This window comes from Hippocampus guttulatus, chromosome 2 (genome assembly GCF_054856545.1).
Source record: "Hippocampus guttulatus isolate MCC_2025c chromosome 2, RoL_Hgut_1.0, whole genome shotgun sequence".
NCBI classification, from domain to species: Eukaryota; Metazoa; Chordata; class Actinopteri; order Syngnathiformes; family Syngnathidae; genus Hippocampus; species Hippocampus guttulatus.
In genome coordinates this window covers 6,006,646-6,076,448 of record NC_141262.1, presented here as the reverse complement: position 1 = coordinate 6,076,448, position 69,803 = coordinate 6,006,646, and the positions used below count along the sequence as shown (strand labels likewise).

The 69,803-nt window shown below is 42.7% G+C and overlaps 4 protein-coding genes across 6 annotated transcripts in view; all 4 read right to left on the bottom strand.

Moving 5' to 3' along the window:
• Positions 1-11,259: 11,259 nt before the first annotated feature.
• Positions 11,260-25,251, bottom strand: smyd5 (SMYD family member 5). The gene is made up of 13 exons (XM_086133010.1): positions 25,129-25,251; positions 24,098-24,206; positions 23,886-24,025; positions 22,989-23,110; positions 22,842-22,911; positions 19,282-19,386; positions 19,124-19,186; positions 18,397-18,467; positions 17,051-17,157; positions 16,734-16,790; positions 16,546-16,640; positions 13,646-13,716; positions 11,260-11,779 (listed from the first exon to the last, which is right to left on the bottom strand). Exons 1-13 carry the CDS (start codon positions 25,219-25,221, stop codon positions 11,623-11,625), a joined length of 1,260 nt encoding a protein of 419 aa, XP_085989136.1. The 5' UTR covers positions 25,222-25,251; the 3' UTR covers positions 11,260-11,622.
• Positions 25,252-26,629: 1,378 nt separating this feature from the next.
• Positions 26,630-39,669, bottom strand: sfxn5b (sideroflexin 5b). Of its 2 annotated transcripts, XM_086132987.1 has the most exons (14): positions 39,513-39,669; positions 37,308-37,376; positions 33,176-33,253; positions 33,031-33,057; positions 32,891-32,945; positions 32,764-32,789; positions 32,563-32,616; positions 32,113-32,169; positions 31,943-32,008; positions 30,867-30,957; positions 30,636-30,751; positions 30,406-30,491; positions 28,015-28,132; positions 26,630-27,848 (listed from the first exon to the last, which is right to left on the bottom strand). In XM_086132987.1, the coding sequence occupies exons 1-14, from the start codon at positions 39,567-39,569 to the stop codon at positions 27,771-27,773; spliced, it is 978 nt and encodes a 325-aa protein (XP_085989113.1). In that variant the 5' UTR covers positions 39,570-39,669; the 3' UTR covers positions 26,630-27,770. The 2 variants fall into 2 exon arrangements, with proteins under 2 accessions (XP_085989113.1, XP_085989123.1); XM_086132997.1 differs by lacking the exon at positions 37,308-37,376 and having other exon boundaries at positions 39,513-39,637.
• A 6,354-nt stretch (positions 39,670-46,023) lies between these two features.
• On the bottom strand, positions 46,024-61,641 carry rab11fip5b (RAB11 family interacting protein 5b (class I)). Its single transcript, XM_086132975.1, has 6 exons — positions 61,085-61,641; positions 56,408-56,937; positions 54,851-55,433; positions 52,252-54,420; positions 48,653-48,782; positions 46,024-48,003 (listed from the first exon to the last, which is right to left on the bottom strand). Exons 1-6 carry the CDS (start codon positions 61,477-61,479, stop codon positions 47,743-47,745), a joined length of 4,068 nt encoding a protein of 1,355 aa, XP_085989101.1. The 5' UTR covers positions 61,480-61,641; the 3' UTR covers positions 46,024-47,742.
• Positions 61,642-62,110: 469 nt separating this feature from the next.
• Positions 62,111-69,803, bottom strand: part of bend4 (BEN domain containing 4) — a 13,679-nt gene continuing 5,986 nt past the window's right edge. Inside the window, exons 3-6 of one of the 2 annotated variants that reach the window (XM_086132937.1) lie at positions 67,998-68,089; positions 67,876-67,902; positions 65,797-66,037; positions 62,111-65,558 (exon numbers count right to left, since the gene is read on the bottom strand). In XM_086132937.1, the coding sequence (XP_085989063.1) occupies positions 65,359-65,558; positions 65,797-66,037; positions 67,876-67,902; positions 67,998-68,089 (560 nt within the window). In that variant the 3' untranslated portion in view covers positions 62,111-65,358. Of the gene's footprint in view, positions 65,592-65,796; positions 66,038-67,875; positions 67,903-67,997; positions 68,090-69,803 lie in introns of both variants that reach the window. The other variant, XM_086132927.1, reaches the window with a different exon arrangement.

Genomic DNA, 69,803 nt, shown 5'->3' with positions numbered 1-69,803 from the left:
ATACTCCAACAGCCATTCCAACTTAAAAGAACTGCAGTTCATTCTTATTTTGGTTTGGGGAGTCAACGTATCACGCTCACTGCCCGGTCGTTTCGCCATGATAAAGGATTAGCATTAGCGTCACTTATCGCCGCCGCATTGTTGTTGTTCTGGAGCAGAGAACATGCGCAAGTGCTGTCAATGCAGTGATATGCTGCATAGCGTCATTGCATCGTATCGTGTGATTGGCTGGACACCTGTAACTCACTGAATTCCACAGCAAATTGGTACAGGAAAAAAAGTTATATATCTAATTAGAGGGAACATTGGTGCCGTTGCATCTCCAGTAATCTAAATGAAAGATACCTTTCATTGTATTGCCTCGCATCGGAAACTTCGCTTGTCTCGAAGGCAATTTCATAGCTGCTGCTGCTCCCTACCGGTATGGGAGAGTACTACATGATTACTCTTCTTGGCGATTGACCGCACAGGCATACATTTTGTATAATTTCCCACGGCACACCTGACAATATCTCGCGGCACGCACAGGGTTTGAAAAACGCTGCCCTAGACTATAAAATGATGTAATTTTGGACATTGCTGAACTTCTATCTCTACTTGTGAAAGCGTTAAGGGAGTTCAAAGGTGACTTAAAACCTTCCTAGTGACAGTTCATCTTTGAACGGCGCAGGCGCGGTGAAATGCAGCCTGGGTTGTTGGTGAGAACAAATTAGGTTCCACTGTATTTAATGAGACTTGTCTTCTGTTGACCTTCACCTAGGAGGTCTTTCAAAGGTGGGTATGCTGATGAAGTGGATGTGCAATCAAAGATGATTTATGTTAATTATATTACATTATGTAATAGCCATTATCTTGAGTGATAATTGGCCTCATTAAGCTGTTGAGAATTCAAACAAGGCTGACGAATGTAGCAGGTCAACTGTCAGGGGGAAACAGCCTCAGAGGAAACTGCGTTTCATCAAACCGACTGATTTTAAATGACAATTGTTACCCTTTTGTCCTCGTCCTTCAACAAACAACATTTACACTTACAGTCACAGCTCGGGACAATGTAGAGTGTTCCGTTAACCTGCCTTGCATGTTATTGGAATGTGGGAGGAAAACGGCGTATCCAAAGAAAACCCGCCACTTACTGGGTCATTTAGTTGTGAAACTCTTTTTGCATCATGTATGGGTTGTATTTACCGCGGGGCGATTTTTTAGCGTGTGCAGAGGTGCAGGGTTCCATTCCAGCTCCGGCCTTCCTGTGGGGGGTTTTCATGTTCTCCCCGTGCCTACGTGGCTTTTCTACGGGTACTCCGGTTCCCTCCCACATTCCAAAAATATGAATGGCAGGTTAATTTAACAGTCAAAATTGTCCAAATAGGTGTGATTGTGAGTGCAAATGAGTGTCCGTCTGTGTGTGCCCTGCGATTGGCTCGCAACCAGTTCAGAGTGTACCCTGCCTACTGTCCGAAGATGGCTGGGATGGTCTCCAGCACCCCCCGTGAGGATTAGGTGGTTTCAGATACTGGTTGGATGGATGGATGAAAAAATAAATAATGGTTGCTGAGAATTGCGAAATAAATTAAAATATACTTCAATTTTCAAATGACCGACGTTCCTTCTTCATGATGGATGTACTGTATAGTCAGACCAAAATGAATACGTTGAAAATAAACAAGGTCATGCATGTTATTAACTGAAAAAAATGATAACCAAGGGCATTTTTGCTTTAATTACACTTACCTTTAGTTAGCTTTATCATTGTAGAATGTAGTTTCTGTGAGTTATGGGTTTGTTTGTTTGTTTTTTTAAGCACTCTTGTTTTTATTTTACTTTGTTGGCAAAGTGTTTTGCAATTTTCTTTCTAATCATTGTGTTCGTTTATTCTAACATTAATAACTTTGGTCCACTGTAGAAGCCGGCAAATTTCTGAATTTTTCCCTCGAGTTGTTCTGTATAAAAGGCACCGATACGGAATGGGGCACTAATTAGACTTAAGCCAACTTGGTGATTTTCTATATTGTTAAGATCTATTTTCTTCGCAGCTTGCAATCAACTGGATGATTTGATGCATCAAATTTAAACATAGAAACTTGATTGATTTCCCAGAACACTTCCCTGTTTGGCAAAATTCTGCGGGAGTTGCTCATCTCCAATAGGCTAAGTTGTCACAGAATAACGGCCGAGGGGAAATCAACACCTGCAACTAATTTCTTTTTTTTCTTTCTTTTTTTTCCCCCTCCCCTCCACTCGAGATGTAAACTCTGTGCATGCTAGGTAAAGAAATGCATCCATTCTGTTGTGATGATCCTGCCAGGTCATGTGAGCTTTAAGCTACATGAAGCGTGTGCCTGCCCAGCCATGCATTCTGCACATTGTGAGGTCGCTCAGGTCGGTGGTAAAAATGTGGCCCACGTGTCCTCAGGGGAGTCAACGCGAAAGATTCAAGAATGGCCTGGAATGCAAGAGGATTATATCGCTCCCGGACTTGGGAGACGGGGGGGCAGATGCTGCAGTCATCCTGCTGATAAACAAGTGGCCCTGCAAACTGCGGATAAATCCTCCAAATGGAAATACCAGAACACCTTAAGATCACTAAAATAAAAACTAATACAGGCTGGCAATAATTGACATAATTCCCCTGGTGTAATATGATCAGTGCGAGTATGATATAATGAGACACAGATGTGCAGTGTGTGTGTGTCTGTTTGCTGCAATGGGATGAACAATATTGAGTTTCCATTGACACTGTAAGAGAGATATTCATTGAACAATGTTTCCCATCATCAATATAGCGCAGTATACCTACAGCCGATTCTGGGCTTAAAAAGTGATTAGCAAAGGGAAACGTTGCAAATAATATGATCATGTATAATTCTCCAATTATACCCAAAATGAATATGGAAAATATATTTCCATATTATTTCAGTAATTATAATAATCATCATAAATAAAACACATTCATTTGAATATGATCACTTTTATTTGAAGGCACAGCACTAGCATGTATTTTCTCAAATAAAGGCCATTCCTCGAATGGACACCACAACCCAGACAACTGTATTCGGTATGTGGTTCCTCAGTTAGCATCAACTAGCATGCTAGTCGAAACACGCTAGCACAAACTATGGTGACATCACGTCTGGGCAAACAAATATGCACGCTGGCACTTTATACAAGCGCTATTAAATAATTAAACTCACCATGTGACATTAACACACATGAATACATGTTGGTAGGCCACGAAATAAATTACATGGGCAATTAGGAGCTGCTTCGGGGGAGAAGCAAACATTTGTTCACTTTCACTTTAGATGGACCACAAACAAGATGGATGAAAAACATCAGCACTATTTTCAGCAAATTACGGAGCATAAATTGATTTCAAAAAATAAACAAAAAATGGCCTTAAGCGAATGTCATACTGCTAATATGTAGGGTTTCACCGTCTCTGACAAGTTGGGGTCTGATAGGAGACCGAATGGAGTGCGGATCCCACAAATGCAGAGTCAGATAAGTGGCGATGACAAAAATGTTTATTAAGGAAAAGCGAGGAACCGACAAAGTATTCAACAAAAGGTGCTGGCAAAACAGGGAGCCAGAGAAATTGAACGAGAACACAAAGCGCTTGCCAATTACAAGGAGAGAATGATTTGAGAACATAAAACAAATAGAGGTTTGTACAATAAATGAAACCAAGTGAGATACCAAGACTAAACAAATACTCACAAACCCGAGCGACTATGACGAGGAGGGCGACTAGAAGCATGAACGAGACCTAACAATAGTGATGGGTCCAGCGACACCGATGCGTCGACGCATGCGTCGAGCTCACAGAGCAATCCACGTGTCGGTGCGTGTGCTGCTTCATGAGATAACATGATCAACACGTGAACTGCGTCGGTGCAGCCTGGACTGCGTCGACACAGTCCAGGCGGCGTCGACTCAGTCCAGGGGCCGTCGACTCAGTCCAGGGGGCGTCGACGCAGCCAAAGCCCGCCTCACAGTGTTTAGAAGGAAGTGCGTCTGGCGACAGATGCTGCCTGCCGAAACAAGCCAGACCTCACCCTCGCTCGAATAAAAATATACATTTGGGCAAAAAGGAAAACACACAGATTATCAGAAAAACGTGTCCGTCTGACTTTGAGCGTCGTCTCGGCTGCCATATAATAGGGTATTATTATATGAGAAGTGCTTTATGAAAGTTTGTACTGTACGTCATACTCCAGTTGAGAGGTCCCGCCTATAAGGGGGAGTTCCAGGAAGTGACTGCGAGTTAGCACACCGCATGTTTGACGACTCTGCCACGTTGTTATTAAAAGTCACATAAAACGTAAACCTTTTCTGCTGACCATCATTACATCGGCTAGGCTAGCTTAGCTGTTGTCGTAGTTCAAAGCTTCATTAATATGTGGCGTGGGTTCCGTCAGCGCCGTGAGTACGTGTTCGCGCTCACGCGCACACAGCAGAGAACAGCGGACTATCGAGTGCTGAGTCACTCGAGTGACGTTGCTACAGTACGTGCATATTATGGAGCAGCTTCCGGACAAACGCAAATGCACTGTGTACAGCTATTTTGATCTCCTTGTATTCAAATCTTGTCTCACCAAGTGCCTCTCGGATTTTTGACATGTCTTATTCCATTGTGTGTGTGTTCTCCACAGCAGGGGAAATAGCATGCAAGAAACGCAACAGACTGAAATTTAAAACACTGGAGCATCTTATTTTTCTAAATATAAATTTGTGAAGACAAAGCCCACATGCATCCTCATTCACATGATTTTCACATTATTGAAACACAATTGAATGATACAATATGAATGCATGCATGTGAATGATATTGTATACACTTAATCATCAAATCAGTCAGTTCAGTCTGTCAAGTGGGTTGGCTGCAGGGTTTTTGAAGGTCCAGCAGGTGGCAGTGGTAAGCGACACAGTATCACCACAGTATCAACACAGTGTGTCAGTGTGTCGACACACCTCATGAGGCCTCATGGACCCATCACTACCTAACAAAGCACATGGGCAAAGCGGTGAACAAGAGCAGTCGTCCGACGAAGGAAACATGTGGTCGGTGTCTTAAGTAGGCAGCACAGATTGCCTTGATCCAGCACAGGTGCACCGCTGGAAGGTGACGCCCCTCACTCCAGCTGGTGCTGAAACACTCAAGGAACAAAACAAAGTCAAAGCATACCACTTTTGCAACGCCATTTGCCTTCCCACCCCCCACTGATCATTGGTTCTTCCGCCATGAAAAGGACAGAGAAGGTGGAGCACACTTCACTTTCGGTAATGAGGCCTCTCCAGTGAGCTCATCTGATTGCCTCCGCTAATTGATTTTGTGCAGACGTGTTTATTATAATAGGACTTTCTTTTTCAATACTGCAACTTATTTTTCAGGAAAATAATACACATTTATTCTTGTAATACTATGGCATTTTCCTCACAATGTTTTGACCTTTTCTTCTCTTATCATCATGTTCCTTATATTATTTTCTAGAAAAAAATACACCACATCTTTTAGTGTGATAAGATTTTGTCTTATATTTAACAACATGACATTTTTATCCAATTAAAACCTTTCATTGGAAAGAAATACAACCGTCTGTATTATTGTGACATTTTCTCATAATACAGTATTATGACTATTCTTGTAATACGATGACATCCTGCAATGTCTTTCTAGAAGAAATATGACTTTATTCTCAAAAACTTCAGTCTTTTTTCCTAGAAAGCATACAATTTTACTACTTCTATAACTGTAAATGGTACAACTTTATGCTTGTAGTATCGTGTTTATGTGTCATAATTTTCTGACTTTATTCTTATAATGCAATGACTTTAATCTTCCAACTTTTTTCTTACAGAAATATGACTTTATTCTCATTGCAACTGCAGTTTTGTAATATTGTGATATTACAACTATTTTTCTAGAAAAACTTTATTCTGTTAATGTTATATTTATATATATTTTTTTCATTACACTCTTTACTGTGTAGTACTGTGACTTTTTTCCTGGCTTTTGGGGAGAAAATTCAAATTAATTTTCATAATAATAAATCATAATTCTGGTCATATTATGACCATTTTAAATATGTCCAATTTTTTTCTAGGGAAAAAATTGTATCCTAGTAAGATGACATTTTCTCATAATGACTGAAAAAAAATAAAAATAAAATATTTTTTTGAAAACAAAATTGAATAATGATGAGAAGAGTTAAAACAGGTCTGGTCGTGTGTACGTGTCTCCATGTAATGAAACGGCTCCATGTTGACGTGACCCAGCAGAGGTTTTTCTTTTTGCCTAATCAGTGGAAATGGTGGAGGACGTTGAATGATGGCGCAACATGGTGCATCGGGGCCTCCCAAGATGGTCCAAAAGTGTCCTGAGGGGGAAAGGATGATGAGGCAAAGGGGTGGGGGGGCAACAGACCCCTTTTCATTACAGGAAGCAAAAGGATCATATTCTTCATTCTTCATAAAAGAGTTTTTCATGGACTTGATTTAAATTAAAATTGATCACGGGATTGGGATTGACTGTATGTGCTGAAAGCCAGCAGGATTAAATGCAGACTTTATATATACTGGAAACACAATGGATGGTTGAGAAGTCTTCTTCAGTCTAGATTCAGCACGGAAAGAAAGTCACCAGCAAAAATACTCGATTATGCTATAATGGAACATGCTGTATGTCTTCGTAGATTTTTTTAAAATGTGATAATGCCATTCTTTTATTAAAAGAAAAGATATATTTGGGGTGAGCGTATATGTTTTAAATAATGCATTTTACTTGAAGTCATACTTGACCCAAATCAAAATGTCACAATAGTTTAAAATCAACTTTAACATTTACTTAAAGAAACGCAAAACATGAGATAAAAATGATTATAGAAATCATCTTAGTGTAGCATCTATTTGTTTTATAATGAAATAATCTCAAAAATATTTTAAATGAATAAAAGCATTCAATAGATGAACCTTTTGCAACAATGATTACAAAAACAATATAACAAGCCCCATAAAGCAAAATGCCATTAAAAAAAAGTCTACTTAGTGTAATTTCAGAAAAAAAAACATCAACAAAAATAAAATAAAAGTACAAAAGTTAAGGTTAAAAGGAATTTGGTCAAACATGTTTTTTTCCACTAAAGACCTGAAATAAATGCTGCATTTAACCCAAGTGCTACATCGGTAAGCCTTTGTTGAATGTTCCGGAAATTGTTAGTTCGTCATTAGAAATGATCCACTTAATGGTGAAATCCAATTCTCATCGTTATGGATGACTTTTCAAATAGTAATGCACATTATTTCTTGACATAGATTCAACATTTCAATGATTTACTCACATTCCTCAACATAGACAACGTCCTTTTTAGAATGCTTTTAATGAATTGAATTGTTCAATGCCGGCCAAGATTCTAATCAAGCCAAGCCAACTAGCTAGCAGGCATGAGCGTGACCGTGTGGCCGCTCAGAGTGGACAAAAACGCTTCACATGATTGGTCCCAGTCTTGGAAAGCTTTGTCTCTTTGTCTCGTGCGACAAGGATGTGGAGAACGTCCTTGGAGAGATGAGGCGGGAGATTAAAGATGAATAGCCAAAGTGTTTCCTTCCAACGCCTCATTTGGTCCACATGAGTCAGACGGCGTTTGCAACGTGACCTTCTGGAAAAGTCAACCGCCGTTGACTTTTTGCCCAAATAGCTGCGAGGTCTCATTTGTAGCAACGTTACGTCACTCGATGACATTCCCACAATTTTTTGGAGCGATCGTCTTGCTGAAATGGACTTGACGCTTCATGGAAACAAAAGTCAACTGTAGGGACATATTTAAAAATGAACAGAAAACATGTTATCATCAATCGGCGCATAGTAATGATTAATATGTCTTTTTTTTCCCCAGAATGTTAACAAAAAATTGTGATGTTAAGGGAAGATGATTTATATTTTTATTTATAATTTATTTTAAAAACAGTGGAAAAAAAATCTACAGTTAGTCATGTATCAACATGAATTGGCAGTCATTAAAATGTCTTGCAGAAATATCTTTCTGTAAAAATTGGCCAAAATAATTATTCCAATCCTTAGAAACTGACAATGTGATAACGAGACTGTCCGGGATCCAGCCTTGGAAAATTACACATGACAACACCAAAGTGTTGGAGATAAAAGTGCAAGTTCGGGCCAAACACCCACCCATCCAATTTCTAATCCGTTTATCCTCATGAGGGTCGTGGGCATGCGAGATGTCTTTGAGCGGTCGGCGGGCTACACCCTGAACCGGTTGTCAGCCAATCGCAGGGCACGCAGAGACGAACAACCATCTGCGCTCACACTCACACCTAGAAGGGGGAAACACATTTTTCAACACACACACACACACACACACATAATGGCATCGATCAATTTGCGATGCTCTTCGTGACTGGCCTGTTACCGGCATCTGCATTGCGTTTTATCTGAGGATTGCTACGATATTCACTCGCATCGTCCTGGGGGGGAAAAAAATCATCTGTCTGTATTCTGAAAGACTTTCTCGTCCATTTTGTCACAATGAGTGTACAGTTCCAAAAAAACAGTCACTAGCGAGAGCGGCACGGCAAACATTTGATCAAGCAGCAACTGAACAAATTGTGCAGTGGAGGTGTGTGTTTTGCAGACTGACTGAATGGACATCTCATGTCACTGCTTTATACCACACAAGTATAAACGACAAGTGGCCTGTGTGTGTGTGTGTGTGTGTGTGTGTGTGTGTGTGTGCGTGTGAGAGCGCATGTGTCTAGGTGATTCCAAATGGTATGTCAGCGGTGCTGACATACAATTACAATAATTGATGAAATGACATGCTAGGCTCAGTGGTAGCACTTGATACATGCCTCCAAACAATAAACCGCCCAGACACCCCAGCCAAAGCATCCAGATGACAAGACTTCGGTTACAGCTAATGATAATGATAGTGCGTTTAATAATGACCTTGTTTCACACAGACGCACCACTGTCATCTCTTGTTTTGCAAGCCAGCTTGTTTGTGAGTAAGCGCACCGACTCAGAGTTGAAACTTGCGAACGAAACAAATGTCCTTTTTTCGCGGAAAACAGCATGCGAATGCCGAAAAGCCGAAAAGTTACATGCTTGAATTGTCGAAATGTGAGTTTTGAAGTTGAAATGATTTCAATTGGTCGAGAAATGTGGAAATCTGGACTTGGGAACTTTATTGTGAAAATGTGGGCATTTGGACAATGCGAAATAGCTCCCTTCAGGTCCGGAATAAGATGAATAGTTTCAAGCCTGAATGGTTTGAATCAGTTGAGAAATGTGGAGGGGGAAGGCCTCTTAATTTGGGAGTTTTCTTGCCCTGAGATTTGTGACGACTTGCAAGTTTGATCAGTGCATGGGAATACGGTGCATTCGCTAAATGTTCACAGCATTGCACTTTTTATCGTTTTATATGACAGCTTCTTTCCTCAAATTGGAATAGGTTATTTTTTTCCCCTCAAAATTCGTCACAAAACACCACACAAGGACAATTTCTGCCAGTTTATTAAGAATAAAAAGATCTCGCATGTACGTCACTCTTCACAGCCTGTGGACTGCAATTCAGTTGGACCCACCATGGATGTGGAAACACGATGGATCTGAGCTCAATTTTGTACTTCATGGAAAAGACATTTCTCAGGGGGGGTAATAGAGTTGCAACAATGATAACAAAAAAAGAAAATCACATCTGTCATTATGGGATGTTGTGTGTAGTATTTTGACAGGGAAAAAAATGAACTCATTGTATTTTGCAATGAGGGTGTAACGGAACAAAATGTCGAAAAAGTGAAGCGCTGTGAATACTTTCCGGATGCACTGCATGTGGAAGCATGACCGATCTTTTTTTGTTGGATGTCTCCTTCACTTTAATTGTTCTTTTTTGCTGGTGGAAAATGTGGGGAATCTGGAAATGTTTGAAAGGTGGAAAAATACAAGCCCGAATGTCTATGCAAGGAAGGACCAAAAAGTTTAGTTTTGACGACATCAGATTTGTAATACTTCACCACTTAGTAAAATTGAATGCGAGCACCACAGTGACAGCCGCAGATCAGCTAGATGCCACTCCAGATCAAGTGTACACTTGAAGTACACAAAAGGTGATGGCAATGACTCATACTGTCATCAGCAGTTTCCATGGCTGCACATCTAAAAGGGACCCTCGAGTATTAGGGTGACATCGAAAAGCAAAAAAAAACAACACAAATTCGTACAGAAAAAAAGATCGCTATGTTATATTGACAATTGCGTTTTGTTATGGTTGTTAGAATGTGTTTATTTTGCGGCGAGGTTGGAGCAATACAAATGATAAATTCAACAAAGTTATATTATGCGGGAGAAAATCCATGAACAAGAACAAAGTACAATTTTAAGAGTAATGAGGGAAAAAAAGTTGGAATATTACATTTTTTAAAAAAAAGGTTTTGTTTTGAAGTCGCGTTCATTTTTATCAACGGATTTTGAAAAAGTTAAAAAAAAATTCCAGAAAGCCATAATGATACGCGTTTCGATTTTGGAGGGGAAAGTAAAGGGGGTGGGGGTTGTTTTTTTTTTTTTTGTGAAAAGATCATAACGTTAAGTCCATTGCCTTTCAATAAAAAAAGCAGTAATAGTATGAGAAAAAGTGTCATTTCTCTTTTTAAAATGAAAATTTTGGATTAAAACAAATTTCATTTTAAAGTAATAATATTTTGAGGGAGAGATGTTAATGAATTGCAATTTTAGAAATTATTTTTATTTCATGTCACAATTTTTCCTAAATCATTCATTGCCAAGGACTTTTTCTATGTTGTTTATTTTAAAAACCCTGGAGAACCCACTGGGTCAAATTTGGCCCCTATAAATTCTGCTACTCAAATGATACCCTTAAATCTCAAAAGGGTCAAATTTGGCCCTAATCCTAAATTAGGATTAAAGCATTAAATTTATGAGAAAAACATATTTTGGTGTCCAGTGAACCTGTAGCAGTCATTTAATGTATAATTCATCATTTTCCAAAGAAGAAAAGGGTTCTTGGGTTCTCCAGGGTTAAAATGCAGGCATGTAATCCCAGGCATGTCAAGAAGGGTCTGAAAATGGCTGGCGGAGAATGAATGAAGAGGGAAAAAAATTAATGAACACGGGATATTTTTCTGAAAAAGTTCTTGAAGCATTAGGTTTCTTTTCTTCAAACACCATAAATGTATTCCTGCAAGCTTCTGCACACTTTGTGCAAACTCTAGAGAAGAAACTCAGAAACATTCTTTCATCAGTACTTACAAATTTATTGCCAGACTATTTTTTTTGTGGCCCCCATGCTCCTTTGTAGCATCAGTATGACATACAGCAAATACACATACTGATAATTTGACATCAAAATGCTCAAAGTAAGGAGTCGATTCTTGCACCAAGCAAAGAACCGCAGCACTGTTCAGCCACATTGAGTCTCCATTTTGTTAGTCAGCTACAATGTGTTATAAAGGGGACAAAAACGGTGGAGGGTTTAGTCAGGGCAACTGTGAAGAGTTGTGTTTATTGTTGTGCGCCTCGTGTGATGGATGAGGTTGCATGTCAAAAGGCTGACGACAATGTGGTCTTTCACGGTTTTTTTTTTTTAAAATAAATCACACGTCCGTCATCTCGTCTTCCATCTCGTCGCCCTCCGTTGCACCTTCGGCCTCTGCTTCTTCTTCATCGTCCTCTTCCTCCTCCGACGTCACGTCCGGCTCGTCCGTCTGGGAGACACACTTGGCACACGAGCAGACAAACATGTAGTTCTCCCTGAAGGCAAAACACCGCACGTTAGCCAGGCATTCAATCATTATACGGTACATGCTTACTCTTCTCAACGACAGCTTATTGAAATTCGACACAAACGCACGTGTGACTCTGAGATCCTTATGAGACCAGCGTCATTACACTAACATTACAACTCAGGATGCCAGATTCATCCCCACCAAAAGCAGCAATAACCTAACTGTACATGACAAGAAACACCACCCCTATTAAACCGTGTCTGTACAAAACGACACAATCAAGAGTCAAACATGATGATTGTGACTCCCACAAAGCATGCTACTTCTCTATTTCGCCAACACGCTTCAGTATCTTTTCCAATGGCGTGATGTGAATCACGGATGATACACAAACGACAAATCCCAGACCTCCCCGAGGGACACGGTCGAAGGCCTTCTCCAAGTCCACATAGCACATGTAGTCTGGTTGGGCGAACTGCCATGCACCCTGGAGGACCCTGCCAAGGATATAGAGATGGTCCACTGTTCCACAGCCGGGACGAAAGCCACACTTCTCCTCCTGAAACTGAGATTTGACTTCCCGACGGACCCTCCTCTCCAGCACCCCTGAATAGACCTCACCAGAGAGGCTGAGGAGTGTGATCCCTCTGTCATCTGACCCCCACCCCCCCCACGACGCTCTCCCCCTTCTTAAAAAGAAAATCCAGAGGCACTGTCCCCGATGTTCATGCGATGTTGCAGAGGTGTGTCAACCAGGATAGCCCCATAACATCCAGAGCCTTGAGGAACCCCGGGCGGATCTCATCCACCACTGGGACTTTGCCACTGAGGAGCTTTTTTAACCACCTCGCTGACTTCAACTTCAGAGGTAGGAGAGCCCACCTCAGAGTCCTCAAACTCTTCCTCTAAGGAAAGCGAGTTGGTGGAGATAGATTTCAATAACTTTTTCTTGATTCAACAAATGTGGTGTGAGGGTGTTGCGTGTGTGTGTGTGAAACTGAACTGAGCATTCCCCAGACTGTCATTAGTCACAGTTACTTTGTGATTCAACGGGGGGAAATTACCTTTTCACATAGAGCCAGATAGGTTTCAATTTTTTTCTCTGTTGATACATTAAATCATCATTTAGAAACCGCATTTTTTATCTCCTTGGGTAGTCTCTGTGTGATATTAACATTGGTTTGATGAACTGAAACCATTGTGTGTGATAAATATGCAACGAACACAGAAATCAGAAAGGGGGCAAATCCTATTTCACAGCACTGTATGTGTAGTGTTGTATTATTTTGTCATTTTATGTTAACTGGTCTTTTGATGGCGGCGCGGGCACCTGCAGCGGCTCCTCTTGTTGTCTGGTTGAGAGGGAACAAATTTCAACAACTAAAAATGTCGGGAGAGGTCTGAAACTGGTTGTGCATTGATGCTGCCTATCCAACCAGATAAGGGTTTTATCAATTCCACTTTTTTTTTTTAAATAAACAAAAACGTTTTTCACCTCGACTGTTGTGTGCCGAATTCTGAGGACAGACTGGATCATAAAATGCGGAGTAAGTGAAATATTGTGAATATTTTTTGGATGCACTTTATACCACTACCTTGTGAATGGAGAGAATAAGCACTGAATCAAAGTTAAAAACAAGCCAAATGAAAAAGCGCACGCTCTTCAAAAGTTGCAACCAAGCATGTTAAAAATGCAATTCAAAGACGGAAGAAGTGCCACCGCACTGTTCAATAAACTAAAAGCTCAGCTCAGTGCGACCACTGAACCCTCGATACGTTTGCCACGAAACAGCCCATTTTTGGCTGTCAGGTTTCTCATCGATCCATGTGGCTTATTGGCGCGTTCAAGAGATTCAAGATGAGCAGAAAGGAGAGATTCGCAGCCGCCCACCTCAGAGTTTTGTGCCTGCTATGGCGGCTTCTGCCCCGTTGACAGCAGTCCAAGTAACTGATGCAGATCTCCTGGAAATGACCCCAAACATAATAGCAGAATAATCATTCCACGGCAGCAATTCTCAAATGTAGCTAAATTATTGTCAGTACATTCGAAACCTTCATGTGCAACATGCCATCTTGGGAAAAAAGAAGAAAAAATTTATCAATTCAGCAATTAATTAAATTGCACAATTAAAGAACAAACGTTTTAGAGCTAGGTGTTCCGAAAACAAACTAAATTATTTGGAAAAAAAATTTTTTTTCTTTTTTTTTTGAACAACAAAATCATTTCGGAACACGTCGGTGGATTTTTACTCGTAAAAAGGGGTGTTCACACGGCAAGATTTGCTCCAGTGCTACGCCAGGGCTGCCCCAGTAGAGCGTTCACACGTGCAAATTAGCTCCAGCATAGCCCCGGAAAACAGCTTACACCGGAGCAAATTTGATCCACCTCAGGGAAGTGGTTTAAAAATTTGCTCCGGAGCAAATGCTCGTTTGCGAAGCAGCACCGATGTAAATTTGCATGTGTGAACCCAACTAGTGTGTGAACCCCAAAACGTCATCTTTCCTTTTGTAGGAGACTGGACTGTCTCGGAGTTGTTGGTGTAGTTTGTTCCTTTGTTGTGTGTTCACAACCCCCCACCCCCCATATAATTTATTTTGTGATTTCCTCTCTTGATTTTTCTGTTTTGATTTACATTTTCGGGGGCGGTCACTCTCGAGCAGAAGGCACGGAGACCGAGAAGGAGAAAGACGTGCCTGTACAGTAGTCGCTTGAGTTGTGTGTACGTTTTAAAAAGAACCAACACGACAGCTCATTTGTTTTCTGTCGTTTTGCTCCGCTGCAGAAACTGCCGTGTGAACGCAAGTGGAGCTGCACCGACGCTGCGCCGGTGCTAGTACGATCCGGTGTAAAATATATCACAACAAAATACATCGGTGTAGCGCCGGAGCAAATGTGTGCCATGTGAACACCCCTAAAGAGTCCAAATGTGATGACTTAGTCAATTTTGGGGGGTAAATGTTAAAAAAAAAAATTCTGTTTAAATCAAAAAAATTATTTGGATGAAACAGGACAATATTTTAACTACAGTAATTGTATTTTTTCCAAGAATAAAGTTAAATTATAATAAAACATCATATGAATAAAAGTTGTTTTTATTTCAGTTTCTTTTTGGTTTAGAAAAAAATTATGTCATATTAGGAGAAAGTGGAAATGAAAAATGGAAAATTATAACTAATGGGGTTTTTTTGGTAAAAGGTTGTCATATTATGACAAAAAAAAGCATATTTAAAAAAACAAAGAAAGAAATATATTATTGACAGAATGGTAAAGAAAACCCTAGCACACTCCACCAAGGTTTCAAGAAGAAAGCGGTTATGACAAAGCAGCTTATTTATTTATTTGTTTTACGAAAAGAAAAAAAAAAGGATTAATACTATCTATAAAATGTTCGAGATGAAAATAGCATATTTCCAGGAAAAGAAAAATGAATGAAGTAATAAGACGAAAGAAGAATAAAATGTCAATTCAAAGTAATGAGTAATACAAATGAAAAATTAAACATTTGTAAGTCAAATTATGAAGAAAATTATACATATATATTAGAGCTGTCAGTTGAGCGCATTTTTATTGCCATTAATTTAAATAAATTTTTAGGGATTACATTTTTTCTCGCGAGATTAACGCGGCACACGTCACAAGCGGATGTTACGTTGCTCTATAAATACACCAGAAACAAAACAACAAGCGCGCTGCAGAAGTCCACGCCCATGTCTGTTTTGCCAGCAGACATGGGCGCGAGACACCGAAAACGGATACTTAAAGAGTTTATGAATGGAAAGTTTACTTTTAAAAAGTTGCCAGATTGCTCCACTGACAAGACCAAAGTTACCTGTATCATACAGGTATACGATGCATGCCACTGATGCGATTGTTACTTGTTTGGGATTATTTTGTGTCTAAGATTACAGTGTTCCGTGTCCATATAAATAGAGCGGGTGGAGCTTCTCTGTGTTCGTCTGACAGTGACGGTGAAGTTCAGCGGTGCAGTGGTAGCGACTTAGCGAAAATAAAACGTCTCCAGTGTTGTCATCGAACCAAGTGTAGTCATCCGAAATGATGAATCAACATAGCCTGACTGCTGTGTTCAAAGCAAACTTGAGAAAAACGAAGTATGCAACCATGGCTTAAATCCACTATAGGCTGAGTAATAGTTTACCTTAGATGTGCACTTTATAATGTTATGTTGCTCTGTTTTGATTCCATAAAAAGAGCTATTAAAGCAGCTGTTGTGTGACAAAATATTTTTTTCACTGTTGTTGATGGACAGTAATATTGTGTGAGAGATTATGTGTGAATAACTGCTCCAAGTGAAAAATGTTCATGTAAAATTGAAAATCGAAATTGTTATTTCAGTAAATATTTGCATTTTACACATAGAAAACTGATTAATGATTCCATGTTGATCAGAGCATTAAAATGGAAATGGGAAAAATAGGACAATATACAAGGAAATTCAGAAATGATAAAATATGTGTGAGTAATCACAATTAATTTTCAGTTAATTTGAGTTAATTATGACAGTTAAGTTTTGAATGAGATTAAATATTTTAATCATTTGACAGCTCTAATATATACAGTATATACTGTATATTATATATTATTCTCAGGAAGCTAATATGAAACATTGCAAAACAGCATTTCCTAAAAAGATTCAAAGACAAAATAAATTGCAAGCCATGAGGTGAGGAGACTTTGCTAAATAGCTTGGCAAAGCGCATGATAAGTGCCTGCCTTCTAGCATTGCATGCATGAACCCTAAGCCTTAACCCCCGGCCCAGGCATCTGCTGACCTGGCCTGGATCGATGTCGCAGAGGGCACTGAGGTGAAGCAGGGAGTTGTTGTCAGGGAAGGAAGCCTCGGCATTGGGCACGCAGCTGTGATTGCCTTAAGAGAAAAAAAAACCCAACAACAACAAGCAATAAAATGACTTTTGCTTTTGTGCTTGCATTGAGAAACATAAAAGTCATGGTAACTTACATGAGCTTTGGACTAGAAAGAGTCCTGAGCCTTCACTGTTTAGAAAGTCTCCTGTTTCTAAAGTGTAAGCAAGAGAAACAAGTATCATCAATCTTTGTGTCCACACTGACTAATGGGGGTGGGGAGGGGGGTTGTGCACACTTAAGGAATCGTGTATTCTGATGACCTCAAGGCTTGTCTTGATGAGGTATCTCAGACCTGTGCTTTGACGCTGCACTTACACTTGCATGACTCATATCCCATTTTCAGCATAAAACATAAGAACTGTGTTCACTGGATCATGCAATTAAATCCAGCCAAAAGGCTGAAAGTGTCACCTCTCTCAATGTCTTTGTACAACTGATCGATAAAGGAGTCCAACTGCGCTCTCTGCTGGGCAGGAAGCTCAACTGCATCACAGGCGTGAACCCACTGACTCAGAGAGCTGACGGAACAGAAAGCATAAACGTGTCGTATCAAGGACCAAGGTGAGGGATGCTCTTTAAAGGTCAATTGTGAAGTCATTTTAGATCCCAAATGAAGTATGTTTATGTCCCAAGTAAAGTAATTCAACAAAGCGTGAATATATATATATATATATATATATATTTCGCAAATTTGACCAAGTACCGGGTAATCGTTTTACCGAAGTGAAGCAATCGATTTGCAAAGCGACGTTTCAAACTTATCTAAGGGGATCCACGTGTTCAAAGAGTTGGAGGACGAGCAAGTTGTTGGCAAGATGTATGTTGGACCATACACGTATGAGCCAGGTGCTCAGGATGGGGAAAATGTTGTGCCTGAACGGTCGGACATGGAGTGGAGACGAGACCCATCGGGATTGGAAGAACGGTAAGCTATATAAACTGTGGTTGTTAGCCTAGCTCAGTGGTTCTTAACCTGGGTTCGATCGAACCCCAGGGGTTCGTGTGAAAGGGTCTGAGGGGTTCGACGGAGCCTCTGCCCTGGTGGTTAAGACACAACTCAACTCAACATGCCAATCACTGGCTGCAGATGATCACATGACATTGCTCGTCCAATCAGTGCTGCGGGAAATTTAGTTCACTCAGTAGTCAACGTGTGACTGTCGTGAGTACGTCATGCACGGTTCATTTTGTGCACAATTAAAAAAGCTTATACTTAGGTCTAGAATTTTTTTCCCTGTTTTTAATAAATGTGTTTTCTTTTATGTCTTGGATTTGTAAAAAAAAACATTTTTATTTTTCACTAATGAACTGTTCGATGAATGTGCATTTGAACTGGTTGGGTTCAGTACCTCCAACAAGGTTAAGAACCACTGGCCTGGCTTTAGCTTAGTCTGTTCTTTTCTTTTGGCCACTCGACCACTGTTTGCCAGAATGTGAACAGTGCATCGCCACACAGCGCCGAATAACTCGATGACAATGGCAGAGAGCAGTTAACAGGAAAAAACAATACGTTACAATAGCCGACTGACGATTTGGCATTCTGTAGATGACATCACTTGCCGGAGAATGCTGAACAAAAGCATTTTCATTGTTAAGTGCGTTGCTATGGGTCTGACTATGAACCTGAAAAACGAACAAAAGTATGCTTGAAATAGTTTTCGCACTAACTATTACTCAAAAGATGGTTGGCCAAGTTCACTTCACACCTGACCTTGAAAGGAAATACGAAATAAGAAGTTGAATAAAGACCAGCCAACCTTGTGCCGATGCCTTGTCCATTAGTGCCGACCAGAGCGAAAAGAGAGCGGAAGCCTTCGGGAACAAACCACTGGAACACAAACAATGCTACAATCATGCATTAATTGAGCTTTACAAATAATCCAACATTTACTGGTCATGTCATTCCGTACACACCTCATGCAAAAGCTGCAGCAATAATCTAACCATGCCATGCTGTCTGTTCGGTTAAACATACTATTTGTATCGATTATTATCTATTATTGTTATGGCTTGCAGTTTGTGGTGGTGCACTTTATTGTACAGGATTCCCCAGTCAACAGAACTGGCAAGTTTGAACATGTAATTTGTTTTTTGAATAAACCCCAAAAATTCTTCAAACAATGCTGATGAAGTTTCAAAATGTGTTTTCCATGAGAAAAGGGGGAAATGTGGGAAAAATTACGATAAACCGTGACAACTTCAAAACATAATGCCGTATTGAAAACAAAAGAAAATGGATATGCAAATCAATATTCAAGTCAATATAAATCCAAATTGATCTCAGCAGCATTTTGAATTACAACGTGCAGGCGTATATACCAAATAAAGAGATCAATGAGTGAAAGGAGACTCTTTAAAATTTTTAATTTTGGGGTGACGTGAGGTTAGAAAACGGGTCAGAAATCTGCTCATACTATATGCAGAACTTTTGTTGTAGCGTTTTAATGTTTATGATGAGATTCAAGTGTATATATTTGCGTTTACCCGACTTAGCTCATCATCATACAGCGCCTCTTTGAAAAGACTCTGTAGCACTGTCAGCTGACCCTAAAAACAAACATTATTTTGGTCAGCTACTGCTTAGTTGCAAGATGTAGGTATTTTCCACATTTTCCTTTTTCCGGCAGTTGAGGAATATTTACCCGGAACTTCTCCCCGAGGAGTTTGTGGGCCAGCTCGTCTTCCTCATTGGCTGTGCGACTGCAGAAGCACGAGAAGAGCTTCTGCCAGTGTGCTTTGTCTTTGGCCTGGACCACAAATTAAAAACATTTTGTGAGCGGAGAGGAGGGATTCACAAAGTAAGCATCGCAGAGAATATCTGTGTGGGCCAACTAAAAGAGTAATGAGACCACAATTAACAACAGCGACAATAAATTTACAGTGTATGATTAGAACCAGGGCAATTACCATTAAATATGGAACACAAAGAAAGACGCCTTCTCATTAAGGCCACTCCTATCCTGTCTGGAAGAAATCAAAACCTGGATGGCACAAAATTTCTTGAGATTCAATGAAAAGAAGACAGAGGTGATATTGTTTGGTCCCAGTGGCCCTTGTACATTCCATCCTGTAGACTTGGGCCCCCTGTCTCCTTATCTTAAGTCAACAGTCTCAAACTTGGGCCTTAAACTGGACAGTGATTTCAAACTCGATCGGCAAATTGGTGCCGTTGTTAAATCCAGCTTCTTTCACCTTAGACAGCTGGCCAAAATAAAACCTCTCCTCTCACATGAACACTTTGAGACAGTAATTCATGCCTTTGTCACATCCCGGCTCGATTACTGCAATGCCCTTTACTTTGGAGTCAGCCAGTCCTCCATTAAGCGCCTTCAGCTGGTCCAGAATGCCGCCGCTCGCCTCCTGACTGGTACTCGTAAGAGGGAGCACATAACTCCTACTCTGGCATCCCTTCACTGGCTCCCCATTCATTTTAGAGTTATTTTCAAGATCCTCTTATTTGTTTTCAAATCTCTGAATAATCTCGCGCCACCTTACCTCTCTGAGCTCATCCGCCCCTACACACCTGCCCGGCGCCTCAGGTCTGTGGACCAGACCTTATTAGAAGTACCAAGAACTAAACTGAGGCTCAGAGGGGATCGAGACTTTTCTGTTGCTGGTCTCCCCCACTGAACATTCGCCAAGCCTCCTCGCTGCCCATCTTCAAAACCCTCCTCAAAACTCACTTGTATTCTTTGGCATTCGACTCAGCATGACTTAGATTTGTTCTTGGTTTTACTGTTTGGTGCTTTCTACCGCCTTTATTACCGATTTGTCTTACTGTTTATTGTGCATGTTAAATTGCTCCATGTACAGCACTTTGTATGCAGCGATGGCTGTTTGAAAGTGCTCTATAAATACTGTTGACTTGACTTGACAATACTTTTTTTTTAATACCACTTTTTAAAAATGATGATAACATTGAAACTTTGAAGGCTATCTTCTTTTTTAGTGGCTCCCGGGAGGTGGGGTTTGAAGGCAAGCGACTGGTGGCCGGCCTGCACCCATGGGGCCCGGCCCGGCCAAGCTCAGCCCGAAAGGACAACATGGGGTCCCCCGGTAATGGGAATTTGACATCTAAAAGGGCAAAAAAGATAAGTAACTGTTCGTACCTTTGAATGCTGACCAGTTATTTTGCGGATAAGCAAAGTTGCCTGCTCATGCACTAGTGCGCATTCTGTGCAGCTGCTCAAAATGCTGATTGTGCTGATCGTCACCACCTCCCAACAAGATAAAACGCGAGCGCAAGACGCGGGGAGAGGAGAAGGCTCCCTTGACGGTTCTGTGAACGGTGTCTCTCCATGCTTTTTCTCAAATAAATCTCATCATACTTGGTGTCTTGATTTCCCTGGACAAGACACCCCTTTTCATGGGCTCACCACCTGTGAGAGGGGCCTTCGGGATTGGACGCAATGTGACCTGGGCGGCGGCTTGAGGCACTCCTGTGAAGAGAGAGGTGGTGCCGTCAATTGATCACCAACCGGTGGTGTGTTGGCTCCGATGGATTGGGGAAGATGCTGGTCCGACCTGGCAGACCCAAACGTATCGTGAGCATCTTCCGGCATCTGGCACAACTTCACTCAAGTCCCGGCTTGAGTCCAAGTGAACCATGTTCCACGGCTTTATTTTCAAGATGGCCGACAGGAGCAGTGGCTGTAAGGTGGTCGGTGCCTGGCATCAGTGCCTAAACCGGTTGGTGGACACCAATGTATTAGATGCTGTCATGCTGAAGAATGAGTCCTGTCAGGCCTTTTTGGCCTGCGGGACACTTGAAGCAGCTGATGGATATCGACAGCCAAACTGAAACACATCTTTGGCGGTCGCCGAGGCAAAAATTCAGGCATAGGAGGACTTGGGTGAGGCCATAAGAAACAACGTACGAGTGGCTTCAATGAAATTCTGCTCTCGCATCTCAGAAGGGGAGCTGAGGGGAAATTACTTCAAAGACAGCTTCAATTCCATTGACACGCCTTTCTTTGAAGAAACAAAGTCTGGGAAAACCTATCTCTGGGGTTGAAGTCGCCGAGGTGGTTAAAAAGCACCTCGGTGGCAAGGCCCTGTGGGATGGAGGAAATCCGCTCAGATTTCCTCAAGGCTCTGGATGTTGTGCAGCCCTCTTGGTTGACATGCCTCTCCAACACCGGATGGACATTGGGAACAGTGCTTCTGGATTAGCAGACAAGGGGAGTTGGTCCCCCTTTTTAGGAAGGGGGTCCGGAAGGTGTGTGTTCCAACTACAGGGCAATTCCATAGCCTTCCCAGTAAGGTCTATTCAGGGGTGCTGGAGAAGAGGGTCGGTCAGGAAGTCCAATCTTCGATTCAGGAGATACAGTATGGTTTTCATCCTGGATGCTAAAGACACACCCACCAGTAGGTGGATATAATGCCGGTTTGTGTATTGGGCAAAACAACTTCGGACGCCCGAAAATGGCACCAATGGAGAGACACGCTTCTGTAAGGCACACCTCAAACTTCAAGCGATTCGTTACGCAGAGGAACATGGCAATCGAATAGTTGCGAGATAATTTAAGGTAAACGACTCCACGGTTAGCAAGTGGAGGAAGCAGGAGAACAAGCTTCGCTGTCTTGACTGGCGAGGTGGCCCGAGCTGGAAGACTAACTCGAGCAATGGATTTAGATCAAATCATGAGCAAGGTTTGCAAAAGCCTGATATTGAACCTGTTCATTTAAATCAGGTGTGTTGTAACATGGAGAGACGGAAAACATGCAGGATTGCGGCCCTCCACTGGAATTGCCGACCCCTGATTTAGGTCTTTGTTTGAATAGACCTCAGACCAGTTTTGATTTTCTAGGTCTAACTTAGAAGCAGCAATGGAGCATTCTGGGGGGGGGGGGGGGGGGGGGGGTTGTTTTGTTTTGTTTTGTTTTTTAATCAAAATATATATAAAAACTGCAAAGACAGATTGGTCACTTAGATCATTAATAAGAAGTCCACTTTCTACTTTATGGTAAATTTTATTGAAAAAATATGTTATCTAATAATGTGGCTATATCAACTGTATCAATTGTACCAGGCTTCAAAGACTGTTGCTCTACATTGTATTTATCAATTCAATTGTTTATACATCCTCTCTAATGTTGCCCGATCTCCATGTGAAAGAGGCCTGGAATGTCATTGTGAAAGCATGCAGAGACAGCATTACAACACCTCCAAAAAATAAATCCAGAAATAAAATCATCTCACTTGTTTAACAGCGGCGACCATTCTGGCCAGAAGCATGATGCTGGAAGTCTCTGGAGGGTAATGCATGCTCCTGTGGCGAACAGAACGTTTACCGGAGAATTCACAAGGAGTTCCTGAGACTAAAAGGAAAGGAATCACCCCGATCACCTCCAGGCATCTTTCAGCTTGTTGACGGGGTGGTCTGGATCTTCATAGGATGGCCCAAGGCACAGCGCCCGGTGGTACTGATCCGCCGCAGCTTGGCGGCACTCAGCGCTGCAGTACATCACCTGCAGGTGGTGGTGGGAGAGATGGGGGGTGGTGTTAGTGTGTGTGTGTGTGTGTGTGTGTGTATATATATACAGTACATATACATATTGGATTGGATTGGATTAAACTTTATTGTCAAATGTACTGTATGTGAAACATACAGCACAGATTTCAAATGTCTTCCCTCTCAACACAAAACAAGAGGAGATATATATATATGTATATATACACAGTATATACATTACAGATTCATTCAACGCATAGCAACAAAGTTTAAAAGGCTAATTGCTACCAAAATTCCGAAATAAATATCATTTTGATACTATTCATATGGTCCATTCATAAATAAGTCCGTGTGCTCGTCTCCTCCTCCTTGTGAAAATGAGCAAAGCCAGAGCGCTCTTTTGCATCAATGAAAGCTACATCTTGTCGTAGTAGTGTGAAAAAGGCTTCAGTTGTAGTCCTTTGCTGCTACCTTGTGGCATTTATACTTGCGGAGGGGGCGTCAATCACTTGTGTTGTGAATTGTATTTTAAGTTATTTCTAGTTCATACTGCAACCTGTGGGCTGTACCTTGGAATGTTTTCAGCCCAATGAAACAAAAGCAGAGGTGAAAAACTAATAAAACAACAGCAAAACACAGAGTTAATCCTTTGATCATGGATGAAAATAAATGAAGCATGAATATTTCCCGAACATGTAGTGCATTAGTTTCGAGAAAATATTGGTCAAATTCCAATTTTTCCAAACTTGAAATTAGAAATTTCATTACGATGACTTCCTGCGCAGACTGACCTGACAGTGAGGGCAGACTTGGTGGAGCTGCGGTCGAACTGGACAGAGTTCCGGATAAGGAAGGCTGAGTGCTGGATTGCCTGTGAGTCTCCGAGCATTCTCCTCCGCTGTCTCCAGAGCTCGCAAACAGTAATCGCATGCTGTTAACAACACAATTCAAATGTCAATCATCAGACATCGAGTTATGTATACACATGCAGATTGAGTCTCACCTTTATATCTATACAAAGCATTCCACAGGAACTGGGCACAGACAAGCGGGCGCTCAATGAAAATGACCTCTCCCTTCTTGATGCTTCTCTTGGCAAACAGACCTTTCCCCTTTAAGTGCATGTTAAAGTGCAACTGTTAAACTCAATGAAGCCAAAATTGAACAAATTCATCCATTTTCTATAGTACCTGTACTTGACTGGTCACCAGCCAATCGCAGGGCACATATAGACAAATAATTAGTCACTCTCACATTCATGTCAACGGACAAATTAGATTCTTTAATGATCTTTATGTGTGTTTTTAGAATGTGGAAAGAAGCCGAAGCACCTGGGGGAAAACTCACACAAGTTCTGAGAAAACATGCATTCCACACAGGGCCTGAGTCAAGATTCAACCAGAGAACCTCACAAATCTGAAGCAGACATGCAAACCACTAGGCACATATGATGCCAAATTAAACGCTCCGATTACATATGAGTTACTTTATGAGTGAGGTCTGAACAATACAGATTTTATCGGGGGGTAATCCTGATTTTTTTTCAAGTTTTTGAGACATTTTCATTTTTTGGTTTGACCTACAGTATACAAATTTGCGCAATATGGATTTTACAATGCACCGTAATTATTGCTATCATGTTTCCGGGGGGGGGGGGGATATGACTAAATATAAAATCAGAACAATCAGAGCAAACTAATAATAAATTCAGTTTAAGTATATTTGTAATCTCCGATTACAAATAAATGCGTTGACCAATTTTGCTTGCTAAATGTCAATCGACATTTCTTATGTTAATGCTGTATCAGAAATGGGAAAACACCTAAGACTGTGAACAGCACTTATAGATGTTATATGCAATTTTAGGCACGTATGGACAAACGGAATGGATGTCTTATAGTTACAGTAGGAAGAATGCTGTACATGTGCAGCAATGGATGGACATTTTACTTTCCGAAAAGCGGCGAATAAAGCCCACTTTCTTGGACACATTCCACCACAAAAGCTCAAACTTAACCGAGTCAACAATCAAACCTTGACGTTGTCAATAAATCGCACTTCCACCCCGCCTGCAACTTTGTCAGGATCCACGCAAAAGGAAAACATATCATCCACGGGGGCCGCCATGTTGGCAACGAACTTTAACCTTCGTCATACTCGTGTGCACGTGCGCTTACAGAAACTTTGCTGCGCGTCCTCTAACGACCACCATGTGAACTGCACTGAATAGGCGCATGATAACAACAACAACAAGAAAATACAAATGGTTACAATATTACCAAAATCAAAGAATAGTAATTATGACTCATAACATAGCAAAAGTGTTATAGTCATTGTTCAAATTTGATAGAATAAAACATAAATAAAAATAAGAATCTTCATACTAGGGCGGCCGGTAGTCGAGTGGTTAGCGAGTCGACTTCACAGTGCAGAGGTACCCGGATCTATTCCAGCTCCGATTTGTATGTTCTCCCCGTGCTTGCGTGGTTTCCTCCCACATTCCAAAAACATGCGTGGCAGCCTGATTGACCACTCCAAATTGTCCCTAGGTGTGAGTGTGTGTGTGAATGGTTGTTCGTTTCTGTGTGCTCTGCAATTGGCTGGCAACCAGTTCAGGGTGTCCCCTGCCTACTACCCGAAGACAGCTGGGATAGGCTCAAGCACCCCCCGCGAGCGACCCTTGTGAGGATAAGCGGTGCGGAAGATGAAAGGATGAATGAATGACCTCACAGGGCAGAGGTCGTGGGTTTGATCCCGACTCTGGCCTCCCTCTGTGGAGTTTGCATGTTCTCCCCGGGCTTGCGTGGGTTTTCTCTGGACACAGTACTCCGGTCTCCTCCCACATTCCAAAAACATGCATGGCTGGCTGATTGAACACTCTAAATTGTCCCTAGGTGTGAGTGTGAGTGCAAAACAATTTAGAATATCTATAACAATAGTTGTCCAATTAATATCATGAATACATAATTTAACTATGGCAATACATAACAGAAAACAATTCACGTTACAAATACTATGATACCACTGCAGCCAGGGCTACTACTACTACTTTGAATAATAATAATAATAACAACCTACAAAATCCACAACCGCATGTCAATTAACTTAAAGGTCAAGCTAGCTGATAGCTGGCTGGTCAGACATGAACTAAATGTCATTTCGTCATACGTTTAATTGAGAAGACAAGAAAACAATAATGGATGGATGGATAAAGTTCTAGACCAGTGATTCTGAAACATTTTTCATAAAGTACCACCTCAAAATAAATAAATAAGCATGGCATGCATCAAATACAAAACACATTTCATTCCTAACAAGTAGTGGTAATATTATTGTAAGCCACTGTAACAAAATGTACAGTTGAACATCAACACCGTGTTTAAATATATGAAAATAAAAACTCATGTAATTAATTAATGATCGAATGAAAATGTTGGGGTACTTGTACACAGTTTCAGAACCACCATTATAGACAGTACAAAGACTGGTTTGGTCAATAATGAAAATAATGAAACAATGACATTATTGAACAAAATATATTAAGTAAATTTATTTAGTGTTTTAAATCATGCACTTTGCACCCAACAAGCTTTTGATGTAAATTATACAAATATTCAAAAAGAACAATTTCATGTTATTCAGAGTGTTATAAAATTGGTCCAAAAACTGTGCAAAATAAGTTGTTAGGAATGCATTCTGTACGATACAAAGAATGACAGTTTGTTTCACATTATTGGTACTTGTGCGCGTGTGTCAATAGACACTTTAAAATCATGTACACATTTTTCCATCCACATATTAGAACAACAGTCAAGTTGACTGTCATTGGACTATTATTGTTTATTGCAGTGCTTCGCGCAGTTAAGAGAGGAGAATTAACCCTGGAATATCTCAAAATAGAGTAAAACTAAAAACATCACTTCATATTGTAAAGGTGATAACATACATCCAGTGAGAGACAACCTTGCTAATCATTTAAACAAATTAACAAGAAGTTGAGGAATGCAGGTTGTTGGACACATTTGTGCTCATGTATGGGCACAATTAAATAAAATGTAAAACTCCATGTGCCATGTTGTATGCCAGCTGATAGAATACATTGATAGTAATATGATTCATCGTACACGTGCTGTTTACTAAAACATTTACATTCAGTATATTAATGATGAAAGTATTACTTGGAGGAACATTATCAGTCGACTCAAAGGGTAAAAGCTGTGTCGTTGTTTTTGAGCCGGTTCATAAAACAATGACAACCGCTTCGCTGGTTCATGTATTATGTAGAAATTCCAGAAAATGAAATTAAAATCTACAGAATTGCATAAATAATTTAAAATTATTTCATATATTCTTTTGATACGAAAAAGTTTTAAAATGTGAGAGTTACATATAAAATATTTATACAAATCCATTATTATTATTATTGTTTATATTGTTGTTATGAAAAACATAATGGAAAATATTTCAAGCAATGCAAGTTTTTGGTGCTCTCTTGTGGCAAATACCATTATTGCATGTTTAAACTATTAATGTGCCTTGCAGACAACGCAACATATGATTTGAATAAAACTCACTTCATACGATCATATTTCTATACATACAAAGCGGCGATAAGATTCCATGTTAACATTCTTTTCATCTCATCTTTGTTTCCTCTCGGACGGTCAGGTCAGCCATTATAAACCTTTGTTGTAGGTCACCATCTTGAAATCTGTTGCCATGGCGATCTCGGGCTCCAGGCGAGACACCTCAATCTGTGAGGAGGTTGAAAAAAACCCTTCTGAGAGAGGCCTGAGGGTGAGATTCTAATTGGAAAAGAAGAGAGCCATCCGGGCTGCGAGGGCGCTTGAGAGGCATGGTAGGTTTGAATTGGAAGTTGAAGCCCAGCGACCTTGAATCATTAATGTGCTCATAATGTACCTGTGACATCTGTGGGAAGAGGCTGATGGCCACGGGCAGAGACAGCCCGAACGTAAGCAGACACACAATGCTGTGGATGGGCAGCATCAGTCTGCGGTTCTTCTGCAGGAAGGGCAGCCTGCAATGTACAAGCAGACATTTATTTAAAAAAAAAAAAAAAAAAAGAGAAGACGACACAGGAGTGAGGCTCCACGTGCACATTGATCTCTCAGAAGCCTGCAGTTATTTTGGGAACTGCGAGGGAGATGGGGTGGGGCATGCAGAATTGTGAGCTTCATTTTGTACAAAAATCACCCCATGGTGCAATTACTCAACCTGGCCTATTATTCATTAACAAAGCTCATTGCCGAGCTTCATGAAAAAACATAATTAGATTGAATTCAAGTGAGCGTGATATTGCAATCTCTCACATTGTGTATGATGCCCTATTTCTTCAGAAAGGAGTTTGCATGCGGCTCGGGTCCTAAATGTATGGCCAGCCATTGCTGAAATCTGCTGCTAATCAAAACAACAGCGCCTGCTGAGCTCTTTCAAATCAATTCGTGTGGCGTCATACTGTGTGTCAAAAACAAGTACCTCACACAGAACAACAGATTATATTACGAGACAGCGTCTTTAGAGACGATTAGCGTTCCAGTAGATGTGTTTATATTCTGGGAGATTTATTACTTCGACCCATTCAGCCTCATTTCTAACATCTGCAAACATGCGGTATGTAAAATCTATGGATTAAAGTGACACAGTGAAAATGTATAGGGGAACCATTATAAGTAGGGGTGTTATGTCGCATCGGTACGTACGTATACGGCCACATGATTCGACACAAAGCGATCTAACGCTGTAATTTCAATGAGATATTTTGATACGGTAAAAATGGCTTTTCTGCAAATAAACCTATCTTGACATCACTGAGGATGCAATGTGATGCCATTTTTTTTTTTTTGGGTGGAGGGAAGTCACTTTCATCATTGAGTGGCGCTAAAAGTTTTGTTATTTTTTTCCCCTTGTTAATTATGAGACGAAAGTCTGACTATTGTACTCGTTAATAGAGGTCTCTTTTATCAAGTTAGCTCTACGAAATTTCTACGATATTTTTTTCAATTTTTACACGAACGGGATGTCTGAAACCAATGTGAACAAACGTGATTTTCACTGGACAGCGACGATATATTTGACTGGGGTGGTTTGCTCTCGTGTATTTTAAAACGAGAAGTACCCACGTTTGCAAGTTGTGTGCACAGCTGTCATGCATGGACATTGCTCTTCCAGATTTTCAGGTTTGAACATTTCTTAGTTGGCCGCAGGCTGCTTCTCCGACTGATCATGATGTTCAAACACGCCTTGTTAGGTTCTGGCATGTTGAGATGGACAGTTTGTGATGTTCGTGGCCATATGCTTGTCTTGGTTGTGGGTTTACACAAAATGGTAAAGAGTGGAAATGTATTTGTAGTTTTACTACCAGTGCCACGCAATCTCATTTTCTCTTACTTTTTCTTAAATTAAAAATAAATACATTTTCAATTTCGTGCATAAAAATGTTGTCTTGATTATACTGGCTTTGTCTTTACTATAATGACTGGAATAATAATAATAATTGACTTATTATTATCTACATATACCAGTAGTTTTAAATGTAATTTTACTAGATTGTTATAGTTTTATATCTAAAATATCTGTATAGTGTTACCATAATTTTATTTCAATATTCATTTCAAAATGTCATGTTGACATTAATTTATTCAATCGTGATTTTGTTTTCAAATATTTTGAAATGTGAATATTTTATTTATTATTAAATCTTCCAAAATGATGACTTTTACAATTTCATATTATTATTATTATGACTATAATTTAATTCTAATCATGTTAAGTTATGACTATTTACAAAATGTTGTATCATTATATTTATTCATATACACGTTTTCAAAATTGTATACTGATATTTTATTTAGTTATTTATATAGAATTTGCTGACTAATTAACTATACAGTAATGCTCTTTTCAAAAAACATATTATAATTTAATTTTATCACATAACTAAATGTTATGACATATTTTTCAATATATATTTCCAACATATTATCAACATTTAATTATAACACCTTATTCCCTGAACTATGACCAGCATTTTATATTAACTGCAAGGACTTTTTATAATAAGCATTTATGATGCCATGATAATTGTATATACCGGTACTTTTTTGTTACATGATATATTCTGATTTCCTTCTCGACTGACTGGCTGGACAAATGATGCTGTTTTTTTTTTTTGTTTTTTTTTTGCTTCACAGATAGAATGGCAGGCTCCATGTTAAACTAAGGTAACCCATTTTTGGTTCCACGGCCAGTCGGGGTCTCAATGGAGGTTGTGCTCTATGTATGTGTGCCAACCTCTCGATGTAGGACATGATGATGGGGGGCAGCACAAAGATGGGCATGGGGAGGACCACACGTGTGAACGCCGTCTCTGCGATGGCCTGCGGGACGACAGCATTGTTCACACGCTTCACTTCCAAACGCACATTTACAGTAATTCCCTCCGTCGGGAGAACAGATGGCTGCCGCGTGACGTGAGCGGCAAATTATTCCTTTTATCGGCCACCTTCGAAAGTGGCACTCACATGTGTGGCTGCGATTTTGGAGGAGCCCACCACCTTCCCGTTGGCGTCGAGCACGTCGATGCCTTCTGACAGCTCGTTGTGTCTCATCAGGGCCACGTTGCAAATGTTTGCACTTGCTGAGTATCAAGATTGAAAAATACAATACAATGCGAGATTACATTAAGGTGTTGAGTTTTGGGCTGGGCAGCAAAGACTTTGATTGATGACAATTGTGGCCTTTGAAGAACATACCAACTGCCGGAAATGGGACAAATCTCTGTATTATCATTCTGGTGGCAGGACTCAGTTTATTGGCCTTCTGAATAAGCACATTCAATCCCACCTACAACACATTCAAATACTTTTTAAACACATGACACTTGTACATACAGTATATCTAATGTGAATTAAATTACAGTGAACCTTCGCATATGCACGGTTCGAGATTTACTGCTGATTTTCCGGAAACTATCCTTGTTTAGTCATGGGAAAACCTGCCTCTTTGCTCTTTTTGTGCTCAGGCCAAAGTTGCGTCTCACATTAAAAAACAAAACAAAACAACCCCCCCCCCCCCCGAAAGTAACTGCCACTCGGCAAAAATGTGTATGACTGCTTATGTTAATAGTTTAAGTTATGTAAAATAAATTATGATCCCAAAACTGTTTGTCATTTAAAACTCATCTTACAACATTACTCTTAAAAATTAAACGCTTCCAGATAATTTGATCCGCTTATCCTCATGAGGGTCGTGGGAGCCTATCCCGGCTGTCTTTGGGCAGTAGGCGGGTGTACACCCTGAACTGGTCACCAGCCAAACACAGGGGTACACATAGACAAACAACAGTTCACAATCTCAATCACACCGAGGGACAATTTGGAATGCCCAATCAACCTGGAATGTGGGAGGAAATTGGGAGTACTCGGAGAAAAGCCATGCAAGAACAAGGAGATAAATAAAATTGAAAAACACACACACGCACGCACGCACGCACGCACGCACACACACACACACACACACACACACACGTATGACCAATACTCTCTGTAACTTCCACTAACAACCCAGGCTAATCCTGACATGCTAAGCTTGTCTTTGAATTAAGATATTTTAATTTCTATTTAGCCAGGTCTTTGGCAGAATCACTGGCCATTGTAAAGCACAAAAGAGCAAATAGATGAGTTGTTCCGTGAGCTGGCAATGGTTACATGGAAAAAACAATAACTGGTGAATTTGTGAAAATCGAACCCTGATTATGCAGAGGATCACTGTACATGTAGTCATTAAATTGGGTGGATTCTTGTTTTAATGCTATTATTAAGAGACTCACTGCGATAGACACAGCACTGGTCACAGCTCCAAAATAACCTTGCAGGAATCTGGATGTTGGCGTTGGCTGCAAAGGATTACACACACACACACAAAAAACCCCCCCCGCAAGATTTATTTATTTACTTTACAAGGATATCGTGAGTACAAATCTAAAGTGGTCCCGTTTACCTTTGTGGCATTGCGGTTGGCGTAGTTGACACAAGCATTGTGACTCTGATTCAGCCACTGGAGGAAAAGGAGTACATTATTAGTTAGAAAGTGACAGACAGCCACACAGATAGATAGATAGATAGATAGATAGATAGATAGATAGATAGATAGATAGATAGATAGATAGATAGATAGATAGATAGATAGATAGATAGATAGATAGATAGATAGATAGATAGATAGATAGATAGATAGATAGATAGACAAATTAATTCATTTCACCACCCCATCCGATCTAGATGCACTTATCTTGTGGGGAAACAGAACAATAGTCAAACTGGAAAAAATATGATAACTGTAAAAGTGTAACTGTAAGTAACTGTATAAGTATACACACAAACACACACACACACACACGCACACACGCACACACACACTAACATACACTTTGTTTATATGCACCTTTACCTGCCATATTATGGTGGACACCACTGTCTGATTGGGCAGAAGAAGGCCGATGACCTACAGTAGATGAAGGTCAAGGAAGAAGATCTTATTTTGGAGCAAAATCCAAAATTAATCTTCCTCAATCCCACCAAAATGAGCATGATAATGACATCAGTGTTTGGCCGAAGCACATGATTAAAAAAACAACAACACGGGACTTACAATGGGTGTTCCGAATGGTACATAACCTGTGTGGGCCGAAAAAAAACCCCAACAACAACAACAACACTGAGTAAACAGAAGGAGAACAACATGCACGGCTTCCGGAAAGATCTTCATCTTCTCGTACCTGACATTCGGAACGGCATGAAGATCTTGTCGCCTGTATCAGGATGAATGATGGCCTGAGATGACATCATGACAGTATGACATCATCATCATGTGATCGGCTCAAATGAGGTTTGAGAGACTTTAGCACTCACCACTCACCTGTTTGACCTTTTGGGCTTCCCACAACTTCACAAGACAGGTGAAAAGACGCATAGGGGCATATGAAATGAACCAGCAATAATTTGTCCTCACTTCTCTGAAATTAAAATATCATCTTCTGTCAATTTCACATGAATGATGTCACCTGAAGATTAGAGATCCCTGGTGGAAGTGTTCCATGCTTGAAGTCGTCCAGGAGTTGGATGCTCTCATTGAGTTGTTTCTGAAAGGAAATGGCAGAAACATATTTATTTTGGAGCACCACCAATGAATTATTGAGGTGGTTTTAGTCTCACCGTGTCTGATATAAAACAAAGTGGATGTTCTATATTCAGTGTGACAAAAGTCTTGAATGGTAAGGACAGTCTTTACAATAACGTGGCCGCTCCCTTCCGTCTTTGGTGGAACTCAACAGTTCTCTCACAGTTTCATGAGGTAGATGATACTGCCTGGATGATGAGTGTATACACATCCGAGATGACCTCGTCAAAGGCAAAATAGTTACAGACTTCTCCAATGTAGCCATTTTGGTTGCAGTCCAACTGTCTCCTTGCATGCAACTTTTAATGAAATTCTATCTTTCGTTATTCTCAAAGTGGGGCGGCACGGCGGTCGACTGATTAGCAAGTCTCCCTCACAGTGCAGAGGTGCAGGGTTCGATTCCGGCTCCGGGATTCCTGTGTGGAGTTTGCATGTGCTCTCCGAGCCTGCATGGGTTTTCTCCAGGTACTCTGTGTTTCCCCTCACATTCCAAAAACATGCACGGCAGGTTAATGGAACACTCTAAATCAGGGGTGTCAAACATACAGCCCGCGGGCCGGAACCGGCCAGCGAGGAGGTTTGATCAGGCCCACAGGATAATTTAAAAGTGAAAAAATGCATAAAAGACACGGAATGAATATTTTTAATAAGGTTCAGATCATGGAATATCCGCTAGGGGGACACGCAATTTTGATCAGAGGAAAAGACAACATCGTTTTGATCAGAGAAGAAGACAACAGCAGCCTCAGTCTGTCACTGAGACAGACCCAACACAGCAGACGCTATCAAGGACATGTGAATACTTTATTCTTTACACATTTAATACCACTCTCTTTAGTTTGTCAGGTGTAGGCAGGGATTACATTCAGATTTTATATGCTCGTGTAAATGGTTTAAAAATTCCTTTCTTTATAAATCTCGTTTAATCTTAAAAGTGCATTACTATATTTTTCAATACCAATTACTTGTTAAAGTTTTGTGCCATTGCACAGTCAGTGGGATCAGTTGCAATGCATGTATGTGAATGATAAAAGTAAATTGCACATTTGTCTAAGGAAATCTTAGGTGCTTCATGAAATCTTTTGTAAAAGATATGTTCATTGAATTTCAACATTTTCCTAGTGCTCTGGTGCTTCTTTAGACCAAAACAAAGGAAAGACATATTGTTTTGGTTATTTATAGCAGAGTATGGAATAATTTTAATAGTCCGGCCCACTTGACATCTACCGAGGCCGTATATGGCCCACAATGTGAAATGAGTTTGACACCCCTGCTCTAAAATGTCCCTGGGTGTGAATGTGAGCGCGGACGGTTGTTCATCGATGTGTGCCCGGGTGTGCTGGAGCCTATCCCAGCTGTCTTCGGGCAGTAGGCGGGGTACACTATGGTCCCCCGCCTACGGTATGGTCAATTCCAAACAAATTTCTTGAAACAAATTGGGTTAAAAAAGATGATCATCTGCAAACCATTACCGTATTTTCCGGACTATAAATCACAGTTTTTTTCATAGTTTGGCCGGGTGTGCGACTTACTGTATACTCTGGAGCGACTTATGTGTGAAATTATTAACACATGATTATGTAATTCACATGTTATTTTCACATTAAACCACAAGAGGGCGCTCTCGGCCTGTGTTGATAAATCGACGATGAGTCTGACGTAAGCAACGTAGAAGAGGAAGCGGCGCATCGTCTCCCTCCCGAGTTGAGGGAGTTGTTTAAAAGTGACACAGAGGATGAAGATTTCATTGGATTTAGTGATTTGGAGTGTAACTGATTGGTTTGGTAAACGTGTTAGCATATTCTTTATGCTAGCGTTATCGGAATAACTCTTAATATGTTACGTCGTTACTGACATTACCAGGCATGTCAGTCATGTACCAGTAGTATACCGCACACTTCTTCAGCCTGTTGTTCTCTATTTTATGTTTATTTTAAATTGCCTTTCAAGATGACATGTATGTTTTTGGTGTTGGATTTTATCAAATAAATTTCCCCCCAAAATGCGACTCATACTCCAGCGTGACTTATGTTTTTTCCTTCTTAATTATGTATTTTTTGGCTGGTGCAATTTCTAATCAGGAGCGACGTATAATCCGAAAAATACGGTAAATGACAAAGTTCAAAAGGAAAATTCCTGGACAACTCTACAGGAACTTCAGTTTAAATTGGGAATACAGTATGTTTTATTTTATTTTATAAGGCAAAGAAAAGAAGATGTAGTTTTCATTATAAATGTGTTACTCATTCAAGCTCAATTCAATCTTGACAAATGCTAATATTTTAAACACTTGTGTAAGTATGTACATAAAATTGATCAGTAGCTCACTGAACAAAAAGTAAAAAAAAAGAGTCAATACTACTTCCAAACTTTTTGAATGTACCTATGTACACCCCCTGGCATGTATTATATTTTATTTATTTTTTAATTATGATTGTTTTTGTATTCTTGCCCCTCTCAATAATAATAATTAAACAAATTAACCTGAAAAAATCGAAGTTAATTGTTTTTGGCACAAGACCAATCAAACACCAAGCTAAAATTATGGTAAACTCAATTGAGATAGAAAGAGCGTATGAAACCAAGTTTCTCGGATTAGTAATAGACTCAAAACTATGTTGGAAGCCACATATCGATAACGTAAAAAGAAAAATAGACAAAACCGTAAGGATCCTCTACAAAACCAAGGAAGTGCTAAATAAGAGATCTTTGTACACATTATACACTTCATTATTATTACCATATATGACCTACTGTGTGGACATATGGGGAAATGCCTGCAAAACAAACACACTCCCTATTCTCAACCTACAAAAAAAAGCAATTCGAATTATTAATAGATCAAAATATACGGAACCCACAAATCCACTATTTATCAAATTAAATACGATGAAATTTTATGACCTGGTTGACTTTAAAACCGCCCAATTAATGTACAAAGCACACAATAACCTGCTCTGCCAAAACATCCAGAAGTTTTTCGAAATTCGAGAAAGCAGCTATGATTTAAGAGGTACCAACTTATTCAAAAAACTCAAAACAAGAACAAACATCAAGCAAAGAAGTGTATCTATCAAAGGTGTTAATCCGTGGAATAATCTCGAAACGGACCTGAAAATGAGTAAATCGCTTGCGGAGTTCAAAAACAAATTCAAAAAAATAGTACAAACAACCTACATCAATCAGAGTTAAAATGATAAATTCAAAACATTAAATATAATGATAAATCAGAACTAAGTTGATAAATAGAGAAAGGTATTGAAATATCCATTATGAATACAAGAGAAAATTGACACAAGAGTGTCAGGGTGTGGAAGTATATAATCCCGATACAAACCAAAAGTTGTAAAAATATCACGGTTAAGGGTAAAGTATGAGCCTTAATGGAGACTTCTTTCTTCTTACTTTTTTCTTTTCTGATTGATATAAAAATGATTTATTAGATATAATCACATAACGGGGTAGGACTAGATAAGTTTTTTACTTCTTCCTACTCCCTTGAACATAATAACTGTGTTGAATGAAGATTGATTTCTTTCTTTTTACTTTTTTTTATCTACCTTATTTTCTGTCAAATTATTACTGTATATATGTTTTATGTTCAATAAACAAACAAACAAACAAACAAACAATAATCATCATCATCATTTACCAAGACGGAAACCTCCGTGCAAAGAGCATGGAAAAGAGATTGCAGCAGAAGAATGTCTTCCTTGTCAAGATCAATGGAGCTTGATCGCGGATGTATCTGTGTGAATAATTTTGACCGACATCTCTCCCCACATTGGTTCTGTGTGTGTATATGTTCCTTGCGACTGGCCTCTCACCCAAAGTCAGCTGTGGTAGGCTCCGAATAAGCACCAGCAATATGGATATATTTTCTTTTCTTTCATTGCATGATATTTTCTAAAGGCAAATACAAGCACACTGATGCTTTTATGAGTTCAAGACAAAAAAAAAAAGTGTGGGCATTTGTAGTGACAGTTTATGGTTTATATATACAAAAGTAGCTTTACCTCTGACACAAAGAGTGTGCTTGGGTCAATGATGTCCACAAAATGTCTCAGGCGGCCAAGAAAGGAACCCTGGATCAGAGACACATTTCAAACTCACCCAAAAGCAACACTTGAGAACAAACTTCATCGAAAGCCCCGAAAGTCAAACAATTCGGAATTCAACCCAAACATTTCTGTACAAATACGCTTCACTTGAGAGTTTGCATGCAGAGGGGACCCTCTTCAAGAGACCTGCGGATCAAGCTTCCTTTTGTGTGCTGTCTTTTTTGTGCCCTGCCTTCACTGTCCCCTGTCAGCTCTTGCCAAGTGCAAAGCGGGAGTGCCAGCAGTCTGAACAGACGCAATAATAATGCCAAGAGCCCGGTTGGCACACCAGACGGACAAAAACGAGGCAGCTTCAATCAAACGCCATGGAAGATGTCCATCGCTGCAAATAGGATGCCGCAAACCCAATTTTACACTATTTTCATGATTATTCCTGCAAATGACTGGCAACGACCTTCATGGCTGCTCCTCAAGTGTAAAAAAAAAAAAAAAAAAACACTCTTTTGATGCCTTCACTGTCTCGGCCTTCCGTGTTGCTGCTGGAGGAGACGAGCTCCATGCAAGGAGCCAGCTTTAATTATGCATGAGTTCTCGCTCTCTTGGGGCAACACAACAAGGCCTGCACAGACGCAGCGCAACACACTGAGCACACAAAGCGCCAAGATTTAGCGCTGATTCTAGGACTGGCCTCCTTTTCAGCAGCGACGTTTGAGAAAGTAAAAAACCTGCCCGATACATTAGAAAATGTTCTCTTTTAGCAGTGATTAGCGAATTTGCCTCACGGTGGATATATCCAGGTTCAAAGCTCAGCTCTGACTCTCCATTAGACCCTCAAAAAAAATTCACTGATGTATTTATTTTGTTAATTTTCGCGAACTATAATAACCTTGGTTGGGAGTGCCTCTGTTGGTTACCAGTCAAGTGGTGCACTCCAATTTTCCCCACTAACTTCAAGACATTAATCAATTCAATGCATATGGAAGCATCCTTAACAATCAGTTATTGACCAATTTTTTCGTATCCCAATGCATGTTCTGCACACAACGGATATGGAATCAATTTGAACTGTGCTGTGGTGATTGAATAAAACCAGAAAAGAGAAGTGTCTTCTCTGGACTTTGCTCAGTGCAGCAGGAGGTAAATAATTCCCACAGGCCGCTGCTGAATCAGCGTTTTAAAGTGACCTTTAAAACGTGATGGTCACTTTCATAAGGCTGGCCAATGTAAATGCTTAATCGCTCATTTGCAGGAATGGAAAATAGGTTTCATTCGATGGAGGGAAGCAGCTCATCAATCTCGGTTGTGGGTGGAAAGTCGGGCACCTTTTTTCAGTCATGGGACAGTAAGGATTTTACACCTAGGGCCAAAGTAAATTCATGACCAAATAGTCCATCCATTTTCTGAACCGCTTTATCCTCACGAGGGTCACGGGGGGTACTGGAGTCTATCCCAGCTGTCTTTGAGCAGTAGGCGGGCTACACCCTGGACCGGTAGCCAGCCAATCGCAGGGCACACAGAGACAAACAACCATCCACGCTCACACTCACACCTAGGGACAATCTAGACTAGTGTGCAATAAGCCTGCAACCAAATAGTCACCTATCCATTTTCTATATTGCTTAAATTGGTGCATGTGAGCTGGACTGGGGATGATTCGGGTGTGTTTAGGGTGGCACCGATAAATTAAATTTCTAAGTCCAATGCACCACTGTACATTCTTGACACCAATTACTACTTTGCTAAAATAACTTTGGTGGTATCTTGTGACAGTTTGGGCGTTGCATATGGACACGGAGCACAAGATTTGTAAATAAGGGAATTTGGCAGTGAAAAGCCGAGCATAACGTGAACATGATACATCAAATAGCTCAATGTGCACATGCAAGGGGTGGGAAAAAAAATCTGACACTTCAGTCATAATTAACTGTTCGCACAAAGTAAACTCGTTCAACGGCGTGTTTCAGCTAAAAAAAAGTTTGAAAAGGAGCGCCCAAAAGTGCATAGAGGAAAAAGTGGGAAGAAGTGGGAAGCATCCCGAGCGAAGGCGAGGAAGAGGAGGATGAAGCTGCCTGTTTCCCCACCCGAGGACCCCTTCTGGTCGTCCTCCCTCACTCTCAAACCAAATGGCACACCGAGATAAGAGAGATCAAGATGGCTTACCTGGTCGTACCGCGACCCGCCGAGCCGGAACGCAGGACAAGCCGTTGCCTGCGCCATGACAGCCCGCTGTTCTTTTTTATTAATGAACCTCAAGTACAGGCAACTCCTCGCCGTTCAAAGTAGTGGTGGGGAAAAAGAAGGCTTGCTGCCAGCGGCAAAGCCTGCTGGGAAATGTAGTCCTTTCCCGCCCACTGTCGCCAGATAGCAACAGAGCGTTACTACGCCTCTTAACGGATCGATGACAGGCAGCATAACTGGAGCGATCGATCGTGCTGCTCTGTTAACATTTGACGAAGAGCCGGGAGACATATAATCATATCACCAAACAATGTGGCTCATAATAAAGGGGAAAAAAGGGCAGGGAGGTCAATATGAATTCTTCATATCAAGTAAATGTAACATAATGTAGAAGTAATAACGACTATTTATCGTAAATGATCCTATAATGAAATGCATTAAAATTAAAGCAAAATTATGACATTAAAACACATCAAATTATAATAACTAAAAATCAAACCAAAAAAATTGAAAATGAATCAAATGTGTGGCAGCCTTCATGTCATCTTACAATACGCACAGCATGAAAACTTACAATTATACATCCAATTGTTTTCTGCCAAATTCAAGAATTGGCATTGGCCCTAAAAAAAAAATCCATATCACTCGGGATCTAACATACAGTTCAGAGATATATCCATCCATCCATTTTCTAATGCTCTAATCCAAACAAGAATCGTGGGCGTGCCGGAGCCTATGCCAGCAGGTTTTGGGCAGAATGTGGGGTGCACCCTGAATTGTTTGCGAGTCAATCGCAGAGCACATAGACAAACAAACATTCGTGCTCGCAATAATGCCTAGGGACAATTTAGAGTGGTCCATTAACCTGCCATACATGTTTTTGGCATGTGGGGGGAAACAGGAGTACCCGGACAAAGCCCACGCAGGCATGGGAAGAACATGCAAACTCCACAAAGGAAGGCCGGAATAGAACCCTGCACCTCACGCTCTGAGGTGGACGTGCTAACCAGCCGAACACCATGTCGCCCTAAAATTATACAGAATGCCTAAAAATTAAAGTCTTCATTTGCTGTTGTGATGATCTTTTGCTTGTCCCATCTGGAATCACGACAGTGAATGACGCATGATTTGTTTGGCAGTTTTTATGCCGAATGCCCTTGCTGACATAACCCAACCATACTTTACTCAAGCTTGGGACTGGCAGGCAGGCGTGGCTTCAGGATCTTTTCTTTCTTGAGGTGAAAGGGGGCTTGACTGATTCAGGGAGGGTGTGGGGGTGGAGGGTCAGCGGCTGAGCAAATAATCGATCTACTTTTCTAATCTGTTCATCCTCACAAGGATCTCAGGCGTGCTGGAGCCTACCTATCCCTATCTCACCCTGCCAACAGTATTTGGGCAGTCGGCAGGGTGAGAAAATAATCCATCAATATATTTTAGAAAATCATATAAAATTTTGGGGTGCTTAAGAGGATGTATGGAGATTTCTGATGGGGCCATGGGCCCCCATTAGCCTTAGTGTAGTCTCATTCCTGTGGCTGTGGCTGAATATTTTGCCACTGGCTATGAATTGAACCTGCACCATCAGTAAAAAAGGAAATCCATGACTATATAACGCATCACACACCATTCATATATTATCCACATTTTATGTCTTTTTTAGTCTGCGGGTTTTTTAAATTGCCAAGAGCATGTTAGCTTCTTCACCATCTATTGTATTCTTAGAATCAGAATTTGTGGTCACTGCTTTGAACAAATATATATATATTTTTTAAAAACAATACAACATAAAGAGCACATTTATACTGCATGGTTTCAATAGAAACCAAAAAGCTATGATTGAAGATACAGAACATAAATTATCTCAAGGAACATATTACCATTACAAGCAAAACTCCAGCTGTGCGAATACACGTTCTTCAATAGTGAAGGAAATGCAATCAAATGTGCTCTCAGAACATCCATCCATCCATCCATCCATTTTCCACCGCTTATCCGGGGTTGGGTCGCGGGGACAGCGGCTTAGGAGGGAAGCCCAGACTTCCCTCTCCCCAGCCACTTCTTTGAGCTCTTTCTGGCGGATCCCGAGTCGTTCCCAAGCCAGCTGGGTGACATAGTCTCTCCAGCGTGTCCTGGGTCATCCGCGGGGTCTCCTGCCAGCGGGACATGCCCGGAACACCTCACCAGGGAGGCGTCTAGGAGGCATCCGAATCAGATGCCCGAGCCACCTCATCTGGCTCCTCTAGATGTGGAGGAGAAGCGGCTCTACGCTGAGCCCCTCCCGGATGACCGAGCTTCTCACCTTATCTCTAAGGGAGAGCCCGGACACCCTGCGGGGAAAACACATTTCGGCCGCTTGTATCCGGGATCTCGTTCTTTCGGTCACGACCCATAGCTCGTGACCATAGATGAGGGTTGGGACATAGATCGACCGGTAAATTGAGAGCTTCGCCCTTTGGCTCAGCTCCTTCTTTACCACGACAGACCGATACAACGTCCGCATCACAGCAGACGCTGCACCGATCTGCCTGTCAATCTCTCGCTCCCTCCTGCCCTCACTCGTGAACAAGACCCCAAGATACTTAAACTCCTCCACTTGGGGCAAGATCTCCTCCCCGACCCGGAGAGGGCACTCCACCCTTTTCCGACTGAGGACCATGGTTTCAGATTTGGAGGTGCTGATTTTCATCCCAACCGCTTCGCACTCGCCTGCGAAACGCTCCAGTGAGAGTTGGAGAGCCCTGCTTGAAGGAGCCAACAGTACCACATCATCTGCAAAAAGCAGAGATGCAATACTGAGGCCACCAAAACGGACCCCCTCAACGCTTCGGCTGCGCCTAGAAATTCTGTCCATAAAGGTTATGAACAGAATCGGCGACAAAGGGCAGCCTTGGCGGAGTCCTACCCTCACTGGAAACGATTCCGACTTATTGCCGGCAATGCGAACCAAACTCTGACATCGGCAGTATAGGGACCGAACAGCCCGTATCAGGGGGCTCGGTACACCATACCCCCGAAGCACCCCCCACAGAACTCCCCGAGGGACACGGTCAAACGCCTTCTCCAAGTCCACAAAAGACATGTAGACTGGTTGGGCAAGTTCCCACGTACCCTCGAGGACCATGCTAAGGGTGTAGAGCTGGTCCACAGTTCCACGGCCGGGACGAAAACCACACTGCTCCTCCTCAATCTGAGGCTCGACTTCCTGACAGACCCTCCTCTCCAGCACCCCTGAGTAGACCTTACCAGGGAGGCTGAGGAGTGTGATCCCTCTGTAGTTGGAACACACCCTCCGGTCCCCCTTTTTGAAAAGAGGGACCACCACCCCGGTCTGCCACTCCAGAGGCACTCTACCCAATGACCACGCGATGCTGCAGAGGCGTGTCAACCAGGACAGCCCCACAGCATCCAGAGCCTTGAGGAACTCCGGGCGGATCTCATCCACCCCTGGGGCCTTGCCACGAGGAGCTTTTTAACCACCTCGGTGACTTCAACCACAGAGATAGGAGAGCCCACCTCAGGGTCCTCAGACTCTGCTTCCTCTGAGGAAGGCGTGTTGGTGGAGTTGAGGAGGTCTTCGAAGTACTCTGCCCACCGGTTCACAACGTCCCGAGTCGAAGTCAGCAGCGCCCCATCCCCACTGTACACAGTGTTAGTGGTGCACTGCTTCCCCCTCCTGAGACGTCGGATGGTGATCCAGAATTTCCTCGAAGCCGTCCGGAAGTCGGATTCCATGGCCTCACCGAACTCTTCCCACGCCCGGGTTTTTGCCTCGGCGACCACCAAAGCTGCGTTCCGCTTGGCCAGTCGATACCTGTCAGCTGCCTCTGGGGTCCCACAGGCCATAAAGGCCCGATAGGACTCCTTCTTCAGCTTGACGGCATCCCTTACTGCTGGTGTCCACCAGTGAGTACGGGGGTTGCCGCCACGACAGGCACCACCCACCTTACGTCCACAACTCAGATTGGCCGCCTCAACAATAGAGGCACGGAACATGGTCCATTCGGACTCAATGTCCCCCGCATCTCCTGGGACATGGGAAAAGCTCTGCCGGAGGTGGGAGTTGAAACTCTTTCTGACAGGGGATTCCGCCAGATGCTCCCAACAAACCCTCACAATACGTTTGGGTCTGCCAGGACGGACCGGCATCTTCCCCCACCAACGGAGCCTACTCACCACCAGGTGGTGATCAGTTGACAGCTCCGCCCCTCTCTTCACCCGAGTGTCCAGAACATGCGGCCGCAAATCCGATGATACAACCACAAAGTCGATCATCGAACTGCGGCCTAGGGTGTCCTGGTGCCAAGTGCACATATGGACACCCTTATGTTTGAACAAGGTGTTCGTTATGGACAATCCGTGACGAGCACAGAAGTCCAATAACAAAACACCACTCGAGTTCTGATCGGGGGGGCCGTTCCTCCCAATCACGCCCCTCCAGGTCTCACTGTCATTGCCCACGTGAGCATTGAAGTCCCCCAGCAGAACAAGGGAGTCCCCAGCAGGAGTACTCTCCAGCACACCCTCCAAGGACTCCAAAAAGGGTTGGTACGCTGAGCTGCTGTTTGGTGCATATGCACAAACAACAGTCAGTACCCGTCCCGCCACCCAAAGGTGGAGGGAGGCAACCCTCTCGTCTACCGGTGTGAACCCCAATGTACAGGCACTGAGCCGGGGGGCAATGAGTATGCCCACACCTGCTCTGCGCCTCTCACCGTGAGCAACTCCAGAGTGGAAGAGAGTCCAACCCCTCTCGAGAGAACTGGTACCAGAACCCAGGGTGTGTGGAGGCAAGTCCGACTATATCCAGTCGGAACTTCTCTGTCTCGCACATCAGCTCGGGCTCCTTCCCTGCCAGAGAGGTGACATTCCATGACCCAAGAGCTAGCTTTTGCAGCCGAGGATTGGACCGCCAGGGTCCCCGCCTTTGGCTGCCGCCCAGCTCACATTGCACCCGACCCCTTTTGCCCCTCCCATGGGTGGTGAGACCATGAGAAGGGGGACCCACATTGCCTCTTCGGGCTGAGCCCGGCCGGGCCCCATGGGTGTAGGCCCGGCCACCAGGCGCTCGCCAACGAGCCCCACCTCCAGGGCTCTCAGAACAATGGTAGTTATATAAGATAAGAAAGAAGATAAGAAAACCTTTATTAGTCTCGCAATGGAGAAATTCCAGATTCACAGCAGCAAAGTTATGAAAGGAAGAAGTAGAACAACAAAATATAGGAGCTGCTGGAAAGGCAGCCACTCACGCGGCGCCATTTTGAAGTCAAAATAACACAACACATAGGACACAGACAGTCGTGCAATCTTCACCACTTTTCAGCATACACTTTGTTCTCTGAAGCAGTAATAGAAGAAAGAGGAGAGGATCAAAGTGTCCTTTCACCAGTGGATCAGAGACGTCATGCTGAAAATGTGCACACGTCTGCTACAAGCTAAGTTTTGAAAGCAAACACGAAGCTGTAGCGTCCATTGACGAAAAAGAGATTGGCTCACATCTCCTGTCCCATGTAAATCCACATCAATTCCAAGCCGCGACTCCCAGTTCCACATCCGCATCGGCGCTCCGCGCTAACGCTCCTTTCTTCTCATCGTCGGCTCCTCAAGCCTTACATCCATCCAGCCGCAGGCCGTTCAACAGCACCGATCTCTCCGCTGAACAAAGTGGGGCTGTGAAAAATGCTGCCCATAACAGGCGCAAGACACAAGCACTCCGGGACTGTCCAGCAATGACAGTCAAATGGCGCCGAAATTCCTCCCAGGCAAAAACAGTGCTGGCATACCCATGCCGCCGAGAAGGCGCAAGCACCAAGCACAGAGTTTCCTCCTTGATGAATGTCGTGGCCAAAAAATGCTGAAAAAAGTCCACATAAAAAGTCCATATATAACCATGGTTATGTAATAAAAAAGTAAACAAATATAATTTTTTCCTATGTATAGAAACTTATGGGACAGGTATTTAGAGTGGGATTTGTGTGTCTTGCACACTGCATCCATCCAGTTTATTGTCCTCATTAGGGCCCAGCAGACTGGCCGAGAGGCAGGGCATACCGTAGACGGGTTGCCACCCAATCACAATGAACAATTTTGAGTCTTCAATACATCTTACTTTATGTTAACTGTTTTGTTAAGCGCTTTGTTACAGCTGCCGCTGTTGTGAAAGCGCTATATAAATCAGCATGTATTGTATTGTATCTTACAGTACATCAGAGTTCGGAGTATCCGGGAGGGGGAAAAAACACATACGCAAGCAAGGTAAGAACCTGCAAACTACACACAGAAGGGTCAACAATGAGAAGCCAACTGGGGACCTCTCCACCGTGTCAGGAGTGCTCATTACGCCACCATGGGGCCATAACCTTATTTGATGAACATTAATTGATATTGTTTTTCTGTAATATTCTACTCCATATGGTGAATTTAGAGTTTCCATTAGCTGGAAGAAACAATGACCCAAATTACAGTACGTGTAAAAAGAATTCATGAAATTCCAGTGTGCATTTATTCGATTTTATTTTTTACGAAATGCACTAAGGAGTGGCACCCAAATTTCGTTGTATTCTATACAATGACAATAAAGGCGATTCTGAATTTATAGAGAACATAATAGGAGTTTCGCTTTTGAACTACTAAAATAAGTTTTTCGTGATATATACAGTATGTATTTTTTTCAATATGAGTTGAGAAACAAAGCCGTTTCGGTTACTGGCATGCACATATGGCTTTTTGATTACCGGGGGACGCTTGTGTAAGCACTCTACCTAGTGGTCATATCCTTGTATCACAGCAGTCTGTAATTGCACACTTCAACACAGAGGCCACATGATTATAAGGGTCACACTTTATTCTTACATAACTGTGGTTGGGTGAGGCTCTGCAGGAAGCTTCTGGAGTTCAATATTTTATACATGAGAACAGTCTTATATGGAAACAAACTTGACTTGTATGGTTGGTATTTCGTCAGTAGCATGAAATAATTTTACTCTAAGAATATTGTTAGGATAGTAAGTTGAACACCGAAGCATTGGAAAACACCGTCCTCTTACAAAGAACATTTTTTTGAATCGTGTAATATCGAAAGTGGAACGCAATGCTTTCATTGGCATTTTTATTTTTGACCATCTTTTCTTGCATTTGGCTACAAAGCTTAAAACTTGCAAAAAAAACATGGAACTCTATTCAACTAAATGTATTGCAATCTGTTACTATTGAATCCTGTCACAATAAATTCAATTTCCTGCTCTTTGGTTTTCCTTCAAGATGTGCGTACGCCCTGTCCAAACTTCCAAGGTTTGAGGCATCATATGTTCAGTTTTTTTGTTTGTTTGTTTTACATTTGGAGTGTTTGAAATTGGGAGCTGCATTGTTTAATGTCTGCATTCTTGCAGTGCTGCAACATCCTTTTTTTTTTGTCTTCTTTATTTGCATTTACAACTCAACTGTATTTATACAGCACTCGCACAACAACCACAGTTGTAACAAGGTGCTGTACATAAGAATAAATCATATCAATGATCTCCTATCCATCCATCCATTTTCCGAACCGCCTGATCCTCACTAGGGTCGCGGGGGGTGCTGGAGCCTATCCCAGCTGTCTTCGGGCAGTAGGCGGGGGACACCCTGAATCGGTTGCCAGCCAATCGCAGGGCACACAGAGACGAACAACCATCCACGCTCACATTCACACCTAGGGACAATTTAGAGCGTTCAATCAGCCTGCCACGCATGTTTTTGGAATGTGGGAGGAAACCGGAGTACCCGGAGAAAACCCACGCAGGCCCGGGGAGAACATGCAAACTCCACACAGGGAGGCCGGAGCTGGAATTGAACCCGGTACCTCTGCACTGTGAAGTCGACGTGCTAACCACTGGACTACCGGGCCGCCTATGATCTCCTACTTTTGTTAAATTATTACACTGTATTATTTGACATGAGGTTTCTACATTAGAATTTGAATGTGACAACATCCAACGACCACAACTTGTTCTACTAAGCATGTTTCGACAAGAGAATCTGAAGTTTTTCTCGTATTATTTAGATTTGTTTGTTGTTCTTAACTTACATGCATGTAATAATAATTTGTCAACAGGGAAGTAATAGTTGTTGGAAGACCTCTGTCTACTAAATCCTAGAACTCATTTTTACAGGCGGGAACATTTATCAAGAGGCATGGCTAGATTCAGTGCATCGCAGCACTGAGGCCATGGCGCCAGCGTCACTTGTGTCTGCTGCGGACTTGCAGAAGCGTGGGTGTCTGCTCCATGATGCGCAGCAGCAGATTATCGATGTAGTCCTCCAAATCACGGACCTGTGCCTTGACCTTCTTCAGGTCCGCCTCGCACTTCTCCAGCTGCGCCTGTTGACGCTCTGAAGCCGCCTGCTGCTTGTTCATGTCCATGTCCTGCTGCAGCAGCAAGGAGATGAGCTCCATGTTGGTGAGGTGCTCGTATAGTGCCGACCTGTCCTCTATGGGCTCCTGTGGTGGGACGGAGGATTTGTCGGGGGGGACAAGAGAGGAAGTCCTGTCAAAACAATCTTCCCGCATTTCAAAATAATGCATGCAAGGTTTGGTGAACAATCCAAATTGTGTGAACGTGACTTTTTCTTTTTCTACACTCTGCCCTGTGATCGACTAGCCCAAAGTGAGCTGGGGTAGGCTTCGCCCACAACCCTAATAAGAACAAGCAGACAAGTATTAAAAAAAAAAAACACCACTATGAGGCTCAATTGAAAAAATGAGCAGTGAGCATAAGATACAAACAAAGTAATCACAAAATTTTATGTCCCACAGCATATTGATTGGCGTTAAGTATTAATAAATGCTTGCTGAGGCAATAATGTGCAGACCCAGAGGCTTCCTGTGATTTATTAGGACACTTTAATGACTTCACTGTCTGGGCATCACACCAAACAATAACTCTTAGCTGCGATTTTTATGCCCTTGCTAGCAGTTGCACTGCCACTAAGCTAATTCAGCTAATATAGTATAAATATACTAAAATATTTTATATCCAAGTGGAGCATTTCTTTTTTTATCACAATAATTGGAAACAGGCTACCGGCTAATTTGATTTTTCACCTAATAACCAAAAGTGGTGAAGTTGGTTTTTGTGTTGTCCACCTACCTGAATTTTCAGTGGCTCGACTGCCGCCTGCTGGGCAGAGCGTGCCGGGCTGATAGTGGACTTAAGTTTATCCAGAACCGAACGGCTCTCCTTTTTCTCTGCTTGGCTTAAAGGTTTGACTGGATGTGGTCTGAAAGTGAAGAGGTGAGAACCACAGTGTCATTTGAACCCGGCTGCCATCTCATTTACCATTTAAAATCAGTTGAGAGGGTTCTTGCTATGACTAGCTCTAATGTAAAGCCCAGTTGGTTTAGTGGTAAAAATGTGTGTCAGATTTCAACCAAAAACAGTACTGTTCATGGTTTTATACATAGTAGGTTGTCCATGTTAGTCACTGGAAGTGTACGATAAGAAAACGCTACAAATACAGTCCGATGTAGTCATAAAAACTGCAACTTATCTGGCGAAAGAAAATAATCAGAGAAGCAAAACTGAACACTAAGGGCCGAATTCACAAAGAATGACCTGCGGCTGCTAACAGCACCATCAATTGTAGATGCTATCCGTAGTTGCATTTTTATCTGCGAGTGCCACGCAGTCCTTTAGTGAATTCGGCTGTGAGTTCATTCAGGTCTAACAGTCAGATTAACTATATAGTGCTGTCAAGCGATTAAAAAAATGGTGCGATTATTTAATTATGATCTGTAATTAAGTGATCTAATTAATCTCATCTAAAAAGTGATGAGAAAACCCCTATTTTCACTTTTAATTCATTGCATTATTGAGGTAGATCAAAAGACAAAAAAACTGGCATTATAAAGTATTTCATTGTTAGTAAACAGACTGGAACAGATGCAGTCCTAGCCATTCATTTGCTGCTGTAGTTGAGACTAGTCCCAAGTCCTACCTGCAACCTTTAGTTTTGACCACAAGGGTGAATATCACCGTTTTATTTGTTTTTGTAAATCTCCAAATAATTACAAAATAAAAATAGAACACCAGGCCCATAAAAAGTGTTTAGGTTAACATAGCAAAAACAGAAAGAACATTTTTCTGAGCAATACAAGTACTGTACTCAACACTGAGCTTGCTTTGGATAATAAAAAAATAAATAAGAGACCCTTAAATCACAGTGCCGTAAATTAGCACTTCAGAAATAACTCTGTTCATCATGAGAAAATAAAGTGCTGAAATAAACATCAACCACTTCTGGTAGACTACTGAGGACACAGCAACTATGCTGACGTCATGCCTCGTGCACCCCGCGTACGAGGCATGAAGTCAGCATAGTTGCTGTGTTCTCCTCGAGTTCAATCAGCTTATGCTATACGAGAGACAGACATGAAATTTTACCAAGCATCTTCTTCACTCCTAATTCATCTTAGTGGCAGCATTCAGAAGCTTCTTCTACATTTGATCGATTATTACAGACATAGCTAAATTAGCCACAGTTGACTTGATTGCTCACATAAACAGATGTAGAAGCCGATCTACGAACTGGGCTCAACCACAACTGCATCTTTATCAAAGCTCAGATGAATTGCGATGGCTCATTTTGTGTCATTAAATTGCACATTTTAAAGGGAGGTGCTTGAGGTGGAACAAACAACGATTCTCGAACAGGAAAATCAGTTTTGATTTGACGAAATGGTCGAATCGTTACATTTTAAAACTGTTGCATCCGTGAATCAATTATGCTCACCCCATGTATCGAGATACGTATCGAATTGTCTATAATGAGAGATGTACACAAGATATAAATTGGTTTGACGTTGATGATGACTTGTTGCTTCTTTGACTTTAATTCCCTTCAACAGTTTGGGCTTTGAGGGTATTTAATGTTGTTTCAGATCAAGAAACATGACAAAAGCTACAGCCTTACTATATTGAGTCGAATTGTAATCCCAATTGATAAAACCAAATCGAAATGTTAACATTCTTGAATCGTACCGTACACCAAGTATTAAGAATCATGGAGACATCATTAGAATCGTCTGTGGTCTGAGAGATGCAAACCCTTCACAGGTTCAAACCGGAACGCAAAGTGATTACAAGCGCTGCACGGGCAAAATGAGAGGTGGAAACAAAGAGACAAAAAAATATCATGACATATTGTCTATTTAGCAATGATTTAGACTATAAATCTGTTCTAAAATAATTCATCCATCCATCCATTTTCCGAACCGCTTGATCCTCACTAGGGTCGCGGGGGGTGCTGGAGCCTATCCCAGCCGTCTTCGGGCAGTAGGCGGGGACACCCTGAATCAGATTGCCCGAAGACGGCTGGGATAGGCTCCAGCACCCCCCGCGACCCTAGTGAGGATCAAGCGGTTCGGAAAATGGATGGATGGATGAATTATTTTAGAACAGATTTATAGTCAGTCAAAAGTGGCATCTGATTCAGGGTGTCCCCGCCTACTGCCCGAAGACGGCTGGGATAGGCTCCAGCACCCCCCGCGACCCTAGTGAGGATCAAGCGGTTCGGAAAATGGATGGATGGATGAATTATTTTAGAACAGATTTATAGTCAGTCAAAAGGAGTAGTCATGCCATATCACCAATGACAAAACTCCTTTCAACTCCACATTTCCTTGCAAAGGGGTCATTTGGGACAGTTCACTGTGACAATTGGTGTTGTCCTTTCACTGAGCCATTTTCCGGGCATTTTAAATGCAATATTACGCAGGATGGACACATGGAGCGAGTTAAATCAAACAAAATATGGCTTTTATGCACTAGCTGCTTCCCCAAAATGATCTGAGCTATGGCTTTCTTGTCTGTAACTGTAGCAATATGTTTTTGCTGTTGTCGTTGTGCCCTGCGATTGGCTGGCAACCGATTCAGGGTGTCCCCCGCCTACTGCCCGAAGACAGCTGGGATAGGCTCCGGCACCCCCCGCGACCCTAGTGAGGATCAAGCGGTTCGGAAAATGAATGGATGGATGGATGTTGTCGTTGTTTTTGTCTTGGACAAGCATTTCCAATTCCAGAGCTTCTAATTACAGTGTGCTCGGGCTGCTCTCCCAAATGTTCAATGGTGAAACCCATCAGTGCTACCCGAAGAGCAATATCCTCTTTTACACTTGTTGCCAAGCGCACACAATCAGTAGAATAGGAAGTAGAACGTGCAATTTTGTGCCCACTATTTGGAATCTTAGAAAATCAGGTCCATTGTGTGGGGGAAAGGCCCAACGACTGGGGTTACGGTTGAAAATTCTAATTTGGTCACCTAATTGACATAGGCAACATGGCAACAGAAAAAGTGTGACGTGTGAAATGGGAAACTCGGTCCAGCAAATAGAACATGTAGTCTAGCGAGTTGCTCCATTAGCTGCCGTTTCGGTATGCGTAATGGTTCAGGTTCTCATGAAATCCAAACAGATCCACGATTGGTTATGGGTCATTTAACTGTAAATGAAAGAATGTGTACACTATAAAAAAGAAAAATAACTGAATAGACCAATCAGACCTGCAGTGTAATGCGGCCTGAGGGAGTGAAAACATGAGATGACACAACATAAATGTGAAGAGCATTGCACAGCAACCAGCAGAACTCAAATAAACCAGGCAGGCAAACAGCAGGGGTGCAGGGAGCAGAACGACACACTTAACTGAGTGTAGGGAGGAGGTGAGTGTATTTCCTAGTGTGAGGACTCTCACCTGCTCTCCTGGTGGGGCAGGTTGCAAGCTGGCCGAGTCTCCTCAGTCAAAAGTGAGTGCCATGCATCGAACGGGGGCTGATCAATGGTAAATGTACTCGAGTTGGGGGTGGAGGAGGAGGTAGTCATGTAGGGGGCCACAATCAGAGACCTACTGGTTTCAGTGCTTTGCAACCCCGTGCTTGAGGAGCATGTGACGGGGCAACAGAAAGGGGGAATGGGGAGGTCAGCGGCCGTGAGAGAAGATTGCTGCTTCGACTTTCGAGGACTTCTCAAATGAGGGGCGACTTTGGCATGAAGGACTTCAAAAGTAATCTCAGAGGGGTTTTGTGTCATATAATCCCCTAAAAGAAGGAACGTGTCGTTCAAAGGTATTGGTGACCGGTTGTTCAAAGAGCAATTAGAGTCCGAGACGTTGTCTTCATTGCTATCCGATGCCAAATCGGATGATGGAGCTGGTTTGTTTGGTTGATAAGACGACGGACCTTCATTGATGATAGAAGAGTGTTGACCAAGATCAACCCGGCTTGGACTGTCAGTGCTGTTCAGTCTTGAAATTCCTTTGGGTCGAACACGTGCGCTAGCCACCCGTGGAAACAATTCTCTGTCAGGGTTCCCATTATCATCACAGTCAATTTTTATCTCTTTTAAAGCATCATCGTGTCTCTTTTTATCCTCACGGGGCTCAATCCCGAGATCAGATTGATTCGCTTCAGCTTGCTCCCGAGTTTCACCGATGCTTTCGTTGTTGGCCTCAAATGGAAAATCTTGGTTGCACGTTTTATTGGACAACATAGTTCTTTCTAAAAATGAGTCCTTTTCTGTGTCTTTAAGTGTGTTAGCGTCTTTATGTGAAACCAGCTCGTGATAAATAGCTGTTTTAGAATCTGTTGACGGCTGAGGACCGATCCTACTTAAGCTGCTGAGACCTTTGACATCATCAACTGCCTCTGACTGGGAAGATCCATCAGAATCTATAAAGCTGAAATCTGAATTGCTCACATTCATGTTCAGATCTCCCAAGGTTAACGAGAAAGTCACGTTATTGTTCATGCCCGTGGTTGGACTCACGGTAGAAGATTCTGTCGATTCTAACAGAGCGGGAGTCCGACCGGTCTTTAACTCGGACATTGAGAGGGAATTGTGTGACTTTTTCAAAAGGTCAACAACAGAAGTCTCGCACTCTTGAACATTCCCAAGCCCTGTGTTGTTATTAACATGTAAAGTGGCTTGTCTAACGTTTCCCCTGCAAACCCGCCCATACAAGTCCTGTTCAAACAGCATCCCCCCCCAGAAGTCCTCGGTATCTTCCAAGGGTTCATACTTTTTGAGAGTCTCTTCGGACATAAATCCCGGGGAAGGGATGATCCCGTAAAGTCTAGACTTAACGTTAAGGGAATCCGAAGTCTCGCTGTCTGGTGATACACTTGATGCTGGTCGTTTACATTCTGACTCTCTTCCATACTGTAGTGAGGCCACTCCAGTCTGGGAGAGGAGGGATGCTTCTTTATGGACTGCCAGCTCTTGGCCTCTGTGGAGCCAGCCATCAGAGTATATTTCATTCGTCAAAGTTCTTACCGGTCTCCTTGGCGGTAACGGTGGAGGCTCCTCCCGGGATCTTTGTCGCTCTTTTAAGAGATATCCGGGATTTAAATTTGCTTCATGATAACTGCACCTCTGGCTGGATGCTAGGGTACTTTCCAGCTGCATATGAGTGGGATTTCCATTGGGTGAGTTGAGCCTGTTTGAAGCAAACATGTCAAATGAGTCTTCCCAGTCCTGTCTGCTCATCATCATGGGGCGACTACTTGAACGTTTGGAAGTTTCCGGTAAAAACTCAGGGAGCGATACCTGTCTAGCGACAGGCCGAGGACGCTCCCTCTTGATGGAAGGTATACTGGCAGCGCTTTGAGAAGGACTGGTTGTTCCCTGACCGGAGTGCTGAGAAGAGTAAAGGAAGGTTGAGGAGCTATGTGTCGATAGAGGGGACCTCTGGAGCTCTTCAAAGAAGGGGTTGGAGGGGGAAATGGGGGTGGGTGGAGGGGTAATGGGATGTGTGTGATTTTGGTCAATGGGGAGGGAGTCTGTGGAGGGGGAACCGTGAGAGCCTACAGAAACGTGAGGGGGGATGGGAGGTGTGGTGCTTTCTAGCTTAGGAGAAACTTCCAGCCTGTAGAGGAAAAGAGGGCACAGTGGTCCTCTTAGTTAAGATTCCCAACCATCTTTCTCACACATACAGTCACCAATATACTGTATTAGCTGATATTCCACACCTAAGTGGGACTTAAGAGACTTTTAAGTGATAACATTACGATAACGATGAGCGAGGTGTGAAATTAAACTCAAAAGAAGCAAAGTAAACTTGCAAAAGAATCAAGCATAAAGAAAACATCAACCGTAGCCATTTGCTCAAGCTTAATCAATATGGGTGCAGGTGAAAATAATGGTGATCATCTTGAAATGGAGAGAAGCACGAGCGGCCTTAGTCCTGTTTTCAAACGATGTACAACTCAAGCCACATGACACCAAGTGAACAGGGGCAAGCCAGAGGCTTGCAAATAACGCGATGATGGGAAACCAGACGTCCCCTGTTGACTCACCTTGGTTTGTTTTGGGAGTCTGTGGAGCTGAACCAGCCTCTCAGCCTCCCTTCAGAGGTGCAAGCGGCCTGGCTACTGTCTGGCTTTGCTGGTACAGAATCACTCCTACCTGCAGAGAATAAGGTCTTTCTCAGCTTCCACCCTTTGTCGGAAGAATCAGCAGCAGAGGGCTTTGCCGCCTGCTCAGGATGTCCTCTCGTCTCTGCTGGTGGAGTTTCCTTTTCTTCCTCCTTTCCCTCTTTCTTCGTCTTGTCAAAGGACCAGCGTCGCCCCTCTGCCAAAGTACCTTTGTCCTCGCTTCGCTTGGTGAGATTCTGTAGGGAACGGGACAGTGGGGAGCATTTCTCCAACAAGACCAATTTGGATGGCAGGGCTCCGGCGCTCTTTGGGATCGACGGCTCAGAGTCATACACATGGCTGCCATTTATGCACATGGAAGATTTGGACTGACTAATGCTCTGCTGGCATTTGACAGACTCCATGTTGGGATTTGTCCGAGGGTCAGACTCTGTTATTTTACTAGCTTCATCGCTGAAGGCTCGTTTGTGTGTCAGAATGTTCGCGGCGTTCCGACTGGTGAGCACTGCGGAGAGGGGAACAAATGTGGATTTACAATAACGCGGACCATTTTTAGACTTTATATAGATTTGGAGAGACCATTTTTATTATTGTGGTGTGTTGCTTGTGCCGCTTCCTCAAAACTTGAATGGGTTAAGAAGACCTATGCTACATGCTAATCGTTGTAAGAAAATAAGCCAAATAAACAGTGAACAGATAATTGTCAAATCAAATTGAGCAAAACAAGGCATGCTTTTAAGAAGTTTGCCTATCTGTTCCACGCTTATGCCTTTCTGTGCTAGTCACTAATGTTTGAAGTTAGCCAAGCACGCTAGCTTTTGAGGCAAAACAGCTAAAAATAAGGAAACAACTACATCTATCAAATCAAAAGACAACCACAACACACTTTTAATATCCATCCATCCATCCATCCATTTTCTAATCTGCTTATCCTCAAAAGGGTCACGCGCGTGCTTGAGTCTATCCCAGCTGTCTTCGGGCAGTAGACGGGTCCCGACTAAACTGGTTGCCAGCCAATGGCAGATACTTTTAATAATTACTTGATATATATTTAATATTGAAGATTTATTGGATACACCAAAATAAATAAAAATCCAGATTGACTTGTTGCTGTATGAGATTCCCCAAAGGAGGTGCTCAAGAAAAGTGTAATAGCCGTCTCGTGTGCACAATACAGAATATTTTTCTAGAAATGTTAACTTTTGACTGAAAATGAAAAAATTTCATGAAACTAACTGTAGTAGTTCCAATTTTCCCACCCAATAAAAAATTCCCACCAGGAATGCAGGAGACTAGACTTGAACCCCGAACCTCGAATGTGTTACCCGAGTGTGAGCTAATTTTTGAAATATTTTACAGGGTGCGTGTGGAGAGGTGTGTCAGAATTTTGAAGGGGGTGCGTGGCATACAAGGTTTGCAAAAGGCTTCCTTCGCGATAACCAGTATGCCGATTTTATGTCAGAAAATGTCACACGCTACCTGTTGTTGTCAGATCTCTGTCTCCATAGTGGGGGTCCACTCGTGTGACGGTGGTATAGATGGGTGAGCTGGGGAGATCCGAGAGCAGGCCGAGAGCGGGCGGAGGACCTGGGGTGTCGCTTGCCATGGAGGAGGTGCTACTCTCGGAGGCCAGCGACGAACACGACCTGGTGTCAGACGACTTTCTCAGTTTCCCTTTGAAGAAATCTTTCATCACGCTCCTCTTTTCCTCCGTTGCCTCCACGTCTTGCCCATGGGCGGCGCCCCCACTTTCGTCGCCTAACGACTGCCCCGGGGTCGTCGACAGGGCGGCATAGCGGCCTGGCACGATGGCCGAGGACGACTCCACGTCGGGGCGCTTCCTCCCCGTCACGCGATCCTTGAGTTTGCCGAAAGCGGAGCGACGCCCGTCCTTGGCGGTGAGGTCAAACATGCTGGCCGTCATGTTATTGCGGGTGAACTGCACCGTCAGTTGCAATTCGCCACGCTCCTTCGCCTTTCGGCCCGCCTTCGAGTGCAGCTTGAACCACCTGGGGTCATCAGACAGAGGACACAGTGACACTTTTGCTGCATCTTCATCATCTCATCCACATTTATAGCATGATAAATCGAACAGCTTCCACTCTTCTGGGAAGACCTGCGACAAGATGTGTTCATTTCTGACGTTACAGGTGTTTGATGAGCCAAGCATGGCTTGATCAAGGCTCAAGGTTCCTCTTTTTGGTTTCTCCTTTGTGCGCTGGGAACAGAAAATTGGATCCCCCAAACTATTCCAACAAAGGCAACTACTGTTAAAAATGATGTCCTTTAAAATTGAGTTTAAAGGAGCCCTAAGGAGTTTAGTCCAAAACCAGGGCTACCTAAGTCATGTCCTCGAGAGCCCTATGAAGCCTGTTTTAGATCAGGATCATAATCAGGCTTCTGCAAAGCTTGCTGAGGAGCTGATCATTTGAATCAGGCATGCTGGAGGACGAAGACACCTAAAACAGGCTGGATAGGTGCTCTCGAGGACCTGACTTGGGATAGATTAGCTTTGATCGATAGGTACATGCCACTAAGTAACTAATTATAACTTCTAACCGGACAGTCCAAGATGATTTATCCATCCATCCATTTGCTGAACCGCTTTATCCTCACAAGGGTCGCGGGGGGAGCTGGAGCCTATCCCAGCTGTCTTCGGGCAGTAGGCGGGGGACACCCTGAACCGGTTGCCAGCCAATCGCCTGGCACACAGAGACGGACATCCATCCGCGCTCACACTCACACCTAGGGACAATTTGGAGTGTTCAATCAGCCTGCCGTGCATGTTTTTGGAATGTGGGAGGAAACCGGAGTACCCGGAGAAACCCCACGCAGGCCCGGGGAGAACATGCAAACGCCACACAGGGAGGCCGGAGATGGGATCGAACCCGTGACCTCTGCACTGTGAGGTCGACGCGCTAACTACTGGACCACCAAGCCGCCCAGAAGATGATTTAGTAGTACTATATTTAATAGGTAGCGGGTGTCATTGGGATTCTGGTGCCAGTAGACAGTTTCTATGAAACCGATAAATGAATGCATCCTCACATCTACCTTCATTGGGCCCATGTGTCCCCCCTCTGAAAAGTTCTTGAAATTGTATCATATATTTTCTGTTAGCCCTGCGAACTGTATCTGTCCCATTTCCCTTGTTCATTAAATAGGAAAAGGGCATTTTGGTCTCAATATTCCATCAGAATACTTTAAAATGGTAAGAAATGTTGCCGTACTGTTATTGGTACAAATCTAAGACCTTTTGATGATCCACAGAGAATGGCTGCATTTAAAAAAGTCATTCAAAACAACACAGCTTGTTTTCACTTTTGTACAATGTTGTACTTTTACATTTTGCTTTGGAAGTTTTGGACATTTCCACAAAGCGTGCACACATCATGCACCATACATCATAAATAAACGTTTCTTACCCATTTCACATTTAGCACCAGAACAAAATGAACAACAACAAAAAGATTGATTTCCTTTTGGCAATGCCGCCGGTGTATTACATAATCCGCCAATATTGCTGGAGAGCTTGTGCTCAGAGTGTGACCGCCGACTTTGACAAACAAAAACTTTACAAGCGTCACAGCATCACCCGATATCTGAGGCCATGACTGCACTTTAAAATTTAGATGAGAATATGAAGCATGTAGACCAATGGCATTGCTCGCCCTGCCTCTTAAATCGTTGGAGTCCGCAAGTGAACATGTTTTTCTGACGCGCAGGAATTCCGAGCGCATGTTCCGTAGCATCTGCGGACACTAGTGAGGAGCGAGCGGTGGAGCCGCAATTGAAGCCAGATGTGCTGCGATGGTGGAAACGTTTCACATCACACCAGTGTTGTTACGTCACCTGTCCCAAAACACTATTCCTCCAAAAGAGAGATTAGAGAAAGTATTTGAAAGTTTTGACACATTTACTTCATTCGTGAAGTCAGTTTAGAAGTCACATAATTTGACCAACTGAAAAACGTTTGAGCGTTATGGTCCATGCTTGCGTGGCTGAGATATGAAAATTGTTTGTCATGAAATGTTACACGATGTCCCTGGCCTAAAACGCTCTCAAGGCAGTTAAGGAAGCTATGAGGAATTTGATCCGAATGTGTTAGGCTTACTCTTCACTCCACCACCTCCTACATCAGAATCTGAACACAAACTGAAAATCTGTCTTCTTCACGATCATCTTCGGCACTCAACCCACTCTGGGGTGTTTAAAAAAAATGTTGGTCACCTATTTCAACAACATGACAAACGGCTACCAGTTATGAAGCAGTTAAGTTGTACAGCTCTGCAATAATAACATGAGCTTTGTGGATTGTGCAACTGGTCATAAAGGGATACAGTACTGTCAACAGCGGTACTATATCACTTAGGTGGAAAATATCAAGGCATCATTGTGTGCAAACAAATGGGGACTAACTCTTGAGTTAGTACTTAGGGCCTACAAAGGCCAAGGACAATCCACTGATGAATCTCCCTTCGTTGCTATTGTTCGGAGGTTTACGACCTGCAGTGTCAGAGACAGCGGTGCAATAAGTGTCCGTTTCTGTCCCGACAATTGACAGCAAGGTAAAAAGGACAAATTACTAACTCAGAGGTGACGCTAGCGCCTTTTCCAAAGGGCCATGATTCATGGATACATTACCGAGCAGTAAAAGTCAAGTGTCAAGGTTACAAAAAAAAAAAAATAGAAGCTTTGTTCGAGCCACCAATGTGTTGAGCTATTGTAACCCTCGAGGTAGGGTTAAAGCCGTCTTTCTTTGTGGAGATTTGAAAATATCCCACAGGACGACTGAGTGGATGAAGGGTGGTTAACCGTAACTCAGTCTGTAACTTGCTTGAAATTATCCAACCGAGCAGTTGAAGAGCTCCAAAGAAAAAAGAAAAGTTGACCCGATACAGAACAAAAATGAAAATCGGGATTTTGTTGCTGTGAGACGTGCTGACCGATTCATGAGCAAGGCACTGAAACCCAAGTGAGGCCACCCGGAGACCCCACCCCGTTGACTCACCCTTTGCACATCCCTGCATACTGACAACCTTTTAACACTCACACCGATGGGCAATTTTGAGTTGTAATTGAACCTAGGAAACATGTTTTTAGAATGCGTGAGAAAGCCGGACTATTTGAGAGAAAACCAACCCAAGTGTGGAGAGACCATCAAAAATTCCACAGTTTCAATCAATAATTGAACCCTGATGGCCTGTTTGTGAGGCAGGTGTGCCAACCACTTCTGCCCACTTTGTTAAACACCGTTTATCAAATATCGGAAAATGTTCTTGAAAACGTGATTCTCAAAGTGTAGTATGCAGGCTCCCTCTTGTGGTATGATTAAGAATTATTGCCTGAGTACTGCTCAGTTGTAGTTAACTTTAGGCACGGCAACGGGATTTTGTCTTTCCTGGAGCTTGGTGGGCATCCCTCCCATAAAATAAGGAAATTATCAGCCCGATATTGATACAATATCGGTATGGGCCAAAACCATCTTAATTTTATGGTCTAAAATAGGGATGTGTGAGTGTGGTATCGGTACTAACCCATACCCATTTTCTACCTTTTTATATCATTGTAGATCATTATTGTGAAATCATAATCATCGCCATGATCGGGTTCTTCACATAGCTCTTCCCATTAATCCGTGCAAAAAAAGTAGCTCTCAAAGATCGTTGACCTTTGGTGTAAGGCAGGGGTGTCAAACTCATTTCTGTCACGGGCCAATTTGGAGCTACGTCTTTCCCTCGGAGGGCCGTTATCAATGTTGAATTGTCTCATCGTATTATTACTTGTCCACAACAAATTGATGGATCACTCCTTTTGAAATCAGTCAATTATAATAGTTTGCTTAATTATTGTTCAAGTGAGTGTAAACAGGGTAACAACATTACTGCAAAATCTCAATGTTATTCATTGCACATGAGAATGTGACATTTCGGTACAAATTTTGGCAAGGAACATGCAGCTTGACACACATGATTTGCTTTCGCGGGCCACGTAAAATGATGTGGCGGGCCGTATCTGGCCACCGGGCCTTGAGTTTGACGCCTGTCGTATAAGGGCTGCCAAATATCACATTGTGAGCGTGAAGCTACAAGTGAGCAGGATCTTCATCAAGGGGCCTTTTAGCAGGAAACCACGTGACACTGTTTAAACACTTACTGGTCTCTGGGGCACGCGCCTTCCCGAAACAAGCGATCCAGCGGGATGACTGTCTGGCCCAGAAACACATCGAGTCCAATCAGGACTCTGTGCATGACGGTGAGCACCAGGTCGGCGCTGCCGGAAGGGTAGGCTCCTCGGCCGGCTCCACCTCCAACCTCCTCCTCCAGGATGCCCGGGAGGAGCTCAAAGCAGCACTCCTCGGACCACACGGGTACCTCGGCCTTGTCAACAAGGCCCGTAGTGTATTTGTCCTTGCCCACCTGGACCACCGCGTACAGGTAGCGGCTGCCATGCTTACTCTTCGTCCGCAGTCCCCTGGCGCAGAGCACGGTGACATTGACGTGCGTGGGCACCCACCGCTGCTCGTCGTTCAGGTCGATGAGCGACATCATCTTGGACCGCTGCTTTGGGGTGTCACTTGTCAGAATGCGCGGTGGTTCGGACCGGCCAGTGTGCACGACACGTCCATCCCGGAACAATACTGGCAGGCCAGCCAAACACGCCGCGCTGAAGAAAGAAACGGCGCAGATCTGTTAAAGCTGCAGAAGAATTAGCCACCCATAAATCCGCCCCCCCCCCCCAACCCCTAAAATAAAATGGCACTGTACTGTACCGGAATGTCAACACATGCTGAAGTTGTTCTGGGCGGAACCATCACGGTCACATGATCACCATTGAAAAAGGGCCGGAAAAAAATCATTTCTATGAAGACCACGTGCGACCTATGTGCGGCTCCATCATCGCGTCGCGGTCATGACGATGCAACAACAACATGCCATAAAAGAGAGAAACAAACGAATCGGGCGATGACGTCATGCACGTGGAACCTGGCGGAATTCTATTATTGTATATGCCGCCGCATACTGACACCTTATTCGTCATCTGTGTCGCTCTGACGTCCTCTAGTGGAGGCGAGGATGAAATGGACAAAAGCAGCCAATCTCATTTACATTACACAGGACAGTGCAAAATTGCCAATTTGCCTCAATGATCGATATCAACCTTGAGAGAGACATAAATAAATATGTGGACATACGTTTTATTATTTACTGATGACTATTATTTGATAATCTATGCACTAAAATCTACGTATCGATTTTGAGTCATTCTTTTTTTTATTTACTGGATTTACCAGTGTGATATCTGGTACATAGAAAGAGAGAGGTTGATCTATGAATGGACTCATACATATCCGAGGACGTCCACGTTTTTGCCTTTCTGTGGGTCTTCCAGTCTGTTTTTATGAGTTGTGTAGGTGCATTCAGAGACAATATAAATAGCTACATATATGACAAATACAGAATTGTTTGTGGTATGGATGAAATTACATCGAAATAACAATGTTCATATAGCAAGCTGTAAATAAATTGAACAAAAAATGAAAACAAACATTACATACACAATCAATATAAACTTAGCTGCAGTAGACTGCAGTCTGGAATGGCACATCCTTGGCCTAGGAGGGCCTCCAGCCCCATCAGACACTTGTGCATTCAAGCCACTCCAGCAATTTATTTGATATTCTAAAATATATTGATATTTTATTTACTCGGCCCCTTTTTGTAACAGTCATGCTCCGCTTTAGCCCAGGAGGGAAAAATCCTGGAGCCGGTCCTGACTGTAGTGTGCCTATATAGTCAGCTTGATATACCTTCCATATGATTATTACATTGACGGACAGCGACATATGAACAAGAATATATTAAATATATCATGAAAATAGCTCCAATACAAGGAAAGAAAGACATCAATGCATGCAAGCCCGAGAGCTAGACAGCTAGCTAACGCGATTGCTTTTCGCTAGCTAAATTCAAAGATGGATGATTGTTAAGTTTCGGTGTTTATTATGAATTATAAACCAGGAACAGAAACGATAAGATTTGTAAGAATCAAATCAACGTTTCTTTTCACAGTGTTTTGAAAAAGCCACTGAAAGAAAAAAGGAGCAATATGGTTAAATGTTGACATTCAGATCACAAGGACGGAATGCAACGTTTTTAAGGTTCCTGTGGCATTTTTCTACCTGTCTTAAAAAAAAAAAAATACTTGTACGTATGCGTACATCATATCACGGTACACCTTTACACAGCAACTGACTAGGTACATTCAAACACTGGATTTGAGATTCCCAATAAAATACACAATGCCATACAATTAAAGTCCATCCATCCATTTTCCAAACTGCTTTTTCTCACAGGGAGGGTGAACACTGCACCTGTAGGGATGTCTTGTGCTTCTTTTGGGGGAGGCAAACGTCATTGGAACATTAAACTTTAAGATTGTGGATGTCGAAAATTAAGGCATTACTTCATGACAGCACCGTACCAGTATCAGAAAAAAGAAACAGAGCATTTGTTGAAAAAGAAAAAGGTTTCTGTTTTGTTTTACTTTACATTTCCAATCACAATTCAGGGCTTTGATAGGGACGCTCGACCTCAGTTTCCCATGTATTCAATTTCAACGTTCACACCGATAATGTGTGCTGTACATGTAACAAAACGGAGCCCTCGGGCTATGTTTACACTTTCTGCTGACCACGGCAGCCGTGTTTTAAGTCACAATCACAACACCGGATGATCGTGATACAACACTGAGGCACAGATGGGATGGTTAACGTACATGACAGGTCATACATGCCATGGATGCTCGTAGAGATTTTTAAATTGTCCCAAATAAATGCCATGGCAGTCACAATGCGGATGAGAAATCCCGTCAGCCAAAGTATACCGGTGTGAATGCAACTAAGTACACAATTAGAAGCCGTCCGTAGTGGAATGGGAAGCACGCTGTATGAATCCGCCCCCCCCAAGACATGTTGACAAGTTGTGCTGTGGCCTGTTTTGCCTTGGTTCTATAAGTAAGTGAGGGTGTATAAGGAAGCTATTTCATCTTGTTAGATCATGGCGGGTCCTGGCATGACACAACACGTTTCATTCCACGAGACAAGAGGTGACATGATGCATGGGCTCTAGAATGATCCGCCTTCATGTATGTATAGAAAGTGTCCACACAAGCTACTTACAACTGCTCAAATGTGTGTGAAGGACTTGAGTGCACTGTGAAAAGTGTGAGTAAATAACAGGCGCTTTTGCCTCTTTTGGTACAAGAGATCGATAAAGAAACCTAGTACACTTATTAAGTGGCAGTATGTGCGCCCCTGCACCGACACAAACACTTGAGCTAGGTAGTGGCAGCCTCAATCGACTCTGCCGTGGCCACAAACGTAAAAAAACTTTGACTGAACTTGAGAAACATGAGGGACCCCATCAGAACTTGATGGGCAACGGCGGAACATACAGGCATCCTTAGCGCGCATTTGAGCCTCCAGGACTCAGCAGCCACCCCACCCCAGCCCATCAACGATAGCATGATAGACCGTGAGAAAACAGCACGGAGGGAAAAAATGGCCTAAATGCCACACTGAATTACATTTCAAACAAACAGGGTGTAAACGAAGCGTAAACGTTGGCTAGTGCTCCCAGAAATATAGTTTGGGGTGAAATACTCCAAAAAAGGGCTGATGAGGATGAATCATTAGCATCTCACTGCCGAAACAGGACATGGGTATTGATTAAATGAAGCAAAGTACAAAACTACAGGTTATATCAGCTCAGCTCTTCAGGCCGCACACCAAAAGAGGGCTACAATTAAAGGTGCTGCATCACAGTCGAAGGACGTTAAGTGTTTTGCTTAATAACCACCCTCCCAAAAATGAAAAGATTTCGCTAAATGGAGGAGTTTGAGTGTCATGATTGGTTTGTCCCACTTTCTTGCTTGGTAACCAAAACCATGAAAAGATAGCAAATGGAAGACTGAAATCTGGTTTCAAAACCCCTTGGAGTCTAACCTGCATTTAACTATTGTTGGGCTATAAAAGTAGTTGAAAAGCAGCTCATACTTTATCTTCTGCATCTTTTTAGAACCCCATGTGGAATATTGTGTCTGTCTCAAGCAGCGGTGAGGAACTCAGGATTCATGGGCAATCCAGCCCATCTCAGACCATATGATCTGGCCCTCCTATACACAAATACAACCTCAGCGGAACTGTTATTTGAAAAACAACAACACCAAAAAAAAACATTGAACCTACATTTGCTCTTATGGTATATTAGGAAACATGTTTTTGATCGTCACATTCACATTTTTCATGAATTTGTGAAGGACTTTGGTCTCTGACAGGAAAATGGCTCCCCATCCCTGTTATAAAGTAACAGAACAAGGTCAGTGATTCGGACGAGTGATGCTGTGTAGCTACACTTGGTGAGACTCCTTCAGTCCAACTGGCCATTGTGACAGCCTTTCAAATAGAGCTCATCCTGAGACAAGTGTGTGTCAAAGCCGTCCAGGTAGAGGACACTACCAGCACCTCCTCCGCCGCCCATGAAGGTCCCCACGGCGCGGCCTTGCCGAGCGTGTCCAACAGCGTCGCTGAAAACTTTATTGATCTGCTCTTCGGAGGGCATCCACCAGTCTGGATTGGAGGCACAGTGCATTCGGATGAACTCTGACCAAGACAGTTGGGCAAAGAGAAAGAACATTTTATTCAGTTCTGTTGTGTGTTTAGTATCTTGTCCCAAAAATCTACTGTTATGACAGGGCATCAAGGACCGGGTATACTCCGTGACTTTTGCACATTCATGATTTGCAGCAAAGGTCTATCTTCTCTTTCCTTCACCATCATCCCTATCGAACAGGCCGCCGGTTGGTACCTCTGAGGCAGCTGACTTTGACAGGATTGAGCGGCTGTCTCTCCAGGCCCGGTTCTCTCAAATGGACCGAACGCTTCCGTTTGCCCAGGCCGCACGAGAATTTGAGTTCGTCGGTGGTGAAGACGAAGCGTATCAGGTAGCGCAGCAGTCGCCGGCCATCTTTCTTAGAGGAGTTGACCGCCTCGTCCCACTGCTTATTGGTGATATAGAGAGGGTAGTTCTCCAGCAGCTGCTTGCTTCCCTGGATAGATAAGGAATTATTTCACACTTTGAGAACGTTTTACGTGACGTGATATGAACCGCCCTTTCAGGATGTGAAGTATCATTTGGCACATGGCATCTTTCCCAACAGGTGACATTTCAGTCATATCAAGTGCAAAAAACAAAAAAACCCCACGATGACAGTAGTTCTAGATGGACTATCAGATAGTCCATCAGTTAGAATTTAATTCTTGGCTGTGTCAGTAGGCCATAACCTTCCTAACCGAGGAAATGAGCCGATGATCTGAGATAGAAGTAGCTGACATTAAAGCTCAAATGATGAGACCGTTGCTGGCCAATGAAAATAATTTACAGTCCCCTTCAAAAGTATTGGAACAGTGAAACTATTTTTTTCTTGTGGACTAAAAATGTGTGTGTCCAAAACATGCAGCTGCAAATCTGATGCCACGACTACAAAATCTATCATTTAACTGAGGCTTAGTGTGTCCTGGTGCCAAGTGTACGTATGGACACCCTTATGTTTGAACATACTGTTGGTTATGGACAATCTGTGACGAGCACAGAAGTCCAATAACAGAACACCCTCCAAAGACTCCAGCAAGGGTGGGAACTCTGAACTGCAGTTTGGTGCACAGACACAAACAACATTCAGGACCCATCTCCCACTCAAAGGCAAGGGGCCTCTACCCTCTCGTCCACCGAGGTGAACCCCAATGTACAGTCACCTAGCCGGAGGGCGATAAGTATGCACACACGTGGTTGCCTCTCATCTTGGCCAATGCCAGAATGGAAGCGTGTCCAACCCCTCTCAAGAGAACTGGTACCAGAGCCTAAACTGTACATGGAGGCAAGCCTGACGATACTGTATCTAGTCGGAACTTCTCAGGCTCCTTCCCTGTCAGAGAGGTGACATTCCATGTCATTATTGTTAGTTTCTAGAGCCTGAGATCAGACCGCCAAGGTCCCCGCCTTTTGCCGCCGCTCAGCTTACAAGGCCTCCGACCCCTTTGACTCCATCCACAAGTGGTGAGCCCATGGGAAGGGGGACCCATGTTGCCTTTTCGGGCCCGGCCAGGCCCCAGGGGTAAAGGCCCGGCCACCAGGCGCTCGCCAGCGAGCCCCGCCTCCAGGCCTGGCTCCAGGGAGGGCCCCGGTGACCCGCGTCCAGGCAAGGGAGATTGTGTTCCAAATTTCATAAGGGGTCTATCTGAGCCGTGCATTGTCTGATCCCTCACCGAGAACCTGTTTGCCATGGGTGACCCTGCCAGGGGCCTAACGCCTCAGACAACTTTGCCCCTAAAATCATTGGGACACGCAAACCACTCCACCACGGTAAAGTGACGGCTCATAGAGGGGTTGTGAGAGAGTGTGCAGGAAATTAGATATGGGAAGATTCTTATGCAGACGTGGATAGGAGGTGAATTTAGACAGGAACTGTGCAAAAAATGAAACAAAGAGGTACTTCTGTGTTGTCTTGTTCTAGCTTCACAGAGAATCCTCATGTACAAGTGAAAGGTTCTTTGTTAAAAAGCAGGTGGCCACAATAATATCATGCTAATGCTTGCAAAATAATTATATTCCATAACAGTGCATTCAGCCATGCATCTCTTTCCCTTGTCTCCTGGCACTTACTCACATCATAACAGAAAAAAACCCAACTCAACACCTTACAGATATACAAAGCAACTTGAAATTTCTGGGATTTTTTTTTTAAATTCTTTGTCAATACAAGGACACTTACTGACATCTGATTGAAAATGGCGTCTGGCCCGAGGGAGATACTACGATACCAGACTTTTTTCGAATATGAATAAAATATATGGTATAAAACAAACAAACAAAGAAACAAACACTAACCTCAAAGACTGTCTGCTGTTCTTCTTCCTACAGAGATAGAACAGGCAATTTTACTTCAACACGCACGAGCATTAAAACATGCAGGCTCTCGGACTACAACCGAGCTTTCATTTGAGCCTCACCTCAGTGAGCGGCTCCTCTGGTATCGGCGGCACCAGTTGGTTGTGAAACTCAACAACATTCTTGAAGTAGTCAAGAACATTTTGACAGGGAACTGCAGACATGACAATCAATGAGAACACAAACACAGTGACAATATATTTGGTACCAGCAACTTCCCTTTTTCGGATTTATTTACCAGATCTGTGTTATTGTTGGCAGGTGTTCTTCCATAAATGTTCCCACAACACATACATTGAAGTATGTCATAAAAACTGCTGCTCAAATCTTAAACAAATCTAATCACATCAATTTTGAATTGGTTGTGATCTTAATCGAAGTGATTTTTTTCCTGTTTTGTATTAGAAACTTCTCTTTCTATTTTAGATTTTTTTTAAATAACAAATATCAAATACACAGATGCTTTTCATGTGATGTCAGGGTTGGCATGGGCTGATCGTAGATTCAGACGGCATGGAAACCTTGAGCAAAAACATTGCAATATCAGCCCTAAATGACTTTTTTTTTTTAAATATATATTTGGGCAAATAAAAAAAAGAAGTTTATCTATTTTATTTTAAAAACAAAATATACAATATTTGGTACAGAAGCAACATGTTGCATGTTTGGTTTAAATCCATAAATAAATGTTATCATTCTTCTTTTGTTTGAATTCTTCTTAGAAAGTTACAGTGTCGCATAACTGGTGAGCTCATTTAGAACAGACCAACGAGCTATTCATGTTGTTATTGGGGCTGATTATTATTATTATTTTTTTAAATTTTAGGACAATGTGCATTAATCAACAGAGCAGGCATCCATGTTCGCAGTGTCTCTTCCGTCTTCTCCCTCCCTTTTCCTCTTCCTCGTCCTCCTTTTCCATGCACAACTGCTCACCCCTCCCCTCTCTGCTCACCGAAAAGGAGGAAAAAAAGTTAACTTGGGGCATTGAACATCAAAAAGGCAGCCCATTCAGCTAAAAAATAAATCAACAAATCAAATAAAATACAGTGAGCTAAATGGGGCTGTTTGGTCCCTATACCACTGATGTCAGAGTTTGGTTCGCATTGCCAGCAGTAAGTCGAAATCATTTCCAGTGAGGGTAGGACTCCGCCAAGGCTGCCCTTTGTCACCGATTCTGTTCATAACCTCTATAGACAGTATTTCTAGGCGCAGCCAAGGCGTTGAGGGGCTCCAGTTTGGTGGCCTCAGTATTGCATCTCTGTTTTTGCAGATGATGTGGGCCTGTTGGCTCCTTCAAGCAGGGCTCTCCAACTCTCACTGGAGCGTTTCGCAGCCGAGTGTGAAGCGGTTGGGATGAAAATCAGCACCTCTAAAATCTGAAACAATGGTTCTCAGTCGGAAAACCGTAGCATGTCCTCTCCGGGTCGGGGAGGAGATCTGGCCCCAAGTGGAGGAGTTTAAATATCTTGGGGTCTTGTTCACAAGTGAGGGCAGGAGGGAGCAAGAGATCGACATGCTGATCGGAGCAGCGTCTGCTGTGATGCGGACTTTGTATCGGTTTGTCGTGATGAAGAAGGAGCTGAGCCAAAAGGCGAAGCTCTCAATTTACCAGTCAATCTATGTTCCTACCCTCCCCCTATGGTCACGAGCTGTGGGTCGTGACCGAAAGAATGAGATTTCGGATACAAGGGGCCGAAATGAGTTGTCTCCGCAGGGTGTCCGGGCTCTCCATTAGAGATAAGGTGAGAAGCTCGGCCCTCCAGGAGGGCCTCTGAGTCGAGCCGCTTCTCCTCCACATCGAGAGGAGCCAGATGAGGTGGCTCGGGCATCTGATTAGGATGGCTCTTGGACGAGGTGTTCTGGGC

What these genes read in the sequence shown, in the direction of transcription:
- smyd5 (XM_086133010.1), bottom strand. Translation starts at nt 25,221, where the DNA reads ATGGCGGCCCCCGTGGATGATATGTTTTCCTTTTGCGTGGATCCTGAC. An exon ending in GATTTATTGACAACGTCAAG is followed by an intron (nt 24,207 to 25,128) that starts GTTTGATTGTTG and finishes ATGCACTTAAAG; the next exon opens with GGGAAAGGTCTGTTTGCCAA. An exon ending in GGACAAGGCATCGGCACAAG is followed by an intron (nt 17,158 to 18,396) that starts GTTGGCTGGTCT and finishes CTGTTCCGTCAG; the next exon opens with CTCTCTGAGTCAGTGGGTTC.
- sfxn5b (XM_086132987.1), bottom strand. Translation starts at nt 39,569, where the DNA reads ATGGCGCAGGCAACGGCTTGTCCTGCGTTCCGGCTCGGCGGGTCGCGG. An exon ending in GCACACTCTTTGTGTCAGAG is followed by an intron (nt 33,254 to 37,307) that starts GTAAAGCTACTT and finishes ATTTCCTTTCAG; the next exon opens with AAACAACTCAATGAGAGCAT. An exon ending in CCAGTGCTGTGTCTATCGCA is followed by an intron (nt 30,958 to 31,942) that starts GTGAGTCTCTTA and finishes AATGTGTTGTAG; the next exon opens with GTGGGATTGAATGTGCTTAT.
- rab11fip5b (XM_086132975.1), bottom strand. Translation starts at nt 61,479, where the DNA reads ATGATGTCGCTCATCGACCTGAACGACGAGCAGCGGTGGGTGCCCACG. An exon ending in GACTCCCAAAACAAACCAAG is followed by an intron (nt 54,421 to 54,850) that starts GTGAGTCAACAG and finishes TTTCCTCTACAG; the next exon opens with GCTGGAAGTTTCTCCTAAGC. An exon ending in CTGCCCCACCAGGAGAGCAG is followed by an intron (nt 48,783 to 52,251) that starts GTGAGAGTCCTC and finishes CTTCACTTTCAG; the next exon opens with ACCACATCCAGTCAAACCTT.